The 57,497-nt window shown below is 49.1% G+C and overlaps 1 protein-coding gene across 1 annotated transcript; it reads left to right on the top strand.

The window, feature by feature from the left end:
- The first annotated feature begins 8,200 nt into the window (after positions 1-8,200).
- LOC116822849 (C-type lectin-like) lies at positions 8,201-55,353 on the top strand. The gene is made up of 6 exons (XM_032776997.2): positions 8,201-8,279; positions 47,537-47,581; positions 48,396-48,541; positions 48,968-49,105; positions 53,194-53,308; positions 55,010-55,353. Exons 1-6 carry the CDS (start codon positions 8,201-8,203, stop codon positions 55,075-55,077), a joined length of 591 nt encoding a protein of 196 aa, XP_032632888.2. The 3' UTR covers positions 55,078-55,353.
- The last annotated feature ends 2,144 nt before the right edge of the window (positions 55,354-57,497 follow it).

Raw genomic sequence — 57,497 nt, 5'->3', positions numbered from 1 at the left:
TAAGCGATGGAAACCCACACTGAGATGTTGCGTATAACATGGGTCCCTGAGTGAATAATCGAAAACCTACTCAAGAGATGGCACGCAAGAGTGGACGAACTGGAATGTCTTAAATGTTTAGCATCTGAAATACGGTGTGGGCCGTTCAGTGCCCCCTAGCAGATTTCTACATATATGGGTGCTGGATGAAGGAGGGTGAGAGCTGCAGAGAAGCCAAGTTGACACCCAATCCTGGCACGCTGATCCTAGCAACTGTGCCTGGGCCCCTTCTCTGCAAAGGTGCCAGCGAAGGTGTTGGAGACAAAGAGATCAGTGACCCTCTGGCCGGGAAAGGGCTGAGCAAAGAGGAGGCTGGAGGGTTGTAAAAGCACAGAGAATCCTGTGGCAAACTTATAGACTAGACGTCCTTGGAGCTGAGTTCGTGGTGAAACCCACTCGTCAGAACGAGCGTATGGAAATCCAGGGGCAGTAATACTATATGCAGCAACAAACTAGAGATAACAGGTAAGTCAATCAGGAGGATGAGGCCCTGTTCAGCCAGCAGAGGTTGAGAACAAGGGAAGGAGAAAACGGTCCTGTAAATGGCAAAGCCATCACAGATCTTGTTGAGTCCAGAGAGAGGTGTCCATTTGCAGATGAACTGAAGCTCAGCGTTTCTCTGAAGTCGTTGGTCCCTGAAGCTTTTGCTGCAGGGATGGCCAACACTTAAGGTCTGCTATAGTGGCCCAAGGAGGATTAAGTGCCTCCACAGGTTTTGTATATGCCATTTGCCGATATGCTGATTTTGTGTCCATTTATCCTGTCCCGTTAGTGACTGTCCAGTTTGGTCCGATGTTACATAGCAATGAGGGCATTGCTGGCATATGATGGCGTAAGATACATTGGTGAACGGCAGAGGAAATGAACCAGTGATGGTGTGGTGATCTGGTTAGTTCCTGTGAGGTGTCCACTAGGTGTAGATATGTGGGATAGTTGCATCGGGTTTGTTGCAATGGATATGGTTCCTGAGATAGAGTTACTAGGTACGGTGTGCAGTTTGCTGGTGGAGAATACGTTTCAGTTGGCGGTTGTCTTGCAAGATGTGCCTGCCACCCCAGACCTGTGAAAAGTGTCGGATCATTGCCAGGATGGGTTGTAAGATCCATGATAGGTTGGAGGGGTTAGTTGGGGCTGTAGTGATGCCAGGGAGTCCTGTTGGTTTCTTCTGGGTTTAGTCTTGCATAGAGCTTCTAAGGGTACACATCTGCCTCTGTTGAAGCTTTCTATTCCTCGGCGGTATTGTTAGTTGAGAATGCTTGGTGGAAGATTTGAGGTGTGTCTCTGTCTGAGGGGTTAGGAGCAGATGCGGTTGTAAAACCTCCAGTGCTTGGCTGTAGACAATGGATCGGTGATGCCGGGATATGGAAGCGGAGGGCAGGAAGTAGTGGCATAGCGGTCGTAGTTTTCGATAATAGGGTGTGTAATGTGACCTCACTATTTGCACCGTGGTGTAAAAGTGGACCCTCTCCGTGAATTGGTCTCAGCGCTGAGGTAGGGGGGTGGATGTGTTTGAAATCATGGTGGAATTTTTCTAGTCCCTTCTCTATGGTTCCAGATGATGAAACGATGTCATCAATGTAGCGTAGCTGGGAAGGGAGTTGAGTGGACGAAGCTTGAGGAAGGTTGTTTCCAGTTCAGCCATAAGAAATATTGGCGGTATTGTGCGGGCCTCTGGGGTGCCCATAGCAGTGCCACTGATCTGGAGTATAATTGTCATCAACTATGAAATAGTTGTGTGTGAGTATATAAAGCACAGAGCTCAGCAGCATTGTGCTGTGGCATCATCAAGGGAAGACCTTCCTAACATTTGTATAATCCATCTGTGTGTGGATTTGTGAGAGACTCTACTCTATGGTGGGCTAGTGATGGTGTTTTCTGGAGGGTGACCAATGCATTGTAGTATCGCTCAGAAATCAGTGGTGTCACTGAAGAGCTGGAGTGGGTGGCAATAGGTCTGAGTTAGAGAGTCCACATATCCAGGCAGTTCCTTCATTGAGTAGTGCCAATGCCCGCAGATAAGGGGCGTCCAGGATTCTGGGGTTTGTGGATCTTGGGTAGTAGATAGAATAACCCTGGTCGGGGCTCTAAGGGTATGCTGATTTGTTCCGGTGTTAGCGTAGGGAGTGTCCGGAGTAGGGGGTTGTTAGTCTGGAGCTGCCTGGGGACAAGGAGTGAAGTGCACATGTGGGGGTCTGGCTCACTGCCCCCCAGAATGGATCTGGCTGATGGGTCCGGTTCGCTCTACCTACAAGCTCTATTTTAGACCCTGTTCCTGTCATTGAATAAACTTCTGTTTTACTGGCTGGCTGAGAGTCACGGCTGACTGCAAAGTGGGGGTGCAGGACTCTGTGGCTTCTCCAAGACCCAGCTGGGGCGGGCTCTCTGTGGGAAGCGCACGGAGGGGCGGAGGATGCTGAATGCTCCAAGGAGAGACCCAGGAGGTGAAGATGTGTGAGCTTCTTGCCCTGAACAAGTCTACTCCAAGTGAGAGGAGGTTCCCCAAAGTCCTGACTGGCATTGTTGGCAGCTGTTCCAGAGCATTGCCCGGGGACTCCGTGACACAGAGTAAAGCAATTTGTGGGATGGCTGGAGTGGCTCATGGTGAAGGCTGCAGCAGAACCCCATGGAGAGGCAAGGCAGTTGGCCTTGGACCATCCAAGGTGCCCCTTAACACCCCATGTACCTCTTTCTTTCCCCCCCATTTCCACCCACGTGGGGGGGCGGGGGGTAGGACTCAGCAGATAAACTTTTGAACTCTGGGGCCGCAGTGACCAGGGACAGAGACTTTGGGGTTGTTGGACTTTTGGGTGATTTTTTTGGTTGCTAGACTCAAGAGACTTTTGGGACTTTGGGGTGATCTTTTGGGTGGTTGGACTTAAGACCCTGAGAGGAAAAGGACACTGCCAAACTTACTTGGGGGTGGATCTTTTGCTCACGGTTTGTGTTATGAATCGTGTTTGTGGTGTTTCCCCAACACAATGCCGCATTGTTCCCCTCCTTTATTAAAAGGCTTTTGCTACACTCAGACTCCGTGCTTGTGAGAGGGGAAGTATTGCCTCTTAGAGGCACCCGGGAGGTAGTGTGTAAGTGTCCCAGGTGACTGGGTGGGGGCTCGAGCTGGTTTTGCATTGCGTTATTGAAACAGAACCCCTAGATACTGAACCCAGCCCTTGTTGCTGCCAGTTCAGAGGGGCAGAAGGGTGACACTTACTAAAGAAAAGGTGGAACCTGTATCTATTTACATATTCTGCCCGAACCCTCCCCGATCAAATTCCACATGTACAATTAGTCTTCCCCAGGCATCGTTTGTAAATGTGCCACTAAATCAGCATGATCTTTTGCTGATATCAGGGAAATAGGGGGCACTTAGCTTCCCTATGCCGGGTCTTTGGGATTTGCTGGAGGCGTGGGCATGTGCCTTTCATGATTAACTAATCCCTGAAGCAATTTGGCCTTGGCTAAATCATCAGTTTGATTTTTAGGCTCCTACTGGAGCAATTTTACCCATAGCCAATACCTTCCTGGATCAGGCCTTCTTTGCTCATAAGGGACAAACCTCTGGTTTCTATTTTTCTCTTTTCAGTCCTTCTCTATTTTGCTGAGTTTGCTGGTTTCCCTGTCCTTCTGAACCATTATTGGAGAAAGTGATTGTGACAAAGTGGGGGGTTTTCTTGGTTTTTCTGTGTTTTCCAGGGGGTTACATGCAGAGGGAGGGGGACTCAGTGTTCCCAGGTGTTACTGGTTTAACGAGGGGAGGGGAGAGGGAATTTGTTGTTACAGAGGACCAGAGAGGGAACTTGGAACCCCGGCCGAGGGCCTGGAGGATTGAGACCCCAGCGATCGGTGACCTGGTGACCCGGAGACCCAGCTCAGGAGTCACAGTCGGTTCTGGCCAGTGGGAGGACAATGGGCTGTGAAGAGACGACCCCGGTGACCTGACCAGCCGGTTCCAGCCAGAGGGACCAGAGGGGGGCTGAGAGGAGAGGAGACCCAGGCCTTCCTGTTTAAGACCCTGTTTACCTGGAGAGAAGACAATGGACAGAGGGGCCTTGGGGCCAGGGATATCAGAGGCCCAGCTGGGAAGCGGGCGGGGGGGGGCCTCTTGACTGGAGAGGGGGAGCAGGCAGAGCCCACCTGGATGCAGAGGAGACTGGAATATGTTGGGCTGAAGGAAGCCAGGCCTGAGGTCCTAAGAGTTTCCTGTGCTGTGTTCAACTCTCAATAAGCCCTCCTGTTTTACACTGACTGAGAGTCACTCCGGGCTAGAGAACAGGGTTACATCAACCCCTTTGGGGGTGAGGAGGCCTGGGGGTCCAGAGCGAGGGGACTCCCTGAGGGGGCCCATGGCAAGAGACAGACGTGCTAAGGCTCAGAGAGGTGTGGGTCCAGGAGGTGGAGGGGCCTGACCCCGAGAGAGAGTGGACCCCCGAGAAGGGCTGTCGCACTGAAAGGGGCACCCCCCACAGACCGCATGGGGCCAAGAGTGGGCACGATCTGTGAGTCCGTGACAGTGATTACTGACAGTATCTCAGGTTTTCCTTTTGGAGGTGGGGCTGTTTCCCTTTGTATTTCGTACGATCATTTTACCTTACTGACTATGGATGTCGAGGAGTTTAAACTGGATCATCAGAAATCACTGCCATTCTGATCGTCGGATTAAAACCCATCATTAGTGCTCTTTTGAACTGGGGAGCATCGTACATTATTGGGCATCCCAAGGGAAGGATTCCAGAATGTCTGTACAATAACCTCTTCCTAGCTATGTAGGGCGCTGGCCTTTCTTTGAATTGTTGGTTTTCCTTGTGGAACCATACAGTTGGGTCCTCACTAGGAAAGAAAAACTTCAACATTTCTTTTTCTATTATATCTGCATTGCCTTCTCTTCCTCCCTGGCTGTCACAAGGAAGTCCAGCAAATTCATCTGAGCTCATATATTATTTTATTAAGGCTGAGATCACTCCCTGTTAGTCCGGGTATCCTCTACCCTTTCGTCTAGACCTCCCCAGTGTCTTTGTGCGGTAGTTTTCGTTACTGTGGTAAAATAACTGGAGGTAAAGGAGGTGGCCTTTGTACTTCATTAAGTTCTCCTCCCAGTGAACTGTAAGGTCTTGGGAAGGGCCCTTTGGACCAATCCTTGCAACAAGGAGGCCCCACATCCTCCCCATCAAATTCTACCTCTTCACAACTTCCTGATTTTATGGCAGCTATTCCCCTTTGCTTGTTCTTAATTCCTCCCTTAACGCACAGATTTGTCTTTTACAGGCTGCATGATTTCTTTCTTTCTTTCTTTTCCCTGCCTCCGAGAGAGGACCACCCTCACTGCAGCTTGTTGTCCGTTGCTGTCTGCTTCCATTCCTCAGCTTCTTGTATTCACTTTCCCTGGTTCCTTTTTACTTTATTTAGTACATTTGGTGGCTGAGAAAGCTGCACTGTCTGAGTCAACAGAGTTACCCTCAGTGTTTCAGCTTCTGCCTTTAAATGCGATAACTCTTTATCTTTGTTCTTTCTCTTTTCTTAATTCTTGTACTTCTTTTAATAACCAATCTATTTCTGCAGCTAACGTTCCGGCTTACAGGCTGGAGCCCTTGCAAAGCAGCTTGCTTTTTCTCTTTACTCGGTTCTCTTAAAAAGGAACCTTTTTTTATGGCCATGTCCATTGATCCCATTGCCAAGAGCTGCTGGATGCTGAGGAGAAAGCTCAACGAAGGCAACAGGAGACTCACAAAATGCAACAAGAAACTGCCAGACTTCAGCTCCAAGTCAAAGAAGCAAGGGAAGAACAGCAGAAACTGTATCCTCTTGAAAATCCAGTTTATAACTATGTTGATAGGGTGGGTATGTACTCTGGCAGTTTTGTGTGGGAACCAGTTTGCCTATGGCCAGGAGAGAGGAAGTTCTAATCTGGTGGGTAATAGCTGTTTGTCTGTGCAAGAAAAGGCTAGTGCGTCTGTGAGTGGAGTTTCTAAGGTACGTCTACACTGCACGATTATTTCGAATTGAGCTTAAACCGATATTACGAAAACAGATCTAATAAATATTGGTTTAGCGCGTCCACAGTGGGATCCCCGAAATTGATTGTTTGCGTCCATGGTCCAAGCTACCATCGATTTCAGGAGCGCGTGCACTGTGGGAGCTGTTCTCAGCTATCGCATATGTTTCCCACTTCCGTGTTGACGAGGCACAGTGCTGCGGGGCAGAAAACATGCCCGGGGGTGCTGGTACAGCTCACCCCTCCCTTTTGAAGCAGCAGACAACTTTTGGCGCCTTTTCGCGGATGGCATTGAGCAAACGCATAGCCACCAAGCAATTTCCTTTTTTTCACGTTGTGGGGGGGGGGGAATAACTGAGGAGCTGTTCCCTGACCATGCCAGCACTAGTGTTTGAACCTACAGACATTGGGCGAGCTCAGCCAAGAATGCAAATACTTTTTACGAGACGGCCTGTGGCACTGTGGGATAGCTGGAGTCTCGTACCCCCCTCCCTCCCTTCAGAGGCGTCCATTGAGTCTCTGGCTGCCGTTACGCTTGTCATGCAGCGCTGTGTTAATCTGGAGTTTTTTATTCAACGCCTCTTGGCATTCGTGTTCTGTAACGAGCTGCGATACAACAGATTCTGTCTCCCATACAGACGATCAGGACCTAGCATGTCCGTAGGTCATGCTGGACTCTTTTTTCGAATTTCCAGACGCATCGCCACGCCGTGCTGATCAGAAGCTCCACGCTGCGGCAAGCAGCGAAAGTAATTCAAAAAGTTCGCCGCGGGCTTTTTCCTGTTTACCTGCGCCGCTGCATCCGAGTCAGATTGCTGTCCAGAGCGTCACGTGCTGCACTCTGGATGCCGCCCGGAAGCGCACATTAACGTCGATTTCTGTCCACACGAACCCTAACTCCGAGTTTATCGCATCGAATTTGCAGCTACCTCCTCTCGTTTGGGAGGAGTTTCGCGAAATCGATTTAAGGAATGCCGTTTTAACTCGATATTAATGACGACGTCGTGGAACAGATGACAGCGGTTAAATCGGTATATCGCCAGTTAAACCATTTAAAAGTCGCAGTGTAGACTGGCCTGAATGTCTGTCGAATGTCCTCAAAGTGAATCTGAAGTTAGATCACGAGCAAAGATCTCCTTGCGGAGGAAAATGTTTCCAGGAGCAGATTCAATTAAATTGGTCGGTGGAAGCCCTAACTTGAGGAAGGAAAGGGTAGATTTGTGATGGGTAATGGTTGTTGCCTAGTGCAGCTGTGTAAAGCTGAACGAAATGGGTAACTGTGTTTGCTGGAAGTAGCTCAGTGTAGTTGAAAAAGGCAGCAGTCTTATCTGTTGGGAGTGGCAATGTGCTGGTAGGGAAGTCGTAGACGAGCCTATGCAGCCTTGTGAGCTGATGACTTTGTCTAGTCAGCAGTTTGGGAAGACAAGGATAGTGGAAGATGAGTGTCCCTATCCCTTACCTGTTTCCTGTGTGGAGAAATGTGACAGTAAAGAAAATGTGCCTGTGTCGGTCAGGAGTATTAACTTGCCTATGGAGGAAGTTATCTCGGTCTCCAAGAAGTTGTCTGTGAACAGCCCTGTGTGCTCGGACAAGGGAAATGAAATTGCAAGCTGTGTGTCTGGTGAAGGAGAATGTGTCTCCTGCTCTTCTGTGTCTGTGGAGCAGACAGAAGGTGCCTTTCAATGTGTGATGGTTGAGGGTGATTCACTTGTCTCGGAGTTGGCTGTAAATACAGCTAAATCCCAGGAAGGGAATGGTCCTAAGTTTGTGTCTGCTGGAGAGAATGGCACTGTAACTGGGTTGCATCCAGTTAGTGTCTTAGCAAAATCCCAGAGACCAGACAATTCTGGTGCTTGTAGTTTGTCAGTTGCTAATGTGTGGCTGGAAAAGGGTGTAGCACCTCTGTCTGATCAGGGTGATACCCTAGCCAGGGCACAAGGAGAGCGGAAAGGTGATTTAATTGTGTTACCTACTGACAGATTAACAAGTTGTAAAAAGGAGGAAAAGATTCCTAAACTTGTGGGTGTTGAACCTGACAACGTGAAGGTTGCCAGTGATTATGAGGAAAGTTGCAGAGGGAAGGAGAGAACCTCTAACCTTTTATCTAGTAAGTCTATAAGTTTGCCTGAAAGGGAAGTGGGTAGAAATCTGCCTGATGGGCCAAAGGTAATCATGGATGTAAGTGAGACCCAGAAGGAGTCTGTTGTGGATCAGGACAGTGTTTCTTTAAAGCAAGTCCTAGGTGAAGAAGGTAAGAGCAGAATGTCTGTAAGGGGTGACTTGTTGCTTAGAAAAGCTGCTAAGGAAAGAAATCCTCATGGTAATCTGTGCAGGCAGTTTGGTACAACTGAAGGGTGTAAAAGTGATTTAATCAAGAAAGTTTCAGTTCCTAACAGCCAGAAATTTTCTGTTGTGAATGGATCCACTGACTTTCCTTTTGAAGGATCCAGTGGGGGTAGCTTTAAAAAGGTCTCAGATAGAGTAGCAGTCGTTAAGGAAGTTGAGCAGCCCTATAACCCTGTGGCTGTGTGTGGCCAGCTTGTTGGGAAGACAGTGATGTTGGGACAGGACTGTCTCCATGCTAATTCTGTAAGTGAGCAGTCTGTGCTTCAGGGTCTGAGGAGAAATGGGGTTACTGGTGTTTCAGAGCTAAACGGTTTTATGTCTAAGTGCTTGAGGATGCAGGGAAGAGCAAACAAACTCCCACCCTCAAACCCTTTGGATTTGTGTAGTGTCTCTGTAAAGCAGAGTCCAGCCTTGGAATGGGTAGCAGCTGAAAATCTAAAAGATAGTGTCTGTGTTGATGCAAATTACCTGACTGGCAGGGAGAAGAAGGACTTGCTAATAGCTGTTAGCAAAGAGAGCCCACCCCATCAGCCAGGGAATTTGGTTAAGCAAGAGGAATCAGGGTTTGATCCTGCAGAAGGAGAAGGAAAGAGAGACCTTAATTTTGCAAAGGGAAGCTGCAGGTTAACCCTAAAATGTCAAAACCCCAATGGTATTAAGCCAAAGGTCTGGCACGACAAACATGATTATACATGGACACTTGCGATGAATTTGTTGTCATTGCTAATGGTAATTTTTGTAACTAGTGTATTGCTGTTACCAAAAACTGTAAAAATGTACAATGTGCCTAGTCTTTTGGGAAATCCCTTGAACATGTTAAGAGAAATAGATGAGAACACACTTTATGTTAAAAGGCCTTGTTATGCTGATGTTTCACTGCTAGTGCCTGTAAACAGTCTTGGAACTTTTCACAGAAGAAAAGACATTCCAGACCTGATGTGCTGTATGAAAAGGGAAAGTGAGGCACACTACCGTATTGATGGTATGGCTAAATGCCAAGATTCCTACACTGTGAACAACATTAATATCTCTGTTGATTTAATGTTAATTGGGTTCCAAGCATTTCCCAGAGCTTGTGCAGATAAAATAGCTAGTTTCTTTAGCTCTTGGCAAGAGCATATGAGATATACACTGTGATACAGCAGGGCCAGAGGGCAGCATGAGAGTTTTAGCAGGGGGCCTTATTCCCTGCCAAGGGAGGAAGGTTTGCTTTAGATTAACTAGAACACCTGACTCCAATTAGAGCACCTGACTCCAGTCATGTGATAAAAACCCCTGCTTCAGTCAGTGTGGGAGTTGAAGGAGGAAGGTTGGATTGGAGCAGAGTGTAGGTTGCAGAAGAGAAGAGTTTGATCAGAGAGAAATAGAAGGTTTGGAGGAGTGCTGTGGTGGATTGTGAAGTCCAGAAGAAACCCTAGGTAAGGGGCACCAGACTTGTGTAGGAGAGAGGCAAGGAGCCCTTCACAAGCTGAAGGGTAGGAGAGGGAAGTAACCCAGGGGAAGGAACCGCTAGTTCAAGTGGTTCACCACAACCCCCAGGGCCCCTGGGTTGGGACCTGGAGTAGAGGGCGGGCCCAGGTCCCTCCATCTCCACTCCCCTCCTCCAAGGACACTAGTGGAGTGATTAAGAACTGGTTCAGAGGCAAGCAATAGCGCCCTGAACCTACCCCAGAGAAGAAAAAGCGTGAGACCCAGCAGAACAGTACCGGCAATTTGCCACAACAGGAATCCTGCTGCAAGAGCAGATCCGATCCAATCCACTATTGTTCTAACCAAGTTTAACCTTAAGTTTGTAAGGAAATTCAATCATGTTATTGAACATGAGTTTGGTAAAACATTTGTTATACACTAATATGGCTTCTAACCCAGTACAAGCTATAATAAGACAGAACCCAGAATGGGGAACTTTTGGGATGCAGTCAGTGATGTTGGCGTCATCCCTTCCTGCATCAATTTTGCATTGGGGGTGTAATGTTGTGAGTATAATATAATATCTCTCTGAAAGGTGACAGGGCCAGAGAGTTAATTAACTCACCTCACCGACTGACCTGACCCATGGGTGAACCTTAAGGACTGGTTAGCAAGATATCTAAATGAATAGAGCTTTGAAATACAAGTCTGTATGTATATTGATCTTTTAACCAACACTCTCTCTCTTTTCTGTTCTAATAAATTTTAGCTTGGTCAATAAGAATTGTCTATAAGCGTGTATTGTGGGTAAAATCTAAGTTATAATTGGACCTGGGTATGTGGCTGATCCTTTGGGATTGGAAAAACCTTTTCTTTTATATGATGAAGTAAGATTCTCAGGAATCATCATCATATGTTTGACAGGTGTCTCTGAACAGAGGCCTGAGGCTGGGCACTTTAAGGGAACTGCGTGGTTTAAACTTCTAAGTAACCAGTGAGGTACTACAGAAGCTGTTTTGTGCTGGTTGGTAAATCTAAGTAGTGGAATAACCACCAGCGTCTGGTATTTGTCTGCCCCGTTTTGTTAGCAGTTCACCCTGACTGAGTGACCTTAGCTGGCTCCCACGGGCAGCACCATCACAGCGTCACTGGTGAACGGCCGTGCCCAGAGCCCGCAGTCGTAGTTCAGAATCCACGAATGAGCTGAACAGGGAGAGGGGTTTGCCTGGGCGCCTGGCAAAGCTGAACGAATCACGGGGCTTGTGGCATGGGAGCCCTGGCGGGTCAAGGGGGCACAATGTTCTGGGTGTATCCAGCCAATGATGGGACAGAGCTCAGTGCCCCCAGGCCCCCTCCCCAGACCAGGGCCAGAGAGGCCTTGCTACAAAGCTTGTGCACAACTAGCAGTTCCAGGAGTCCTGCTCTCTGTCAGACCTGGTGCTGGCAGATGGGTGCAGCTAGGCCTACAGTCTCTGGACAGGGATAGGGAATGGGCAATAGGGGATAGAGCACTCGATGAGTCCCTGCTCTGTTCATTCCCCTGGAGCACCTGGCACTGGCCACTGTTGGCAGCCAGGACACTGGACTAGATGAACCTTCGGTCTGACCGGGTCTGCCCGCTCTTATAGAATCAAACAGCAGCAGAAACCCATACCCAACAGAATGCCCTATACCCCCCGCGGAGCTCCCTTCTGGGTCTGGGGTGCTGCTGAGGGGCTGAGCCCGCCCAGCCCAGCCCCAGGACTGTCCTTCCCTGGGCTCTCTCTGGCCTGACTATGCAGGAATACCACAGCCGGGCAGCCCCCGGGCATGGGCCCAGACACCCCCAGAGCAGAGGGGTAACGAGGTCTGAGGGAGGAACATGCTGCTCCGTGCACAGCAGGCTGGTGACACTGACTCCTGGGGCAGGGACACATCCCCTCTGCATGGCGGCTGAGCCCAGCCTGGGACAGAGGTCCCCATGGGTGTAGCCAGACCCAGGTGGGCAGGGCATGGAGGGGGCCTGGTTGGGGGCAGCTCACTCAGCAGGGAGGAGGCAGCAGCCCAGTTCCTGAGCTGGTGGCCCCAGTCCCGGGGCAGGGCTCTCGCTCTCTCCTTTGCCCTCTGGCTGGGGTGGGGGGCACGTGGGGTGGGGGAGGTAGGAGCAGTAGCACATGGACCAGGCGTCTCCCCTTTCGCACTGAACCTAGGCCTCTCTTTGCAGGACGGGGCTGCCCCAATCTGGGGTGCTCAGGGCTCCATATCACCCTCCTCTTCCTCAGGGCTGTGCACAGGACCTGGGATCTTCTCCGATGGGCACAGAACGAGGCAGAGGAGGGGTCACTGTAAGAGCAGGAATGGCCCAGGCTGCCCCACCCCAGAGGTCATTTCTGTTTTTCTTTCTAGGTTTTCAGAAATGGCACGATTATCCCTGTGAAGACAGATTCCCTTTCATTTGTAAGCGCAAAGCCTAGGGGAGGCAGCTCTCCTGCACCTTGGGAGCTCCCAACACCTGGGCTGTGAGTGAATTGGGACCCTCTGGCTCCCCCAGATCCTGTGTCCCCAGCTGCAAAATCCCTTCTGCAAAGCATCGCTGAGTTATGCTGTGTCGCTCCCGCTCTGCTCTGCTCCCTTCTCTCCCTGTCGCACCCATGCTCTGCTCTTCTCAGCACAGTGAAGTGATAATAAACTTTCCCTCCAGCATTCAGCTCAGTGTGTCTCTCCTTTCTTGTGTTCCTGACTCTGGCATGGACAGTTCCCTGCGTCACCTGGCCCCAGCCTCAGCACCCCAGAGCCAGTCCCTGAGGGGCAGGAAAGGGAATGAACAAGGAATGAGGGCATGGGGCATCGCTACCCCTGAGACATGGCCCATTCATCTAGCTCCCCGCCTTGGGTGCTCTTCCCTCCTGTCCTGTTTTGAGGGTTCAAAGAGAAGAAGTTAGTTTAGATGCGCATTATGGTAAAAACATGGGTAGGGGACCCCCACAGTACAGCTCCTTTCAAGGAATCCGTTGGTTTAGCACAAGCTGGACAAAATCAGCCCTGTGTGTGTGAGCGGGATCTGAACGGGCTCCCCCCTGCCCTGTGGGGTGAGCTGGGGAACAGACCTCAGGAGCAGACTGTATCTGACACACCTGGGCTGTCTAGGCCCTTGGCAGACAGACCTGCTTTGTCGCAGTGCTCAGTTTGGGCTGGTCGGGGTTAATCTGGGACGCAGGGGTGTGAAATGTTGTTATCCTCAGTGTACGAGTCGAGGGCAGCAGAAACATCCCCAACCTGCCTGATGGACCCTCACGCGCTGAGCGGGGCGAGTGACCCCACATCCAGTAAGAGCCCGAGGAGGGGGGCAGGTGTTCTCTCCTCCTTGGGCTGGGGGCTCTGTTTAAAGACAATGTGACCCAAGTCGATACAGAATGCAGCAGCAGGGGGGTCCCCCCCATACCTAGGGAAATCACTAAGTGCTGGGCAAATTGCCAGAGCCTCAGAACTCAGCGTCGCAGCTCGAGGCAGAAGCAGCAAATGGCAAATGTGGTAGAGCCAGCGATGAGCCCACAGCAAAGGGGCAGGGACAGAGATAGCAGCAACAGTGTGAGCAGCGACAGCAGCAGGGCCTTTGCTCAGCATCCCCAGGGCGGGAGGTGAAGTCATGCAAGACACCCCTGAATTCTAGGACTTCTCTGATGCGGGAAACCAGTGGGGAGTGGGAGGCAGTGGAGGGGAAGGGGGAGTGGTGCATTAAGGGACATTTGTCCATCCAATGGTCAGACTGGAAGGTGGGAACTGAGGCAAATGTAACCAGGGAATGGTCCCACTGTCATGGGGAAGTTTCCTGGTGTCTATTCTACCCTGATGGAATCGGATAGTGAAAGGATCTGACTCCACGCCCTGGATGCCTGCCTGCCTGCCCTGGAGGACTCTACTTCCCTTTCCCATGTGGCAGAGTTCTTGTAACCCTGATAAGGTCGGACCGAGAATCCCTGGAGCGCTTGATCCTCGATATCACCATGGGAGACTCAAAATGCAGCTTCCGTGTCCCCATTATGGGGTAATCTCTGCTCAGCAGCCACTTCCCTGACCCAGCCATTGCTGCATTGTGTTTAAACCACACACAACTGATTAAACAGCAACTGCAAAAAAATGAGTGAAAAATGGAAAAGGTGGAAAGATCCAGGAACCTGCCCGATGGGATGCGGCAGACAGTCTCTGGGACTCAAAAAAAATTCACAGCCTATTCCTTGTCCCTCCGCCCCATCAGGTTTATGCCACTCCCAAGTCTGGCCTGCCAGGGCCTGTGATCTGGTGACATCTCCCTGTGCTGGGTCCTCTGCCCTGGTCCCCTCGCTCTGCCCATCCGCTCACCGTGCCTGGCTCCAGTGTTACGTGGGTAAGCAGAGTCCGAATGAGCTCTCCCCTGACATCTAGCGGTGAGCTGTGGAAAGGACACCAGGAGCTCATCTCCTTTGCATGGGCACATGCACCCTGCTTGGTGCTCAGCATCATGGGATTGTTTGCCCAAGCGGTCACTTTTGGCTGGTGTAGGATCCCCAGTCTCCTTGCTATTGAAGCAAGAGTAATAAGGGGTTGTTATCCTTGTTATGTGAATCGAGGGCAGCAGAATTGTGCTTGGCATTTCCTAATTGAGGGACACACCCACAGCTTAATATCACTCACTAGACATGGGATATGGTTCCAGTGGCCCATAGGTTATAAGAGGCTAGGGGGTGGGCAGTGTGTAGAAGTTCCTGGAATCACTGGGTTCTTTCTATTCTATGAAATGTAAGCTGGTTTAGATTCAATTGAGAGTCTTGTTACATACTGTAGAGCTGAAATTGTTCATGTTTAAGTTTAGGTCTGTTTTTGGGATAGTGTCTCTGCTGCAAGATACTGCACAGTGTGTGCTAGCAGTGAGGTTCCCCACTAACAACAGAGCTCACTGTCAGCTGTGTTAAGTAGGAGGCTCTTAAACTGTTGTGGGGGGAGTTGTGGTGAGTGGCCAGTGTGGCTGGTGGAACAGTACTACTGGCGGGGTGGCTGGTGGAGAGCGGGTGATGAGTGAGTGACTGTATAAAGTGCCTCCTCGCTCCCACTTCTACCCAGGGTGGGAGGTGAACTCAGCAGATGCACCTCTGATCTCTAGGTTTGCACAGTCCAAGGACAGCAATTGTGAGTGGGGTGCAGAGATGGGATAGGCACATTAAAGGGACTTTTGGGTTGCTGGACTTTAGAACCTGAGGGGAAAAGGACACTGCTCAACTTAATTGGGGGAAGGATCTTTTGATCATGATTTATATTACAATGGAAATTGAAACTGTGGCAGCAACTGTCACCTTTTGATGGGACAATAAAATGGCGACACTGTCATAAATATGAAGAGAAGGGTAACAACAGTAACATAAAATCCCTTCTGGCCAGAGCTACAGAGTCACTTTACCTCTAAGGGGCTCAGAAGTTCAGATTACTTGGCTGGCACCTGACCAAAAGGACCAATGAGGAAAGAAGATACTTTCAAATCTGGAGGGAGGGAGAGAGGTTTTCTTTGTGCTCTCTTTGTTTGTGCCCTTTCTGGAGAAAGGGAGAGACCAAGCAGCTAAACCATCGCTTGAAAAGATACCTGAAACGTTACATGTAAAATTACAGAAATTGTAAGTAAAAGCAAGCAAATGCATTAGATTATCTTTTGTTTTAGCTTGTGAATTTTCCCTTTGCTAAGAGGGAGTTTTATTTCTGTTTTTTGTAACTTTGAAGCTGAGCCTAAAGGGGGATCTTCTGTGTTTTAAATCTTTTTATTTACCCTGTAAAGTTACCTTCCATCCTGATTTTTCAGGTGTGATTCTTTTTTTTTTAAAATAAAATTCTTCTTTTAAGAACCTGTTTGATTTTCAGTGTCCTAAAAACCCAATGGTTTGGTCTGTGCTCACTTTGTTACCAATTGGTTGGTATATTGTTCTCAAGCCTCCCCATGAAAGGGGGTGAAAGGGCTTGGAGGAATATTTTGGGGAAACGGGGACTCCAAGTGGCCCTTTTTCCTGGAGTTTTGTCAAAATCACTTGGTGGTGGCAGCAGTACCATCCAAGGCAAGGAAAGGATTTGTGCCTGGGGGAAGTTTTAACCTAACCTGGTAGAAATAAACTTGGGGGGTCTTTCCTGTAAGTCCTCACATCTGTACCCCCGAGTTCAGAGTGGAGAGGGAACCCTGACACACACTAAAATGGTCTGTGCCTCGCCCTTCAGTCCATATTCCTAGCTATGTCTTGTGAATATTGAGCAGGATAGGGAGATGCTGGATCCCTGGGGGATGCTATGGACAGGTGAGGGGTCTTGGAGTGGAGGAGCTGGCTGATCACAAGTTATAGAGTCATAGTGTTTTAGGCCAGAAGAGACCTCTGGAACATCTAGTCCCTCCAGTGTATCACAAGGCACTAACCACCCATCCTGCACACACCATATCTAACACCCACAACTAGGCCAAAGTAGAGCTGCCTTCTGGAAACTAACCTATTGTGGGCCTTAGGGGGAGAATCAGAGGGATCCAGGTGCCCCAATACCCAAGGGTCTGCAATCCAGGGAACTGGTTAAGTAACACAGGCCCAGGTGATGCGAGCAAGTGAGCTGCACCTGACCCTGCAGAGGAAGGCAAAAAAGCCCGAAGGTCCAAGCCAATCTGATCTGGGGAAAAATTGGTCCCTGACCCTGAGCATGTGAGCAAGGCCCATCAATCAATCACTGAGGCCTGGTCTACTGTACAGAGTTTTGGGGCAATAGGCAGCTTTCGACAGGGCCTCCCAGAGGGGGGAGCAAGTGGGGCAATTTGCCCCGGGCCCCGCAGCCTGAAGGGGCCCCGGCCAGCGCCGGCTGTCTCTGGGAAGCAGCAGCTGTTGCTGCTGCTAGGCAACCAGAGACTGGCTCTGCCTCTGGTCAAGCGGCTGAGTGCAGGTCAGGAGCGGGGGAGAGGCTGCAAGCTGTAGCCTTTCTTCTCCCGTCCCCTCCCCCCAGCACTGAGCACTCACTCACCTGGAAGAGACAATACTGAGCTTCTGGTCCGGTGTGAAACAGGAATAATCTCTGCAGTGACCTCACTCACTCACCTGAAGAGCTGCTGGGGACTTCCAACCGTGAGTGTTTGACCCTGTGATTCCCCCTAGGTTTGTAATATTGGGGTGGTGTTGTGGTTTTCAGGGTGTTGCTGTTTGAGGGTGAGTTTGTGCCTGCCTGAGTCTGTTTCAGAACTAAAGTTGGATCATGTAATGTAACCCAGGAAAAAAGCCCCTGGTCTGCAAAATGGCACGGCAGGCTGAGACTTTTATCTCCCCCCTATCTCCCTGCAGAAGGGGAAACTGAGGCACAGCATGATCTAATTCCCTTTCCAAATTATTTTGGAAAGGAAGGGGACTGGGGCTCCTATCCAAACCAGTTCCCTTCCCATCAACTCTGTTTTCCCTGCACCCTGCTGCAAGACCGCTGTAGGGGCTGAAAATTTCCATTAAACTATGGCTCCTCATTTCCCTGCAGACAATATAATTTAGACCAGCTTTGCGGGGGGGAGTGGTCGCAAAACAGGGGGGAATTTAGCAGAGGGTTGAGGGTGTGATGAGAACTGGACTGTTCTTAATGTTGCTCTGATACTGTTTGGTGCCTCAGCGTCCCCTAGGCAGTTCTATATCTGGGTGGGTGGGATAGGGTGTGTGATTGCTAACGAGCAAAGGGCCAGTGCACATAAATGCTGGCAACTCTTTTCACTAAGCACTGATGGGCGTGGGGCCCCTCCTCTGCAAAGGTGCCAGCTGAAGGTGTTGGAGACAAAGAGATCAGGTGACCTCCTGGCCGGGAAAGGGGCGAGGAGAGGAGGAGGACTGGAGGGGGTTGTTAGTCGGGTGGCTGGGGACGAGGAGTGGAAGTGCAGAATGGCAGGGTCTGGCTCACTGCCCCCAAAATGGACCCGCTGAGGGATGCCAGTTCTCAGTACTACAGCTCTGGTTTTAGACTGTCCTGTCATCGAATAAACTCTGTTTTACTGGCAGGCTCAAAGTACGTCTCAAAGTGGGGTGGCAGAACCCTGTGGCTTGCCCCAGGCCCCTGCCTGGGTGGGCTCGCTTGGGGCCCCACGGAGGGGCAGAGGATCGAAGCCGAAGGAGAGAACGCCAGGAGTGAAGACGTGGTAAGTTCTTCCTGAACAACCTGCTCCAGGGAAGGGGGCCCCACAAGTCCTGAACGCGTAGGGTCTCGGGCGAGCAGATTCCAAGAGGCAAAAGCCGTGGGACGCCGTGACAGGGCTCACTTGAATCCACCTGAGCAGCACACAGAATCATAGCAAGTGCTGGGAGAGGCCAGGAGGGAAAGCAGGATGCCTGGGGGGTAGCAACATGGCCCATCCTGGCCGGGAGGACCTACTGCGGTGGTAGGTTAAGTCAAAGTCTTCTCCAGCTCTGTCGTTCTCACTGGGGGTCCCACCCGGCCGCCAGCCCAGAGACTGCAACTGACACCCAGCAGCACCAGACTCTGTTCCCACTAGCCCTAGGCAAAGCTCCTTGGTCTGGGGGGTGTCTGGCCTCCCGGTCCCTCTCGAGGGTGCAGGCTGTCTGGGGGCCTGCCTCGCACACACTATCTCATTCCACTCATTATTCAATAGGGCAATTGATTACAAAGTGGAGGAAAGATCTCATTCTATTCTAGCAATGAGACATTTTCTTGTTCAACCTTAATTATTCTAATCTTGGGCCCACTATAACATATACAAGGTTCCATACAGAAGTTCATGATAAAAGTTATACAAAAGTGCAAAATGCATGAGATTTAACCTACAACTGCATGATTGATATGGTGTGTGCAGAAATAAGTGACCCCGTTGAGTTGCTGTTGTGGCAGTATATAGTGATCAGGCCTGGGTCTTTTGAGCTGAGGTTTATATACTGCGGGGGGGGGGGGAGGGTTGCAGCGGCAAGTCGGGGGTGAGCGGTGGGCCAGTGGCAGGTGGCAAAGAGGCAAGCAGTGGACAGCAGGCGGTTTATCGGGGCAGGCATGAGACGGGTTTCTGGCAGGGAGTGGAGACAGTGAAAGGAGGTGAGTTGTGGTGGGGGGGACTGACTAGGAGGAGACGCCGCAAGTCAGTGATAGGACCGAGGCGTGAAGAGGGTGTGGATGGTGGGCGCCCGACTGGGGAGGGGGTGGGTCCTACTTTTACTGCTATGGGCTGATCTGGTCACGCCTATTTGTGCAGGTTTCAGAGTGAGCCCGGTTATTGTCTGTACTGCAAAAGAACAGGAGTACTTGTTGCCCTATCTTTGAGCTTTATTATGCTTACATTTCATTTATTCTTTACATGTATTATTTATTTATTATGCAATGATATTTTTCCAATAGGAGTTCTTAATTTTTAACAAAGGTGTAGAAGTTAGGTTGCCAGGGGCTGTTTAGGTAAAGATGATGCCTTGACGTGGCGAGGGACTGGCAGTGAGAATGGTTGCTCTCCTGCTTCCTCCTGGGAAGAGAGAAGAATGGGTCCTGCTTTCAGGATTAAAGAGTCATGTTAAATTATACTTTTTCATTCCTTTTTGACACAGACATTGAGATTTGTGCTCAGTACTGCAGCTTACCTCTCGCTTTGTAAATGCGTAGAGTATTAACAGTGGCCAGAGATCAGTAGTATGATTACATGGCATGCAAAATTATTCGGGGATATCAAGATGAGTTCAAGATACTTGTTTTTTTCTTTCATTTATATTTTCCCATGTTAATTTTTTATATGATTTTTTTTTAACAACAAAAAGATGTTGAGGGGAGTCGGTAGCTGTTATGAAGTCCACCTTTGATGGATCTGGTTATTGGTTAATTAATATTTTTTTGTAATTGTCTGTTTACCAATGTTTAACATATTTCGACTTAGATCCTTCTGGGGCAGTAGATCATCGCAAAGTTGTACTTAGGCACATTAACTAGAACTGTCCAAGCACAATAGACATCACTGGTCCATATCCAAATCTGAAGTCTGCATGATCTAAAACTAATCTGGCTGCTGAGACCATGGCTGACCGACATGGCTTGTTCCAGTCATCGAATTGCCAAAACAAAGTTGTCTCACTCCCGATTCACTACTTTACTTTCCTGTACTCTCAGTATTTACTGAAAGGAAATACAAAAGAATCCAGGGCTGTCCCAGTGAAGAGGGGTGGGGAAATCCTTTGCCTCTGTTTCTGAAAATGGCCAAGATGAAATGTGTCCACACAACCTGAGCCTTCTATGTTTAGAGTGGTTCAGGGATTTCCTACCACACACCCCCTACACCCCACCAGCATTTTCCCCAAACACCCCTCCACCAGTTTTGTGAATTAATTATGTGCAATGTTGCCAATTTATGATTGTTTGGAAATTTGAATTGAAATTGAGACATTAATACATACTTTAAAGCATATAAAGTGTATGGTAAAATACATGTATCTGAAAAAGTATAAAGAGATTTGAAAGTATGAAAAAAACATAGACTAGCTTCCTTATACACTTTTGTTTTTATGACGATGCCAGTGCATTCATTTCGGTGACTTGGCAAGTTTGATTTGTAGCAAAGTAAATGAGCTCTCCTTGACAGCAAGTAGTGAGCTGGGGACTGGGGGAAAGGTTTCAGGACCAGATTTTATTTACATCTACACCCTAATCTACCTAGGTATCCAGCAAAACAGATCTTGTTGCCCAAGTAAAAGTAGATTTTGGCTGTGGGTTGGGTTATCAAATCACTGAATGCCGGGGGTGTAGGGAGGTGGGAATGAAATGTGTTCTTATATGTAGTCAAGTAAAGGCATAGAACTGTAAATTAGCCTGTTGCTGATTGGACACACTTCGAGAGAGGGTGGGAACAGGTGTTTTTGATTGCTGGTCTGCCTGAGTCACAGGTACTATGTCGCCTGCCCCTTTCCACTGTTTAAGGACAGAGCTGATTACGCTCCATAGATAGTCCTTTTGTTTGTTAACTATGCACACGAAATCAATGATAATCAGGTCTAGTGGCAGGGCCGCCAAGAGGGGGGGCAAGTGGGGCAATTTGCCCCAGGCCCCACAGGGGCCTCCTATAGTATTGCAACTTTTTTTATGGAAGGGGGCCCCGAAACTGCTTTGCCCCAGGCCCCCTGAATCCTCTGGGCGGCCCTGGCTTTCGATGGCAAAGCAGTGGGGATGCACACACTGCGATGCCACTTCTGGTGACAAAACTCTTCAGTTTTTTTTGACAAAGTGCCAGTGTAGACACTGCACTTGATCTCATCATTTTAATTGGTTCCCAGAAGGTGTCCCACAATGTCCACCCTGACCCCTCTGGTCACCAGTTCCAACTCCACTGCCCTGAAACCAGGTAAACAATCATCTGCCCCTCCCCCTTTAATGTCCCTAGAATTTTTGAAATTCCACTTCCTGTTTGCTTGGCATGGAGAGCTCACATCACATCTTCCCAGTTTACCATGGTGGCTCCAAGCAGCAAATGATCTCCCACTTCTACCACTGCCGAGCAGCTGGATCTGCTCAGTGTTTGGGGAGAGGAGGCTATGCAGTTCCAGTTGTGCTCCAGCCATAGGAATTTCAGTGCTGAGATGGAGAAAGGAGGACATGTTCTGTGAGCTGCTGCAATACTGAGATGCAGAAAAGTCAGAACACATGGCACAGAGGGCAATCAAAAGGCAGGACAGAAAAGAAAATAAGGCCTTCATTAAGGACACTACTGAGTATGATTAAAGCTATGGGGGTGCGAACTGAGATCTTGAAGTCCCTCAGAACGCTCTGACTGAGCAGGTGTGTGTCCGTATTCCCCTTTATCACATTCACCACTCTTTCCCATGCCCTCATCAAACTCAGCCCATGCATTCCTTTCCTGGAGTTCTCACTGTCCCGCTCACTTCACTCCCACAGATACTTTTCCAAATGATACGAACATAAGACCATAAGAATGGCCAGACTGGGACAGACCAAATGTCTATCTAGCCCAGTATCCTGTCTTCTGATGGTGGCCAATGTCAGGTGCTCAGAGGGAATGAACAGAACAGGAAATCATCAAGTGATCCATCCCCTGTTGCTCATTGCCAGATAATGGCAAACAGAGGCTAGGGACACCATCCCTGTCCATCCTGGATAACAGCCATTGATGGACCTGTCCTCCATGCATTTATCTAGTGTTTTTCTGAACTCTGTTATGGTCTTGACCTTCACAACATCCTCTAGCAAGGAGTTCCACAGGTTGACTATAATATGTGAAAAAATACTTCTTTTTTTGTTTTAAACCTGCTGCCTATTAATTTCATTTGGTGACCCCCTAGTGCTTGTGTTATTAGAATGAATAAATAACACGTCTTTATTTGCTTTCTCCACAACAGTCATGATTTTATAGCTCTCAACCATATGCCTCCTTAGTTGTCTCTTTTCCAAACTGAAAAGTCCCAGTCTTATTAATCGCGCCTCATACAAAAGCTGTTCCATACTCCTAATCATTTTTGTTGCTCTTTTCTGAACCTTTTCCAATTCCAAGCCAGGTGCTCCAGAGGGCGTTCCCAGCTTGTATGGATGCCCATTACCAGCTAAGTGTGGGTGCGCTCTGCCAACAAAGGGTGTGTATTGTGCACATACAATACTGATTTTCTTATACCGCTTTTTGATTGTTAACAAAACTTTTGCTGGCAGAACTCCGCAGTGTAGACAAGGCCTGAGAAAGAATTTTCAGAACCACCCCAGATCACTGGCCACCCACAGTCACAGCCCCATCTCCAGCTATTGTGATCTCTAGGGATGAGGAACAAAGAATGTCAGCCATAGTTACAGGATGGGGAACTCTCTCTTGGGAAGCAGTGACTCTAATAGGGATTTGGGGGTCATGGGTGATAATCAGCTTAACATGAGCTCCCGGTGCGATGCAGTGGCCAAAATGCCTATTCTAATAATTCTGAAGCAGGAGTAGAGAGGTTATTTTACCTCTGTATTTGGCCCTGGTGTGATGCTGCTGGAATCCTGGGTCCAATTCTGATGTTCGCAATAAAGGAGGATGTTGATGAATTGGAGAAGGTTCAGAGAAGAGACACTAGAAAGATTAAAGGATTAGAAAAAGTGCCATAGATTGATAGACCTCTGGGAGTTTTAGCTATTTCATTTAACAAAGAGAAAGTTAATGGGTGACTTGATTACAGTTTCTAAATATCTATATATGGAACAAATGTTTAACAATGGGATTATCAGTTTAGCAGAGAGCAGATGAACATGATCCAATGGTTGTCAGGCCATTGGCAGAGGAGGATATGGCTTTGTCACAGGGAGGACACTAGCTGCTGGTTTCTTCTGGAAACCGGCAATGCTCCACCCCTACTCCCAACCAACCCAGCATAGTGGTGAAGAATCCACCGTGATGGGATCCCTAGGGTACAACCTGGAACTGGGGTACTGCTGTGCCCCCTTAACTCTCCAGCCAGAGCTGCTTCTCACAATGCTTTGATAGTGACACGCAATATACTCCTCCAGGTGATGTTATCACTTAACACAACAGCAGGTGGAGTCCCACCCCCAGCTAGATTGCGTGAATGCTCCCTGAGCCACTCACAAATCACACAGAGAAGGGCACCAGCAAACATCATGAGCCACCAGCTTTGCACCTCTGGAATATTCCGTATTTCCCTGGTCAGAAGCCTGCTGGTGGACCCTGCAGCTGTCCAGCCATAGCGGGGGGCTGGTGGACCCTGTAGTTATTCAGTCGCCACAAAGAGCAAGGGACCCCCGCAGCTTCCAAGATGAAATGGGCATTGGGGGCTCCCCACAGATACCAGCTGCACAGGGGATGAGGGGACTCTGCAGGAGCCCAGCCCCATGAGCACAGGGATCCTGGAGCTCCCAGGCACTGCAGCAGTGGGGGACCCAGGAGCCTCAGTGGCAGTGGGTGCTGAACCCACCTACCCATCTTGTCAGCGATATTTTTAGTGAAAGTCAGGGACAGGTCATGGGGCCATGAATTTTTGCTTATTGCCCGTGACCTGGCCATGACTTTTACTAAAAAAATCTGTGATAAAATTTAGCCTTAATTATAAGTGGTAGGCAACAAAGGTCAGAGATAGTTGCCAAAGAAAATAAAATGTAAGCACACAGTTTATATCTTACACCTTTACTAGGCAGTATTTGTATCAAGCAATGTTTCTCTCCTCACTGGACGTTGCAGGTAAGTTATAGATTTTAATACTCTGCCTTCTCCTTTAAGCCTGGGATCAGTCTCCTCAGTTCAAGTCTTTGTCTTCCCAGTGATCTTGTTGCTTCCAGTGTAGATGGGGGAGGAGAAAGGCAAACGCATGATGCCGCTGTCTCTATTTTATCCTGAGTCCATGTGCCTGGAAAACATGAGCCCAGACATGTCCTGGTGGGATTTGCTGTGTCATGGAGCTGAGCAATCCCCTATTGTGTGATGCTTGCACAGCCCTCTTAGAGCATTGTAAGAGCCCTTGTATACAACACCCTCACTGATTACTGGTTGCTTAACACCCTCCTGGGAAGGGATCGCCAACCTTGTTGTCATTGGGAAACCAGTAATAGTGACTCAAACTTACAACATATTTCAGTGACAGCCATACAGCAAAATCTCATACCTTCACTCACACTAATGATATACATCTTTGGACAGAACGATGGGATTCAGCAGATCATGTCCTTTCATGTGATATGTCCATGGCATGATCTGTATGAAATATGAGCATTGTGCAGCGGGAATCATAGCTGTAAAGGGGAAAGTAATTGAGGAGTGTGACATATATGTTTATCTGGGTCAGCAGCTGAACAGAGACAACTCATTCGAAGGGGAATGCAGGAGGAGGAGAAAGGTAGGGTAGAGATGTTTCAACAAAATAAAGATGTCTCTAATAGATGATGAACTGCCCATGAAGAAAAGAAAGAACTGTTTAACTCCACTGTTCTGCCAGCAATTATATATGGAGTGGAAAGCTGGTGAATCACAAAAGCAGAGGAAAAAAAAAATTGCTGTCACCCAGAGAGTAATGGAAAGGCAAATGTGTAAGGTCTCTCTCCATGATCATATACTGAATGATGAGGGCAGAAGGCCTACAGAGGTGAATGATATAGTGCAGGCGATGTAAAATGTAAAACGAAGATGGGTGGGTCATGTAGTTCACAAGCAAGACAATAGGTGGACAACCTGCTTCAGTGACTGGATCCCCGGAGACCACAAGTGACCACTTGGCAGACCAAAAACAAGCTGGGCCAGAAACAGAAAGAACGTGAGTTTGTTCCAGGAGGAAGGACTGCTAAGCAGAGATGGGGTCTAGCGATCAAGGAAGCAAAAGAGCATATTTGGATACAGACTGGCTCATCTAGTGAGAAGGGTTTAAACTGCTTTGATGGGTACAGATGAAAAAAGCCCACAGGTAAGCCCAAGTCATGGAGACTTCAGATAAAGGTTGGAATCGGGGGGGAGGGGGGGAGAATGGGCCATTATAGCAGGGATAAGGAGAGAACAGAGAAAACATGGGGGGAAATCCAATCAGTATCTTAGCTCTCTGTATACAAATGCGAGAAGTATGGGTAATAAGAAGGAAGAACTTAACATGCTAGTTAATAAACACAACTCTGAGATAGTTGGCATCACAGAGACTTGGTGGGATAATACGCATGACTGGAATATTGGTATAGAAGGATTCAGCTTGCTCAGGAAGGACTGGCAGGGAAAAAGGGAGGAGGTGTTGCCTTATATATTAAAAAATATATACACTTGGACTCAGATTTATATGGAAATAGGAGATAGACTGGTTGCAAGTCTCTGGGTAAGGATAAAAGTGGTAAAAAACAAGGGTGATGCCATGGTAGGGATCTACTCCAGACCACCTAACCAGGAAGAAGAGGTGGATGAGGCTCATCCAAAGCACGGGACTTAGTGATGATGGGGGACTTCAACTACCCAGACATCTGTTGGGAAAACAATACAGCAGGGCACAGATTACCCAAGCTCTTGGAATATATTGGAGACAACTTTTTAATTCGGAAGGTGGAGAAAGCTACTAGAGGAAAGGCTGTTCTAGTTTTTGACAAATAGGAAGGAACTGGTTGAGAATTTTAAAGTGGAAGGAAGCTTATGTGAAAGTGATCATGAAATGGTAGAGTTCATGATTTAAGGAATTGTAGGAGGGAAAACAGCACAATAAAGACAATGGATTTCATGAAGGCAGACTTTAGCGAAATCAGAGAGTTCTTAGGTTAGATCCCATGGGAAGCAAGTGTAAGAGGAAAAACAGATCAAAAAAGTTGGCAGTTTTTCAAAGAGACATTATTAAGAGAACAAGAGCAAATTATCCCACTGCGTAGGAAAGACAGGAAGTGTGGCAAGAGACCACTCTGGCTTCACCAGGAGCTCTTCAGTGACCTGAAATTCAAAAAAGAGGCCTACAAAAAGTGGAAACCAGGTCAAATTACAAACAACACAAGTATGTAAGGGAAAAATTAGAAAAGCCAAGGTGCAAAACAAAATTAAACCACTTAGAGACATAAAGGGTAGCAAGAAAACGTTCTATAAATACTTTAGAAGGAAGAGGAAGACAAAGGCTCATTACTCAATGATGAGGGGGGGAGGAATAATAACAGAAAATGTGGAAATGGTAGAAGTGTTAAATGACTTTTTTGTTCAGTTTTCTCTAAAAAGGTTAGTAGCGATTGGATGTCTAACATAGTGAGAATGAGGGCAGATCAGAGGCTAACATCAGGAAACAAGAAGGTTAACATTACTTAGACAAGTTGTGTCTTCATGTCACCTGATGAAATACATCCTAGAACACTCAAGGAGCTGACTGAGGAGACATCTGAGCCATTAGCGATTATCTCTGAAAAGTCATGGAAGACATGAGAGATTCCAGAGGGCTGGAAAAGGGCAAATAGAGGCCCATCTGTTGTGATGGGTTGGACCCCTTGGGAAGCCGCCTGATGTCCTGGGATACCACCGAGTCTACCTGTTCTGCCGCCATGGGCCCCCTTTAACCTGTCTTGCTGAGCCAGGCTCTTAAACCTCCACTAACACACACACACAAGAAGGGCCCCGCCCAGCTGCAGATCAGCTCTGGGCAGACTCAGCTTAAGGGAATTGCTCCAGCACTCAGATGTCCACCTCCCTTGGAGTGCAGACCCAAAGATATATCATCAAATTCACATCCTCCCTCAATGTGGAGTGAGGGGTGCAAACTTCTGTCCTCTCTATTAGAAAAATTACAGAAACTGGGTTTAATAATAAACAAAACAAATTTTAATAACTATAAAAGGCAGATTTTAAGTGGTAAAAGGGGTAACAAACAGAACAAAGGAGATAACTAATCAAATGAAATCAAACATGCAAACTAAGCTCGTTTCACTAAAGAAATTGGTTACAAATAGTATTTCTCACCCTAGATATTGTTGCACTCAGTTTGCAAAGTTTCTGTGGTTCAGAGTTCCAGTTATATTCCATTTCAGACTAGACCCCTTTCTCAGTCTGGACTCCCCCCCTTGCCTTCAGAGTTTCTTCTTGGGCAGACGGGCTATGGTGAGGAGGAGTCAAGTTTGCCTTCCTCCCCACTCTTCAATAGGATTTATATAAGGCGAGAATCCTTTGTTTCCCGAACTTGACCTCCCCGTCCCTTCCAGTGGAAAGTTACACGAAGTCCCAGGTAATTTTTAGTATCAGGTGACAAGACTACATGATTCCATAGGGTCACATAAGATCCATGAGTCAGGGGCAGTATGGAGTGTCCACAGGAAGGCCAAGCTTTTCACAGTCCATTGTTCTCGCTATTGGGCCATCCGCCCTGTCTGGCTTTTCCATTGTTGTACCTGAAGTGTTAGCTTCACCCAAAGTAGCATAGTTGAAATACAGACACATAGTCAATATTCCTAACTTCAGATATAGAAATGATGCAGGCACATGAACTGGATAATCACAATCAGTAAATCATACCCTTTCCAATGATATCTCCCATAGTCCATCTTGCATGAAGTATATCTCAGTTATGTCCTATTCATATCATAAGCATATTTTCATAAAGAATATGGAATGGCACATATCTATAAAAAGGGAAATAAGGACAACGCAGGGAATTACAGACCAATCAGCTTAACTTCAGTATTTGGAAATGTAATGGAGCAAATAATTAAGCAATCAATTTGCCTCATCTAAAAGATAATAAGCTGATAAGTAACGGTCAACATGTAAAACCAACTTAATAGCTTTCTTTGAGAGGGTAAAAAGCTTTTTGGATGGGGGAAGCGGTAGATGTGGTATAAGTTGACTTTAGTAAGACTTTTGATACTGTCTCACATGACCTTCTTATAAACAAACTAGGGAAATACAACCTAGATGGAGCTACTATAAGGTGGGTGCATAACTGGTTGGAAAATCATTCCCAGAGCGTAGTTATCCGTGATTCACAGTCAAGCTGGAAGGGCATAACGTGTGCAGTCCCGCAGGGATCAGTTCTGGATTGAGTTTTGCTCAATATCTTCATCAATAATTTAGATAATGGTATAGAGAGTACGCTGAAGTCTGCAGATTATACCAAGGTGGGACGGGTTGCAAATGCTTTGGAGGCTAGAATTAAAATTCAAAATGATCTGCACAAACTGCAGAAATGATCTAAAGTAAACAGGATGAAATTCAGTATGGACAAATACAAAGTGCTGCACTTAGGAAGGAACAATCAGTTGCACACATACAAAACGGGAAATGATTGCCTAGGAAGGAGCACTGCGGAAAAGGATCTGGGTGTCATGGTGGACCACAGGCTAAATATGAGTCAACAGTTTAACACTGTTGCAAGAAAAGTAAACATCATTCTGGGCTGTATTAGCAGGAGTGTTCAAAGCAAGACACAAGAAGTGATTCTTCTGTTCTAGTTCGCGCTGATTAGGCCTCAACTGGAGAAGAGGAACAAAAATGATTAAAGATATAGAAAACATGACCTATGAGGGAAGATTGAAAAAATTGGGTTTATTTAGTCTGGAGAAGGACTAGTCTGAGAGGGAACATGAGAACAGTTTTCAAGAACGTAAATGATTGTTACAAGGAGGAGAGAGAAAATGATTGTCCTTAATCTCTGAGGATTGGACAAGAAGCTATGGGCATAAATTGCAGCAAGGGAGCTTTAGGTTGGATATTAGGAAAAACTTCCTAACTGTCAGGGTGGTTAAACACTGGAATAAATTGCCTAGGGAGGTTGTGGAATCTCCGTCATTGAATATATTTAGCAGCAGATTGGACAAACCCCTGTCAGGGATGGCCTAGATAATTAGTCCTGCCTTGAGTGCAAGGGACTGGGCTAGAAGACCTATCAAGGTCTCTTCCATTCCTGTGAGTCTAAAATTCTATAGTTCCCCCTGAGACTCTTCTTCTCTGTGCCAGGAAGCAAGCGGGAGCCCATATAGGGGTCTATGGGATGAATTTCCCTAGGGTGGGTGAGGGAGAAGATGTGTGGGGAATCTGGGGAGAAAACAGGAATGTGGGCAGTTAAGTGACCCTCTGAGGCCCCTATCACATTGCAGGGGGCATCCACACCAGGGACAGGTTGTGTCACCTCCTGCCCCGCAGCCTTGGGGGGCTCACAGCTCTCTGCTGGTGTAGGTCCAAGCCTGGGCTACTGCCTGCCACCGAGTCCCCTGGCCTGTGCTCTGTGCTCTCAGCACCAAGGGAAGGTGGCAGCCCCTTGTGTGACACATGCCGCACTCCGGCAGCAGCTCTCTGCACCCCATGAGCATGCCCGAACCCCCAACCCTTCCAGCCCTTGCTACTGCATTAGGTCCTGCTCCTCAGCCTGGGTCAGATTAGAGGTGCAGGCCATGGTGTCCTGGATCCATGCTGTCACGGATCTCAAACAGCTCGGGAACAGTCCCTGGGAGGAACCCCTTCACTGTGTCAGCCCCCTTAGGGCCACACTCTCTCACAGGGGTAAGCGCCTTGCAGGGTCGGCTCTAGGCATTTTGCTTCCCCAAGCACGTGCTTGGCGTGCTGGTGCCTGGAGCTGCCCCGGTCCCTTGGCTTCCCCATCCCCTGGGACCAACTCTCAGAGCCTTCAGCACCTCTGCTTCACAGCATAAGCTCCCTGCAGCAAGTCCACCTGGACTGGACACCTGATGTGAGCTGAACATGCAAAGGGAGCCAGGCACTCCTAGTTTTCTTACTCCTGAGTGACTCTCAGCCAGCGGGGTAACAGCAGGAGGGTTTATTAGATGTCTGGAACACAGCGTAGAAAGTCCTTAGTTACCGTGGAGAGTGACAACCAAGTCCATCTGAGTGAATCCAGAGCCCTGTGACCCCCTCCTCGAGTCCCAGTCCAGAAGCATCTCGCTGCTTCCAGCACCCACACTTAAGAACCCCACCTGGCCCCTCCTTAGTCCTTTGTTCTCCAGCTAGTCACACCCGGCTGGCTTCCTGCAGAGGGGCGGCTGTCCATGAATGTTAGTTGCTAGGTACCAAAGGTCCAGGCAATTGGAGTGACCATTCTCTTCTCAGACTCTCCATGGGAATGGGGCCCAGGTCCCAGACAGTCAGGTGTTGGTCACACCTGGATCTCTGCAAAGAGTGACCCCCCCCCCGCACTTAAACATGCTGCACATAGGGGAAACTGAGGCACACACGGTATTCATAAAAAATGTTATGAAAAATTCCGACTGTGTCACACTTGGGCTTCTCAGAACAGGGACTGGTTCTGGAAATGAAAGGCCTGGGGGAAAATCTCACTCAACCTCCCACACCTGATCGGCGCCCACAGTCCTGAGTGCAGGAAAGCTCTTGCGCAGGCATCAGTCTCATGCCTTGAGCTGTAAATTGGAGTCTCCCCCGTACCCCAGTTCACTTGTACTTGCTGACAACAATGGGAGCTGGGGAATGGGGGTCGGGGGGGGTGACAACCCAAACCGTACCATGATGGCACCAGTCAGCCCCTGTGGTAAGAACGGAGCAATGAGCCTGGGCTGCCTGTTACAGACCATACTGGGGAACAGATCCTAGAGATGAGTATATCTAGGCTCTGATTGGCTGAGACAATTGCATCTGGCAGGGTGGTTCTTGACATCAGTGTGGTGCAAACCAGTAACAAACGGGACATAGGAAAGTTCTCGTCACAGGGGTGAGGTGCTGTAGCATCCTGCTGCCCCAGGGTTTCTGCCGAAAACCTTTTCCTCCCCAAACACTTGCTCAGGCTCAGGCCCTGCATGGAGCTGTGGTTCATTTGCCAGCTGTTTGACACTCAGATTTCTCTGACTCCCAGTTTGTGTAACAGGACAAATGTCACCCACTCTCGTCACTCGTAACCCCAAGGAATCAATTCGCGACATAGCACCTGTAGGAGCCGCTGAGGAGACAGAGATGCCCTGGTTAGTGATGGGAACAGCCCAAGGCCCTCAGAGGTCAGAAGCTGATTGAACTATCCAGACAGGCCAGGCCCCTGCCACATGGCACTGGGAGCTCTGAGGGCCGATCTCTCCCTGGCCAGGCTCCAGGGCCAGGAATGCTGCTCCCCAGCCCCAGGTACGACTGACCAGAGGGTCCTGCTGTCCCACCTCCCAAATGTAGTAGGGGGAGTAGAGGGATTGTGCTGAGATGGCTTCAGCCGCTCGTCTCAGGCAGCACCCACAGACCTGTGATGGGCACCAACTAGCTCTTGCCCCCCAAGCATCCCACATGTCCTCTAGTACATCCAGCAGGGAGCCAGCCTTTCCCTGTCCTGCTCAGCATCCACATCACACTGCTAAGAATACGCCATTTGGGCCCATTAAGACGTGACAGTTGCTGCCACAACTGCAGTTTCCTTTGTAATCTAACAGTTCTGGTGCATCAGGACCCAGCCCTGAGTGAGCAACTTACGCATCCTACAATGAGCTGAGATAACAAAGTGCTGGCTCATTGCCGCTTGGCAGGGGACAGAGGAGCTTGCTGCTCTCTGGGGTAACCAGGTTCCTTTGACTCTTCCTGTGGCCTGAGACAGCTCTGTATGGCTTGGCCTTTGCGTTAGGCTTGGCCAGCTGCTGCTGTGCAGAGTGAGGCAACTACTGGCTTCTGTCTTTATGTTTAGTTGTGGCTTTAAATAATCATTGACGCACAAGAGTTTAGGAAAGGCACCTTTTCTACTAGGGATATAACTACAGAGACAGAAAGAAACCTGTAACAGGAGCAGACAGCGCAGGGCTACACAGTGATCTGAGCTGCTTGGTATCTGGGGCACAATCAAACAATGTGCATCTTAACACAGTAAAACACAAAGTGTGTGTGTAGGGACAGAAGGGTGAGGATGGCAAAGTGAGTTAAATCTTTGTTGTGTCAGCCCATCGCCCCCTGTGGCGCAAACAAGTGATGAATTTGGGCTGCCTGTTACAGACCGTGCTGAGGAAAAGGCTGTAGACTCAGGGTCTGTTATCCAAGGACTTGGGCACAGGCTCAACATTGCTGAACCAAAGGCCTGTGAGGGGCCTGGGGCTCGCTGAGAGCCTTGATTTTCACAGATGTTAAAGCCAGAAGGGACCATTGTGATCATCTAGTCTGATCTCCTGCGTCACATGGGCCAGAGACCCCACCAGTGAGTTCTGAGTCCAGCCCAGAGCATCTGGTTTCACTAGGGTAGATCTGTAGAACTGACCCATCCCCACCAGATCATTGATAAAGACTGTATGGCACTGAGCTGAGAACTGATCCATACAAGACTCCCTGCTGGATCAGGAGTCCCCATTGACCATTACTTTGTGAGATCTATCAGTTAGCCAATTCTGAATGTATTTAATAGGGGCTACACTGATTTTGTGTAGTTCATTTTTAAATCAGATTTTCAAGTGAGACTAAGCCAAATCCCTTAGAGTGCTGACATGTATCATGTCATGGAGTCATAAATTCCAAAGTCAGAAGGGACCATTGTTTGACCTTCTGTATAGTACAGGCCAGAGAACCCAAGGTGCAGTGGGTGATGGTCTGAGACCTGAATCAGTGACTGTACAGGAACTCTGGGCTCAGATTAGTTGAGATAATTCCACCCAGCAGGCAGCTCAGGACACCCATGCTGTCCCTACAACTAACGAACGTTTCCATCCCAGTGCTCAGGTGCTGTAACATCCTGCTGCCCCAAGATTTCTGCCAAAAAACTTCTCCTCTGCAAGCATTTCCTCAGGTCTCTGGCTCTGAAAGCAGCTGCTCTATGTTCTTTGACCAAGATTTACAACAGGGCCCCAGTATGAGGGTCCTCAGCTGGGGACCCCATAAAGGGGCAGGAGTGCTGAGTGGTCAGCCCCTGAGAATCAGGCCCCGTGGACTTGTCTCAGGTCAGACAACCAGATCACTCTGTAGCCCTGCCCTGCCATGTCCTCTCCTGTTACATGTTTGTTTCTGTCTCTGGATTTATACGACTGGTAGAAAAGGTGCCTTTCCTAAGCCCTTGTCCTTAAAAGGTTATTTAAAGTCACAACTAAACATACAGACAGAAGCCAGTAATGGCCTCACCTGACTCAGCAGCAGCCAGTGAAGCCTAATGCAAAGACCACCATACTGAGCTGTGTCCTGCCTCAGAGAGAGTCAGAGGAACCTGGTTACCGCAGAGAGCAGCGAGCTCCTCCGCCCCCTGCCCAGAGGCAATGAGCCGGCACTTTGTTATCTCAGCTCATTGTAGGCTGGGTAAGTTGCTCACTCAGGGCTGGGTCCTAACACACCAGAACTATTAGATTATAAAGGAAATTGCAATTGTGGCAGCAACTGTCACCTCGTAATGGGCCAAAATGGTCTGTGCAGGAGAGCTCAGAGTCTAGCCCTTCGGTCCGTATTCCTAGCAGTGTAGGGTGAGTGCTGAGTAGGATGGAGAGAGGCTGGATCCCTGCGGGATGTTCTAGAGGAGATTTGGGGCACTGAGAGGGCAGGAGCTGGTGCCTGTCACAGGTCTGTGGGTGCTGCCTGAGAGGGGTGGCTGAAGCCATCTCTGTGAAATGCCCCTGCCCACTGCTGCATCTGGGAGGTGGGACAGCAGGACCCTCTGGTCAGTCGTACCTGGTGCTGTGGAGCAGCATGAGTATGGATGGATGGTCCTTGAACCTGGCCAGGAAAAGATTGGCCTTCAGAGCCATCAATGCCTGTTGCAGGGCCTCTCATGTCTGAATAATTCAATCAGCTCCCGACCTCTGGAGGCCTTGCGCTGTTCCCATCACTAACCAGGACACTCCAGTCTCCTCAGGGGCTCCCAGAGGTGCTATATTGTGAATCGATCCCTTATTGTTATGAGCGATGAGGGCGGGTGACATTTGCCCTGTAACACAATGCGGGGGACAGGGAATTTCTATTGCACTGCAGGGAAATCTGAGTGCTGCAGAGCCGGCAATGAACCACAGCTCCACGCAGAACCAGAGCCTGAGCTTGAGCAAATGTTTGGAGAGGAAAAGGTTTTTGGCAGAAACCCTGGGCAGCAGAATGTTATAGCACCTGACCTGTGGGATGGGAACTTTCCCATGTTCCCTTTGTTAGCCAAAGGCACCGCACTGACATCACATACCAGCCTGCTGGGTGGAATTATCTCAGCCAATCAGAACCCAGATATACTCTTCTCTTATGGAGCTATAGAAATAGTTGCTACTTTGCGATATAGTGTTAAATAGCAGCTATCAAAGAGAATCATTTTTAATTGAGCAGGACTGGATAATTGGCACCTAATAGTATTAAAAGATGTGACTGAGCAGTGGTTGGAAGCACTAATGTTGATTTTTATAAAATGTTGAAACACTGGGAACTTTTGGAGAACTGGAGGAAAGAGAATGTTGTACCAATGATTAAGAATGGAAATGGGATAACCTGGGGAACTAGAGACCAGTTAGCTTCAGACTGATTGTCACTTTATTGATATAATCTGGGATCATATAGAACATGGTTGCAACCAAGGTCCTGTAGTGGCACCAAATCTTATGTAAAGGGGGTCATATAAGGTGTCTAAGACCAGGTTACAGGTTTCTGGTTATGATTATGCTGTCTGTATGTCTGTATCATTTTGTAGTTGAAGTTATGAGTATTGGCTGTATGCTGCCTATTTCAAACTTGTGCTGGGTTACTGGGAAAGATTCCAGACAAGTTGGTGTCAGCTCTGCTTAGCCTGCTTGATGGCCCATTAAGGACCATCACCTACACAAGTGACCCATTGAGAGGAAGGCGGATACGCCCTGTGACTCACTGGAGTGAGCAGAAACTGGCCCATGTGACTGCAAACTCCATTTTGCTGTAACTTTCCACAGTAGGAACAAAGGAGTGTTCTTACACCTGGAAAAGTCTATATAAGGCGAAGGCCTCATCTCCATTTTGTCTTCAATCCTGCTTCTTCTACCTCTGGAGGGACTTTGCTGCTACAATCTGAAGCTCTGCACAAAGGACTGATGACCCATCCCAGCGGGGGATGTTCTCCAGAGACTGGATTTAAACCTGCAGTTTACTTCATCACTGCTACAAGCCTGAACTAAGGACTTTGCCATTACTGTATGTAATTGATTCCAGTTTAACCAATTCTAGCTCTCATCTCTATCTTTTTCCTTTTATGAATAAACCTTTAGATTTTAGATTCTAAAGGATTGGCAACAGCGTGATTTGTGGGTAAGATCTGATGTGTATTTATGCGGCAAACTACACCGTGATTTACACCGACGCCCTGATCGTCGGGGGCGCTAGGCGCCTGGACCCCTGTAACGAACGTGTACTTAGGGCCTGTGGGGTGGGCCGTCGCTATGCGCGACTCCACGTTTGATGGTCTCGGACACTATCCGGTTCCAGGGACATCTAACCGAACACATCACCGGCCACCGCCAGTACTAGGAGTGAGCCGATGTGGCTCCACGCACCCACGGGGGGGAGGGGAAAACCCTTACAAACCCCCTAAACTACATCCCCTGAGTCCTGAACCCACCGATCTGGATTCCACCTCGTGAGGGTCACCCTGTCCCATTACCCGGCCTGCTTGCTCTAATCATGACTATGTGTAACCCATTAGATGAGCGATGTACCTCACTGCTCCCTACTACTATACTTTGACCCCACCCACCGTACACCCGCATTGGGGACATTACAGACTGTATGTACTATATGCTAACCCATAACCAAATACCAGCGTCCCCCCATACTCTGTATGTTGCCCCCGATGACTAATGACTGACATGCCAAACTCTGTGTATCATCCTTATTTAAATATTCTCTAATAAACATATTGACCTGGGTCTGGGCTTGGTCCTTTGGGATCGAGAGAACCTTTTTCTTTTACTGGGGTGTTGGTTTTCATAACCATTCATCCCCAGGACGTGTGGGACTGGTGGTGATACTGGGAGACTGGAGTGTCTAAGGAAATTGCTTGTGTGACTTGCGGTTAGCCAGTGGGGTGACCCCGAAGTCTTTTGTCTGGCTGGTTTGGTTTGCCCTAGAGGTGGAAAAACCCCAGCCTTGGGCTGTAACTCCCCTGTTTAAGCAATTGGTCCTGAATTGGTACTCTCAGTTGGGTCCCGCCAGAACCAGCATTATTACACTGATCATGGAGAAAATCATGGAAAATCTGATATAGGCTGCAATGAGGAAAAATCAAGGCATGGCACCATAGTTACTGGCAAACAGCCTGGGGTTTTGCTGAGGTTACAGAAATGGTTGATAAATGTAACTGTGTTGACATGATAGACTTAGACTGTGTAAGGCATTTGGCTTAGTCCTGCTGGATATTCTGATTAAAAACCTACCGCAAAATAGTTTTCAATGCCGCTCATACTAAATAAAATAAGAACTGGCTAACTGATGGATCTCACAAGGTAGTTGTCATTGGAAAATTATCATCCACCAGTGGTGTATGTAGCAGGGTATTGCAGCCCATTCAATACCTTCATGAATGACTTATAAGATAACATATAATCACAGCTGGTGATATTAGCAGGTGACAGAAGAATTGATGGGGATGGGTCAGTTCTACTCTAGTGAAACCAGACACTTTGGGCTGGACATATACGTCACTAGCTCTTTACCAGCATGGTCTGTAACAGGCCCATCACTTCACTGGCATCAAAGGGGCTGACTGCCGACATCACTGTACGGTTTGGGTTGTCACACACCTCCCATCACCGCAAAGGTGATACGTGGGGGGTCATGTGGGGTCAAATGCCGGCCAGTGCAGGGAGTGGAAGGGGCGGGACCAGATCCCCTTTTCATGCCAGCTGCTAGGATGCTGTTCTTTGGAACTGCTACAGCACAGCAGCTGCCTGCAAGGCAGCCTGGCTTGGGGGGAGGCGTTGCAGTGATGGGCCACCCCCCATCCAATCTAAACTCCTGGAGACAGGGGCCAAGAACTGCCTCCCCAACTCCAGCATGCCCAGCCCTTGTTCCCAGAAACCAAGCCTGGGCATGGAGGGGGCCACTGCTGCTGCCCCTCCCCAGCCAGGCTCTCTTGCAGGCCCTGCTGTGCTGTCCAGAGCAGAGACTGGGAGTGGCCAGCTTCAGCTGCAGGAGAAGCAGTTTCCTCCCACTCGTCGCCCAGGCCCAGCTGCCAGAGAGCGCAGACAAACGTGCCAGAGAGGAGCCAGCACAGCAGAAGGACAGAAGCTCTTCCACCTCCAATAAGATGAGGCAGGAAGACAGCGGGAAGATCGTGGCAGCCCTGGGATGGGGGCAGGCAGGGGAGGAACCATGTGCGGCAGCCACGTGCCCTCCCTTTTAGATTGTGCTCCCCCAGTATGGGAGACACCAGTCATCTGCAAATACAAGTGAACCAGAGGGAGACAGACCCCAATTTACAGCACGTGACTTGAGACCAATTCCTGCCACAAGAGTCACTCAGGGCTTGGGGCTCAGGGCAGGTGGAGGGTGCTGAGCTTGGAGGGTGCTCAGTGCTGGATGCTCAGGGAAGGGGTGGTGGTGACAGGGGTCATTCAGGCAGGGAATCAAACCGCTGCTGTGTCCCCCTCATCACACCCTCTGCACAGGAAATCTGCTCCATGTGTTGGAATTTGACAGCCCTGCATATACCCCAGAACTGACAGCACTGCAGTCAGCCATTTTGTATGTTCAGCCACTGCCAGTTGAAAACCAAGCGTCACGTTGCTAGGAATAACCTGAGGCCTCTGTGAGACAAGGTCAGACAGGTGCATACTTGCCGTGTGTTCATCAGAATGGGAGGATAGGACAGAACTTTATGGAAGAGAGTGAGTGGATAGAGACCTTGGTTTTTGGTGCCCCTGACATGTTGTTCTCGCTAGAAATACTAGAAATGTTTGGAGATCATGAGCAGTTTGTTGAAATTAGGAGAATTGGTGACCCAGTGGAGGTGATTGTGCTTAGCCCTGGGAGTCACTAGAGGTTATGTGCTTGGTCAGAGTTAGCGAGAAAAGATTAGGTAAAAGTAAATACCTGGGAGCAGCCAGAGGAAGCTTTTATTCAGGTAAGAAGCTGACATCTAAACTCCCCATTAGGTAGACATGAAACAAAGCCGCTGGATGCCCAGCTGGTGATGACTGGAAACCATCTCAGACTGGGATGTCTTAAACCTAGTGTGTGTGTGTGTGTTTGCTTCTTAATATCTAATAAACTGTAGTTTTAGAGTAGCGCACACTTGCCAGTGCCAGGCTGTGACTCAGCAGCAACAACGCTCGCCCTGCCAGCCACACCAGCGCATCTCAGGGGACAGCAGAAAGCTGAGCAGAAGCAGCAGCAGATTGTCATCTCTTATCTGTGTTGTCACTGGGTTCAAACTGTCACATCTGGTCCCATTTCGAAATTCATCCTCCTCCTGCCCCCTCCCCCCTACGTGGGCCCTCCCTCCTGCTGGGCTATAAACTCCCCGGGTACCAAGAGCCCAGCACAGGTTGAACTCCAATACCCAGTGCTCTGGAACAGCCACCTAGACAGACAGACAGACATGCAGACAAACGGACAGGTGAGTCCCTTCCGGACTGGGTGCTGGGCTCTTGGTAGCAGCCAAGCCCTGGGATGGGGCCTGGTGGCCGGACTTGCCCTGTGTGAGCTGCCTGGGCCCTGGGACAGTGTCTAACTGGCTCTCCATCCCTACAGCCCTGCCTCCCTCCCTTCCGCCCACATGGACCAGAGCTGAGTGTCCTGTCCCAGGGATCAGTGCCCAGGGCCCCACCCTCCCTGGCTGGCACTGAACCGGGTGTCTCCCCCTTTGTGTGGCCTGGCACATCACCCCCTGCAGATTGGCCCCTGGCCCTCATCCCACTTTGGCCCTCCCCCACCCCAGGGATATTTCATAAGCCCTTCCAGCTCCCACCCCGACGGAGCAGGGAGGCAGGAGGGGTGGGGGAACCCCCTATAGCAGATCAGGGAGGGCAAGAAGGGTGTGAGAAGCCCCCACAGCTGTGGAGGCCTGCGTGGCAGGGAGCTGACAAACAGTCTAATCTCCAGCAAAGCTCACCCTTGCTGCGGCTGTGGAGTAACACGGGGACCCACAGCTCTGGGTGTCCCCAGTGAAACATTCCAACTATGGGGCGGGTTTGTTTCCAGTGGGGTCCTGCAGGGATCAGTTCTCAGCCCTACACTAGTTAACATTGTTATCAGCGACCTGGAAGGAAACATAAATCCAGCACTGCTAAGTTTGCAGGGGGCACAGAGTTGGGGGGATGGTAAATAGTGACGAGGGCAGGTCAGTGGTGGGGAGCGATCTGGATCTCCTGGTAAACTGGGTGCAGCAAACAATATGGATCATCATGGCTAAACGTAAGTGCAGACACCTAGGAACGCAGAACACAGGCCAGACTTACAGGATAGGGGCCTCTGTCCTGGGAAGCAGGGTCTGTGTAAAAGATTTGGGAGCGGGGCTGGGTAACCAGCTGAACATGAGCTCCCAGCTCAACGCTGCGGCCAAAAGGGCTAATGCAAACCTGGGATTCAAAACCAGGGGAGTCTCAAGTCGGAGCAGCGAGGTTATTTTACCTCTGTGTTTGGCAGTGGTGTGACCGCAGGTGGAATCCTGTGCCAGTTCTGGTGTTCCCGGTTCAAGAAGGATGTTGATAATTTGGAGAGGGGTCAGGGAAGAGCCACAAGAAGGATTAAAGGATTAGAAAACCTGCCTTACAGTGCTAGACTCAGGGAGCTCAATCTGTTCAGCTGAGCAAAGAACAGGTTAAGGGGTGATTTGATTCCAGTCTATAAATACCTACATGGGGACAGATATTGAGCAATGGGCTCCCCAGTCTAGCAGACGAAGGTGTAACACAGTCCAGTCCTGGGAGCTGAAGCTAGACAAATTCAGACTGGAAATGAGGCAGAAATTTTTTCCAGTGAGAGTAACTGGAACAACTTCCCCAGGGTCGTGGTGGATTCTCCATCACGAGCAATTTTAAAACCGACACTGGATGTTTTTCTAACAGCTCCGCTCTAGGCACTATTGTGGGGCAGGTCTCTGGCCTGTGTTTTACGGGGGTCAGACCAGGTGATCCCAACGGTCCCTCCCGGCCTTGCAATCTATGCATAAAATTCACAGCAGGAGTCAGCTGGTGCTTGGAAATGAGATGAGGGAAGTTACCAGGTGTCACGAATTCACAGGGTCTGTGCTGTGCCCGGCCTTTAAACAGTCTCACTAGCCCCAGATACAAGCAACCAAACCACAGACATGTGAGATCAGAGTCAGTGTGTGCTGTTCCTACTGGAGCATCTCTCTGCAGGGCGGCTCTCCCATTCGACCCCTTCTCCCCGTCATGGTGCAACTGGGATCCCAACCCCCACCATGGGCTGAGTAACTATCACCCCTCCCCGCCCCAATCACATGGTGTTGGGTTTTCAGACACACAATCTCCCTGGAGCTGGAGATCTGAGTGTGATTCAAACACCTGTTAGTGGGGAAAGGCCCCGGGGATGGGGTCAGTGGATGTTTCATGTACCAGGTGCTGGGTGATAACACGAGAGGCTCCATGTTTCTAATACTAACCCAGCTCTCTAGTCAGAGAATGATTGCAGAGGTGCTGCACCTGCAGCTGGCATTCTAGCCACGTGCGCACAGACTGGCCTCCACCCTGGTGGCACTGGGGCCTCTTCCAAAATCTCCCCTCCTGCCACCTGTGCCCTCCCCCCAAGTTCTATGTAGGTGGCTACCGAGGGGACCTGCCAGCACCAGCACTGGGGGGAAAGGGAGAGTGGGAGATGCCATATGCCCTTCTGAGAACCACTTTGCCCTGCAAATGGGACCCTGTTGCCTGAGACCTGGCCATCCTGCTGACCCCAGCTCCTTCCCATCTGCAGCCCTGGTCTGGGGAGTCCCTGGAGATGCTGCTTGCAGATCCCAGCCACTGAGGAGCTGGGACCTGGCTCTCTGATGGGTGCCCAGTTCTGTCCCTGGGGCATGGCTCAGTGAGGACTAGAGGCAGAAGGGCCTTTTGGAACCAGGGACATGGGCTTCAAGATGGGTCCCTCAGGGCAGAGATGGGATCCCTCTCGGGGCCCTTCCAGCCCAGCCAGGCCCCTTAGCAAACAGCCTCAGTAACAAAGTGCCTTTCCCTGTGAAATGTCTCGCAAGGGATGGGGGGGGGGGGTGTTCTTGGGGGGCTGGTTTCTGGCTCTCATGGCTCCCATCTCCCTTATCTGTTTCTCACAGGATCGGGAAGTGAGAAGATGTGTGGCTGCCAGTCGCCTCCTTCAGCCTCTGCCCTCCTCGGCTGCCTGATCTTTAACCCCCTCCAAGTGGCAGGTTGAGACCCTGCTTGCCCCCTCCAAACTGGAGCCCCTCCAGGTGGTATTTGCTCTCCGTGGGATATGAATTCATTTCACTCAGGGCCAACCCATCCACATCATAGACTCATAGGCTTTAATTGATCAGAGAAGGATCATTAAGAGCATCTAGTCTGACCTTCTGCACAATTGTAGGCCACAGAATCTCACCGCACCCACAGCCCCTGAACAAACCTAACTAAGCTGGAGTTATTGAAGTTCTCAATATTGTGGTTCTTGAAAGACCTCAGCGCGACGAGAGGACCCATGCCTCATGCCTGCCAGAGGAAGGTGAAAAACCTGCCAGGAGCCTGGCAATCTGCCCCGAAGGAAAATTCCTTTTCCCACCTCAAATATGGTCGATCAGCTAAACCTGAGCATGTTGGGCAAGCCTCACCAGCCAGCCACTCAGGAAAGAAAATTCCTGTAGTAATCAGATCCCATTCCAGATCTACATCCACGCATATGCAAAAGACCACTGGACATGTTACCTGCAGAGTTAATCAAAGATCATTGGCCAGAGGTTAATTGGCCAAAAATTAAGGCTACCCGCAATCAGACATTCCCCATCTAAACTTATCAAGTTTAGTCTTAAAACTGAAATACGACTTTTATGCCCCACTTCTTCCCTTGGAAGGCTGTTCCAGACCCTTCAACTCTCTAATGCCAAAATCTTCGCTAATTCAAGTCTAAACTTCCTAGTGTCCAGTTTATATCCATTTGTTCTTTGTGTCCACATGGTACTAAGCTTTAATAATTCCTCTCCTCCTAATATTTATCCCCTCTGAATAATATTATAAAGAGCAATCAGTATCCCCCTCAAACCTTTCTTTGGTTAGGCCCTAAACACAGCCAAGCTCTTTGAGTCTCCTTTCATAAGACAGGTTTTTCCATTTCTCAGGATCATCCTAGTAGCCCATCTCTGAAAACCTGTTCCAGTTTGAATTCATCCTTCTTAAACACGGGGAGACCAGAACTGCACACAGTATCCAGAGCGAGATCTCACCAGTGCCTTGTATAATGGTACTAACACCTCCTTATCTTTGCTGAAATACTGCGCTGATGCATCCTAAAACTGCATTAGCTTTTTTAACGGCCATATCACATTGGTGGCTCATAGTCATCCTGTGATCAACCAATACTCCGAGGTCTTCCTCCTCCGTACTTCCAGCTGATGTCCCCAATTTATAACTAAAATTCTTGTTGTTAATCCCTAATGCATGACCTGCACTTTCAACTCATTAAATTTCATCCTATTACTATTACTCCAGTTTACAAGGTCATCCAGATCTTCCTGTATGATAGCCCGGTCCTCTCTGTATTGGCAAATACCTCCCGCTTTGTGTGCCATCTGCAACTTATTAGCACATTCCCACTTTTTGTGCCAAGGTCAGTAATAAAAAGGTTAAATAAGATTGGTCCCAAAACCGATCCCTGAGAACTCCACTATAACCTCCTTCCAGCACTGAACAGTTCACCCTTCAGTACGACCGTTGTGAGTCTCCCCTTTAACCAGTCCTATCCACTTTTCAATTTCATAGGTTGATCCCCATCTTTTCCAATTAACTAATAAATTCCCCATGTGGAAGGCATGATCAAATGCCTTACTGAAAAGGTAAATTAGATCCACTGCATTTCCTTTGTCTAAAAAATCTGTTACATTCTCAAAGAAGGAGATCAGGTTGGTTTGGCACGATCTACCTTTTGTAAAACCGTGTTGTATTTTGTCCCAGTTACCATTGACCTCAATGTCATTAACTACTTTCTCCTTCAAAATTTTTCCCAAGACCTTACATACTACAGATGTCAAACTAACAGGCCTATAGTTACTCAGATCATGCTTTTTCCCTTTCTTAAAAATAGGAACTATGTTAGCAATTCTCCAGTCGTACGGTACAACCACTGAGTTTACTGATTCATTAAAAATCTTGCTAATGGGCTTGCAATTTCATGTGCCAGTTCCTTTAATATTCTTGGATGAAGATTATCTGGGCCCTCCGATTTTGTCCCATTAAGCTGTTCAAGTTTGGCTTCTACCTTGGATGTGGTAATATCTACCTCCATATCCTCATTCCCATTTGACATCCTACCATTATCCCTAAGCTTCTCATTAGCCTCATTAAAGACATATTGGAGAAGCCACCACAGCTGGGTCCCCAGAGCCCCTTCTCCACCAAACCCATTAATCCAGACCCCAGCCAGCAGCTCAGCACCTGCCCGAGGAGAGAGGCTGCTTCCTGCTCCCCCTGGCTCTGAGTGCAGAGAGAATCACTGAGACCTATCGCTGCTAAGTGTGAGAGATAGGCTGGGAGTTAAACCCTCCCCCATCTCCCGCTGCTGCCTAGGGAGTGACTTTCCCCTCTGTGTGCAGGGTTCCATCCTACCCAGGGAACAGAATGTGCCAATAATGTCGCAAATGAGTCACGTCCATCTTTTTTCATTAGGCTCAAAATGGTGCCTCTTCGTCAACCTCATCCCTCTGATTTTGATACTTCAAAACCTTCCCTCTTTCTCCCCTCCAAAGAAAAATCCTGAGATCAAAGACTATTTCTCTCCTGTTGCACCTCTTCCTTCCTTAGCCCCACAAGTCTCTGCAGTTACTCCACATACTGCTAATCCCTCCCCCACCCATCGTCAGTAGCTCTCTGCATTCCCTTCCCTCTGTGGGTCTCAGCTCTCAAGGAATCATAGAAATGTAGGGCTGGAAGGGGCCTCCACAGGGCACCTAGTCCAGCCCCCCCATACTAAGGCAGGACCAAGTAAACCTAGATTATCCCTGACAAGTGTTTGTCCAACCTGGCCTTAAAACCCTCCAGTGATGCGGAATCCACAACCTCCCCTGGGAGCCTGTTCCAGAGCTTCCCTGCCCTGAGAATTAGAAAGTTTCTCCTAATATCTGACCTAACTCTCCCTTGTTGCAGATTAAACCCAGTGCTGCTTGTCCTGCCTTCAGTGGACATGGAGAACAATTGATCACAATCCTCTCTATAACAGCCCTTAACATACGTGAAGATTGTTCTCGGGTCCCCCTCAGTCTCTTTTCTCAGGACTAAACATTCCCTGTTTTTAACCTTTCCCCATAGCTCAGATTCTTTAAACCTTTGATCATTTCTGTTGCTCTCCTCTGGACTCTCTCCATCTTATCCACGTCTTTCTGAAAGTGCAGCACCAGCCTGGACACAGAACTCGAGCTGAGGCCTTGCCAGCGCAGAGCAGAGCAGGACAATGTCCTCCTCTGTCTTACACACAGCGCTCCCATTAACACACCTGTGACAGTCCTCGCTCGGGGGTTGGTGTGTAGGGAGTGTCCCCTAGTGGTCAGGGCTTAGGCCCATGACTTACTGGGCATTTGTTGGCAGGGGAGCCCAGGCCCTCCCACTCCACTGGGCTCCGACCCAGGACCCTTTGAGGGCTCTCAGTGGTCTCACAGCCACAGCTGCTTACAGCTGTCCTCCCTGGGCCATTTCCTCCCATCCCCACCCCCGTGATTGTCCCCAGGTAGGGACCTTCTGGCAGCTGCATGCATGAGGTAGCGCTCTTCCTCTCTTGGGTTGGCAACTGCCTCCTCCTTCGGTATGGCCCCCTTCCTGGGCCAGATCAGCCCTAGGGCCTTCCCCTTCTAGGGCCGTCCAAGCCAAGTGCAGGAGAATTAGCAAAACTCAGAGCCCATGGGAGGGGGGATACTCCCCTCTCAGGCTGTCTCTGTAACAGGTCCTCCCTTCCCTCAGCCGGGGACCTTTGGGCAGCTGTTGTGGGGAGAGATTCTGCCTTTTCCTCATCTCCTCTTTCCTCTGCTGGAGCTGCAGGTCACAGGTCTGCTCTCTTCCCTGCTCTTTCACCAGATGAGCTGCTCCCCTGCCCTTGAACTCCTCCTCCAGTTGGAGCATTTCCTACAGGTGTGGTGGAGTAGCAGTTCCCTAACATCTGCTTGCTCAGTGTGGGGTTTGTATACCCCATCACAGAACCCCAGAGTGATATCAGCCTCTTCTCAACTCAAGGGTGGCTCCAGACACTAGCTTATCAAGCAGGTGCTTGGGGCGGCCACTCCAGAGCGGGGTGGCACTTTCAGGTATTCGGCGGCAATTCGGCAGAGGGTCCCTTACTCCCGCTCGGAGCGAAGGACCTCCCGCTGAATTGCCGCAGATCGCAATCGTGGCTTTTTTTTTTTTTTTTGGCTGCTTGGGGCTGCAAAACTCCTGGAGCCGGCCCTGTCTCAACTGCATCACATTGTTGACTCATAGTCAATTTGTGACCCACTAGAACCTTGAGATCCTTTTCAGCAGTGCTACTGCCTAGCTAGTTAGTCCTCATTCTGTACTGGTGCATTTGACTCTTCTTTCCTAAGGGTAGTACTTTGCAGCTGTCTTTATTGAATTGCATCTTGGTGATTTCAGACCAATTCCTCAATTTGTCAAGGTCATTTTGAATTCTAATCCTGTCCTCCAAAGTGCTTGCAATCCCTCCCAGCTTGGTGTCATCCACAAAACTTATAAGCATACTCTCCATTCCATTATCCAAGTCATTAATCAAATGTTGAATAGTACCAGACCCAGGACAGACCCCTGAGGGACCCCACTAAATATGTTCCCCTAGTTTGACAAGAAAGCATTGATAACTACTCTTTGAGTACGGTTCTTCAACCCAGTTGTGCACCTGCCTTATAGTAATTTCACCTGGATCACATCTCCATAGTTTGCTTATGAAAACGTCATGTGATACTGTGTCAAAACAATTACTAAAATGAAGATATATGAAGTTAACCACTTCCTCCCACTCATGGAGCCAGTAACCCTGTTAAAGAAGGAAATTAGGTTGACTTGGCATGACAAGGCATGTCAATCTGATCTTGACAATTCCATATTGGTGATTACTTATAACCCAAGGATCCTCTATATACTTACAAATTGATTTTTTAAATAATTTGTTCCCGTATCATTCCAGGTATCAAAGTTAGGTTACTGGTCTATGATTTCCCCAAGCTTCATTGTTCCCTTTTTAAAGATAGTTACATTGCTTTCCCTTCTCCAGTCCTCTGGGACCTCACTCATCCTCCAGGACTTCTCAAAGATAATTGCTAATGGTTCCAAGATTTCTTTAGCTAGTTCCTTAAGTATCCTAGGATGAATTTCATTAAGCTCTGCCTATGTGAAACAAATTATCTAAACATTCTTTATCCGGTTCTTTCCCTATTTTGGCTTGCATTCCTTCCTCATTGTTGATAATATTGCTTGTGTTAAGTATCTTGTCACAATTTACCTTTTTAGTGAAGACAGAAACAAAATAGGCATTAAACACCTTCACCTTCTTGATGTCAGCTCTCCTTCCCAGCTAAATAATGGACCTACACTTCTTTGCATGTTTCTCTTGCTCCTAGTGTGTTTATAGAACCTCTCCTTATTGCCTTTTATGCCCCTTGCTTGGTGTAATCACTTTGTGCCTTAGCCTTTCCGATTTTGTTCCTACATGTTTGTGCTAATCTTTTGTACTCTTCCTTCACTTTTATCCATGTTTGCACTTTTTGTAGGGTTCCTTGTTGATTTTTAGGTAATTGAAGAGCTCCTGATGGAGTCATACTGGCCTCTTATTGTTCTTCCTATCTTTTCTTTGCTTCAGGATAATGTGCTGTTCTGTCTTTAATATGGTCAGTTTGAGAAACTGACAGCTTTTCTGAACTTATTTTTCCTTTAGATTTTCGCCTGAAGGGACTTTACCGATCAGATCTCTGAGTTTGTTAAAATCAGCTTTGTGAAGTTCACTTTGTTTATTTTGTTGCTCTCACCTCTTCCCTTCCTTAGAATCGTGAAATCTGTCATTTCATGATCCCTTTCACCCAATTGACTTCAGACTGCAGATTTGTAACCAATTCCTCCATGTTAGTCAGAACTAAGTCTAATGTGGCTGTTCTCCTTGTTACTTTTTCCAGCTTTGGAAATAAGAAGTTTGTCCCAATACATTCTAAGAACATTATGAAAATTTTATGTTTTGCCATATTACTTTTCCAACAGATATCTGGGACGTTGAAGTCCTCCCATTACTGTCTTGTCTTTTGGATATTTCTGTCAATAGTAGACTCCTAGCATATCACCCCTCTTTTTTCCCCTTTTATCTTTACTCAGAGACTTTCAGCTGGCCTGCTTCTCACCTTCTGGACCTCAGAACAAGTGAATATATTATTGGAGTATAACGCAGCACCTCCTCCCTTTGTTCTCTGCCTGTCCTTCCTGAACAAGCCAGACCTCTCACTACCAATAGTCCAGCCAGGAGATTTATCCCACCAAGTCCCTGTGGTGCCAATTAAGTCATAATTTAGCATAGATAGTAATACTTCCTGTTCTTCTGTTTATGTCCCATACTCCTTGCATTTGTGTATAGACATCTGAGATGTAGAGCAGGTTCCCACACAGTTACCCCTCTTGTTGCTTCTGTGACCCCATTGTAATTTTCCATTTCCCCTCCCCCAACATTTAACCTTCTTTTAAGGTCACCTGTGGGATTCTGTCACCTGCCCCTTTTAGACCTAGTTTCAAGCCCTCCTCACTAGGTTGGCAAACCGGTGTGTGGTGTCCCTTCATCCTCTGCTATACTCCAGTGTCCCCATGACACCCAGTGCTGCCCCACCTCACCCTACAGTCCCTTGTGTACTCTGACTTAACCCCCTTGCTACCCCTCCCCGTCAGGTTCCCCAGTGCCCCTGCACAGAAGATAGGAGGTGACCATCATCCCTGAGGGCAGCCCAGCTCCTGTCCTCTTGGGAAGGGAGATGGGGGTAATTTTTACTAGGACAGTCGCACTGCCACAGACAAAGGGGGCGAGGGAGTGGGCGCTGTTTTAACTGAGTGGCTTCAGCCCCACTGAATGTGATAGGAGATAGTGGCTGTTCTGAGAGAAGTCAAAAGTTCACAGGATTTTTGAGATCCGGAGAAGCTGGAATGATGACAACTGACATCTCTGCATCCATTCTCTTCTCCTAAACAGCCTCTCCCCGCAATGTCCTCTCTCCCCATCCCAACTCCTCTCTCGGATCAGGAGTAGAGGCCCCGTCTTGTCTCAATGACTGGCTGTACTACCGTGACCACTGCTATGGGTTCTTCCCTGAAAAGATGACCTGGTCAAAGGCTGAGGTACAAGACTCCTTTCAGGGATCCATGGTGTGTTGTGGGTTAGTTGGGAGGGGCGGACGCTGAAGGGGTTTGGTGACACCACTGGTCCCTGGCCATAGATGCTGGAACTAGAGGTACTGGTGGTGCAGGTGCACTCCGAGCTTGAAGTGGTTTCCACTATATTCAGAGTTTATAGCTTGGTTCAATGACTCGCAGCACCCTCACTATACAGTTGTTCCAGCATCCCTGTGGTGGGGTAGGGAGGCTGCAGAGGTGATGTGGCTGGTGCCAGGCCCTGGGGCTTGGGAAGAGGCACAGAGAGGGGGCTCTCTCCCCTCAAAGCCATCCCAGCTCCTGCTGCAGCCTGGCTGGGCAGGACCCCATGCCAGTGCCAAACAGCGTCCTCGTGCAGGGGGGTAACAGGCCTCACTGATGTCCCTGCCACAGGTGAAGTGTCATTATCAACACAAGGGAGGCCATCTCGCCTCCATTCTCTCTGAGGCAGAAGGGGACGTGGTGGCCACATACATCAGCCAGTCAGGCTCCAAGGATGACGTGTGGATCGGACTCCACAGCCCCCAGCATGTGAGTGACCAGAGCCTGCTTTGCTTCTGGCAGTTGCTCCCCCCTATGACTCTGTGTCCCAGGAGCTGTGCAGAGACCATTTCCCATGAGTCCTTCATAGGGGCTGCCAGGATCTTCCTCCCCCTCTCCTACCCGCCTTCCCCCTGTCATGGGCACCAGGGTCTCCCATCTGTACTTCACCTTTAACTCCTGCCCTCCTGCACCCTTTCCACCTCCATCGTATTTTAAGGTCTAACTCCCCTTTGGCTTTGGTCTTCTAAATACAACCAGACCCTGGTCTCCCGGATCATCAAACGAACCTTTGACCTGAACCTGTTTCTCCAACTACTGCCCCATTTCCCTTCCCTCTCCCACTTCATGCAATGCACTGTGCCCTCCCCCCACATCCTGTCTCCACTCCACCCTCACCAAGTTTTCTAGCAACTTTTTCCTGCCCAAAACTTCAGTCTCTGTCCTCCTTGATCTCTGCACTGCTCCTGACACTGTTGGTCACTCTGTCAGCTTGGGGATCCTGTCCTCACTTGCTTCTTCTTAGGAGAGCCCCCAGCTCCTTAGGGCAGGGAGACGAAGGGGGAGCAGTCACAGGCTGGGAAGGAGGCCCCAGATAGGGACTTAGTAGTTGCAAAGGTAACCCTTCTGCCAGGTGGAGAGCGCAGCAACCAGGACTGGGTTCGATATGTAGGGCTTCCTGTTAACAATACAACACAGAACTGTCTCGAGCCCCAACCTGGTAACCTGGGACAAGTACACACCACCCCTGGTCACGTCTAAGAGGCAATACTTCCCCTCTGATAACCACTAAGTGTGAATGTAGAAAATGAATTTTTAATAGACCAAGGGAAGGAACCCAGTATCAATTTGGGGAAATGCCACAATCAGGATTCATAAATATAAAACCATGAGCAAACACCCCTCCTCAGAGTATGTTGGGTAGCATCCTTCTGTTTCAGATTTTGAGTCCAAAACCCTTTAATTTACCTATGATGGGTTCCCCTCTGGGGTGTCACCTGGAACTGGGGTACCACTGAGCACCCTGACTCACCAGCCTTGGCTTCCTCTCACACTGTACTGCTGTGACAAGCTGCAAAGCCCTCCAGCCTGCACTTTCATCAGGGACACACCCTGCTGCAGTTACATGCAGGCTCTCTGACTACCAGCTTCCCAATTTGGGACCCCAGAGCAGCACTGTCGTATCCTGGTCAAATCTGGCCGGTGTAAGGGTTTGTTACCCGGTTTGACTCAATGTGAAGAGAAGAATGCACACTGTGGTAACCAAGAAGAGGTTTCCCCCAAACATTCCAGTCAAAACTCACCGGTTTAGATTGAAACAAAACAAGTTTATTAACTACAAACGATAGATTTTAAGTGATTATAAGTGAAAGCAAACAGATCAAAGCAGATTACCTAGCAAATAAACAAAAAATGCAAACCAAGATTAATAAACTAAATAGACTGGATATTAATTAGCAGATTCTTATCCTAACTGATGATACAGGCAGACTTGTAGAGTCTCAAGGCACAAGCTATGCTTACTTTGTAGCTTGGATTCCCAGGTGTTTCATACACAGGCTAGAAATCCCTTTAGCCTAGGTCCAGCACTTCCCCCAGTTCAGTCTTTTTTCCTCAGGTGTTTCCAGGCATCTTCTTGTGTGGGGAGTGAAGGACCACAGATTATGTCACTCTCTGCTTTATGTAGCTTTAACATATGTCAGGAATCCTTTGTTTCAAAACTTGGTTCCCAGACCAGTTTGTGGAAAAATACTGACATCCCAAGATGGATTCCAGCATCATGTGGCCTGGCCACATGTCCTTGTAGAGTCATAGCATATCTCACTCACAGGCTGTCTGTAGTGTTCTCAGGAAGGCTCACCAGGTGGGAGATAAGCTTCTCTGAAGGCCTATTGTTCTTTCTAATGACCCATTACCCTGAATAAGCCCTTTACAACCAGCTATTTAGACTGAAAGCATGTTGTCAAGTGGGTGTTACCCAGGTGTAACTACGTTTGAAGTACAGATAAATAGTCAGTATTTATACCTTCAGATAGAAAAATGATACGTGCATACAAAGAGGATAATCATATTCAGCAAAAAGAACAGGGGTACTTGTGGCACCTTAGAGACTAACACATTTATTTCAGCATGAGATTTCATGAAATAAATGTGTTAGTCTCTAAGGTGCCACAAGTGCTCCTGTTCTTTTTGCAGATACAGACTAACACAGCTGCTACTCTGAAACCGGTCATATTCAGCAATCATAACTTTTCCAGTGACACCTCACGTGACTTATCATGCATACAATACATTATAGTTATGCTATAATCCTATCATAATAATATCACCATGAAGAATATGGGGTGCAGTGTCACAGTACCCCTCCCTTCTCTGTCTACCACACCCCAGTCAAACTTCTTGTCCTTAGTCAGTGAACACCCTGAGTTCAGAGGTGCACCTGCATGTTCACCTCCCAGCCTCACTCCACCATCCAGGTACTTGCTCTGGCATCATCTGCCCTGCCAGATGGCCACCTCTCTGCTCTGCTATTTGCTGAGGCCCACCAGGCTTTTCCTGTGCCACTTGTCACCAATGCACATGGTCACTTTCTCTTGCCACCTGCTTCTTTTCTGTGATCACTGCAGGTTGGTCTGCTGAGGTTCCACCCAGCTTTCAGTGACTTTTGGCTGTCTATGGGGAGCCTCACTGCTGAAGTAGGCTTGGCAGAAACACTATCCCACAACAGATTATTTCATCTTCAGTATGCACTTAACAAAACAACCCCTAATGGAACCTTAAGTAGCTCTATCTTTGACCAGTAGGGAGGGGCAGGTTAAACCATTCCTAGGACTCTTAACTCACACCCATGCCCAACTCTCAAAGAAAACATCTATCTCCACCCTTTACAGGGTCTGGCATCTGGAACCCTGCTTAGCGAGTTCATTTCAGCTAAGGGTGACCCCCTCCGTCAGGACGGGCTAAGCACGGTTCTGCTGCCCTTTACTGATACAGTAGGATCACAACATTTCATTGGCCTGTGTTCAGTACTAAAGTGATTTGTAACCCAACACCAGACAAAGTGGAATACTTTGCCATCCCAGCTCTGTCTGCTCATACCTAGCCAGAGTGGGTTTGTTCGTTTAAATACAGTCTGGTCCTGAAGCCAGGCTCATCACTAAGTCTCAGGGAAGAGCTCATTCAAGCTTTGCTCACATGAACGTAGGACTGGAAAGAACCTGCATGGTCACCGAGGCCAGCCCCTGCTATGGCAGGCAACACCATCATGTCATCCCCTTTGTAAACTTGTCAAACTCCAGCTGAAGCTTTGTCTCCACCATTTTCCTTTCCCTTCAAACTTTTCAGTGTGGTGCTGGGGTCAGGAGGCACCCTGAACAGCACACACAGACTCAGGCTATGGATCCTGTTCCTCAGGACCTGAGTCTGGATTGAACCCAGAGCTGGAGAAGTGCAAGGCTCTGTATCCCATTTGTTAGTCTCCTCGGCCATCTAGCTCCCCTTGGCCTGAAAACAGATTGAATCTAGTACTCTGACCCCCAAAGCCATCGCCAGCACTGCTAGAGGTGAAAGACACCATGTTCCCATCTCTGATTCTACTGAGCTAGCCAGTCCTGATAACTTGGGGCCAGATTGGTGCTCAGCCCACTACAGGGAAAAAAGCCCCATATCCCGTTCCCTGACCCATCCAGCATCTCCGTCACAGATGCAGTTTCCTTTTGCTTAAACAGGATGAGATCACCCATTTTAAAACCACCAGTGCCCACGGCGGGCTGTGCCCATGGGGTTTAGGGACTAGGATATACTCTAGAGAGACTCTGTTCCATTACAAGATGTTTTGTTAATTCAGGCAAAGAGCTTTGAAGGTAGAAGATGACGTTTACGTGCTAAGTGTTACTATTGGATCAGGCCTGTTCCCCTGAGCTGGCCTCTTCCCACCCACTATCCCACAGCCCTTCCCCAACTTTCTCCCTCTGCCTGTGGAGGGCACTTCTATATTGGATTTAGGTGTTTCTATGGTGCCTTATCACTACCGTCTCTTCTCCCCGGGACCCCACGACCTTTCTCTCCTGTCTCTGCAGGACAAACGCTGGATGTGGACAGATGAGTCGCTGTATGATTACAGTGCTTGGAACCCTGGGGAACCAAACAATGCGGGTAACATTGAGTACTGTACCGAGCTGCTGAACTTCAGGGGTAAGCAGAAGGTTCAAACACACATTCACCTACAAAGGAGCCAAGACAGGACCCTGGCAGAGATGGCCTCTTGTCCAGGCACCTTGCCTCTCTCCCTCAGCTCACACTGCCGCTCTGCAGAGATAATCCCCTGATCTCACCGGGTATCTCCTCCCCCAAGCATCCCAGTTTGAGGCTCAGCTCCAGTCAGAGACAGGCCATACAGTACATTTGGCCCCAGATGCTCAGTTAAAGGGAAAGACCAGAACAGAACTATTGCCCACTAGTTGATATCTAGGCAGGGTATGTGTGATATCTTGGTGAGGTATCAGTTGGTGCATTGGTGGCTTTTGCCACTCTGATTCTGGAGGCAACCAGGGGGTGTTTGGGCTCCAGGGCAGTTTAGATCAACCTCAGGGCTGCTCTGACAGCGGCAGTAACAACCTGAATGGCCAGAGCTCCCTGGCTTCAGCCACACCCTGCCTCTCCCTTATGCAAGGGGGACAGACTGGGCAGGGCAGCTGTCTCTGATGGGTTCCCCTACACACGAGGAATCCCCAGCTGGGTTGTTTAAGCCAGCTTCCAGCTATCCATGTTGCTGGAGTGGCATGGAGGGGCAAAGCAGGGCTGGAGATCTCGTCCCATTTGCTGGCAATAGGAGGGATGGCCAGCTGAAAAGAAAATCTCACTTGCTAATTAATGAGTGACTCATTGTTCATGGGGCCTGCTAGTCACATGACTCACCCAGCCTCAGATGGAGTTTGAGTGTTCAGCAGCGTTGGCACAAATGATCCTTCCCTCAGACTCACACTGGGCAGGATTTGCTTTTCCATTATCTCCTACTGAAAGTGTCACTCATCCAGTCATGGAGTGGGAGCAATGCCATGTGATCTGCATGACCAATCACATGCTCAGCTAATAGTTAAAGTGTGCAAAACCAGTGTGGGAATCGTTTCTGAATAATGGTCCTGAGGCTGTGGGGCTCTGCAAACAGGAAAGAGGGTGAATGTCAAAGCAATTCATCAACCAGAATCCTTTGGGGAGAGATGCTGCCCCTGGGCCATGTCCATATCCAGATGTGCAGGAGATGGAGGTGGGGCCGGCTCATTCAGCACAGAGTGAGCTGGTGTCCCTCTTCCTGAGCTTGTGTCTCCTCTGGCACATAGCCAGGGCTCTTGTACTCTCCTCTGTGGCCTTTTGAGGGGTATTGGGGGGGATGGAAGGTAAAAGAAGTTGCAGATCAAGAGGCAGCGTGACCTAGTGGACAGCTACAAGACTGTGACTCCAGAGACCTGGCTTCTGTTCCCAGCCCTGCCACTGAGCTTCTGGGTGACCTTGGGCAAGTCACTTCCCCACTCTGGGCCTCAGTTTCCCCTCCCACCTCTTGTCTATTTACACTGTGGTCTCTCTGGGGCAGGGACTGTCTGTCAGTGTGTGCATGGACACAGCGCCTAGCACCAAGAGGCCCCGTCGTGCTCTCATTAGACACATTCCAGCACAATAGAAGAGGGTCTTCCACTCTCACGCTGACACAGCATCCCTCATGGAACGATGGAGCCTGTCCCTGTCTGAGGCACATGGGCCTTCATCTCCAGCCTCCTCATGCACAGGAGCTGGGGTCTTGTCTCAGCAGTGTGCAATGGGGGGCCGGGGGCACTGTAAGGGCAGGAATGGCCCCACTCGCCCTTCTCCCACACCAGTGATTTCTGTTTTGCCTTCTAGGTTTTAAGAAATGGAACGATATTACCTGTGACAAGCAAAATGCCTACATTTGCAAGTATCAACGCTAGCAAGGGGAGTCACTCGCCTGTGCCTGAAGTGGGAGCTCAGAACCCAAAATTCAAAAGAACTGAGCTCCTTGGCCATGATCAGACAACGTCCCAGACATTCGGATGCTTTTGCTGCTTCAAGGGCCAGTCCCCTCCCTCCCTGAGAGACCAGATCTCACTTCCTCAGCTGCAAACTCTCTTCCCCTAAGTGTCTCTGATCTAGTTACATGCCTGCCCCTTCCCTCCCTTCCTCTCAATGGCTGCGGCACATGACAAGAATAAACTCTCCTGAGCATGCACGTCTGTGTGTGTCTCCTCTGTCCCATTCCTGGCCCTGGTGCAGATGAGTCCATCCAGCCCCGCCCCAACTTTGTCCTGAACCACCCAGTTCCCACTGGAGGAGAGGAAGGGACCCCCAGAGGGAGGCAGGATGGGCCAGGCCTTTTGAATAAGAGGCAGGACTTTGTCTCAGTTCTGCAATACCCAGAGTTTCCTCTTTGCTGGCCCACCCTCCCTGTATCATCTCATCCTGGTCTCATCTCCACTCAGGCACTAAGTGCCTCAAAGGGACCTCTGGGACTTTTGCAGCAGCTGATGCTCCTGGCTCACGTTCAGCTCGGGCAGCCCCTGTGCCAGAAGCACTTTTACTCTGTGCGAGGAGGTGTCAGGAAATAAATCAGGGGAGACACGGCCATTCAACCGATCGATGGCTGCACAAACAGGGTGACACAAGAGTGCTTTCACTTAGAGCTGAACTTTACTTAATCTCAAGCACTTACACACATCCGCAACAAGATTAGTAACACACCCCCAACCCTCGATAATTACCAAAGCTGAGTGTGGTGTTCGAGTGACACAGCAGCAGGCTTCCGGGGGCCAAATCTTCTGTCTGCCAGTGGGGACTGCAAGATGTATCCAGAGGGAGAGGCCAGTCCCAAAGAGACCCCCAAATGAGTCCCCTTATTTATACATTAGTAATAGAATGACATGTCCCTTACAGAAACTTTCTTAAGTAAGCAGTTTCAATGATCAAGCAAGAGGCTCCTTCTGATTATTGATTAACCAGGTGTGAGTTTTTCCAGAGTTTGCAGCCTTGAGACCCCAATAGACATTCCTGAGGGTACATCCTGCTCTTTTCAAATGCATGTATCAGCAACTTCAACACAATTCTTCTTAGGAAGGACGCGGGGTCAAGCTGCCCTTTCAATGGCACCCCAAAACTCCCTACCTTCCTGCCTTGGTCAAGTTGAGGCTGCTGAATAGCCAATCTACAGCTTGCTGACTAGGCCACCTTTAACAATAAGCCATAGTGGTTTTAGGCACTTTACTGGCTTGCCAAAGTCTCCCTGTACAGTCTTGGGTCACAACGTCTCCCCCAGGGTGAGGTGGGCTCTTGGCAGTGCTTACCTGGGGGGATCCCCAGAAACAGCAACATCCCCCTCGCTCAGCTGCTATTCGGAGATGAGACCAGGCAGTTCTGCGTGCTGCCTCCACCCAGGGCACCGTCCCCACAGCTCCCAAAGTCTGGGAGACGGCCAATGGGATCTGCGGGGGTGGAGCTGCAGGCAGAGGCAGTATGCAGAGCTGCCTGGCCACGCCTCCACCTAGCAGCTGAGCGAGGGGGATGTCACCTGGTAACCCCCCAGGTAAGCACTGCCAAGAGCCCACTTCACCCTGTCCCGTGCACCAGTCCCCTGCCCCTCCCCCAAACTCTGCTGCTCAGGTAGAAGGCGTGGAGCCAGGTAGGGAGCCTGCTGGCCCCACCAACCCCCCCCCCAGCACCAGCAGGGCCTCAGGTCACATGCCACTGCCCATCCTCTCTCCATCACCAGCAGGGGTCCTGGGCCATGCACTGCCACCTGTCCGCCCACTCCAGCACCTGGGCCGCCCTCCCCCAGCACCTGCAGGGCTGCCGGGTAGCCCCTCCAACCCCCCAGTTTTAGTCACCCATATTTTAAGTAAAAGTCATGGACAGGTCACAGGCTGTGAATATTTGTTTACAGCCCATTACCTGTCTGTGTCTTTTAATAAACATACCCATGACTAAAACGTAGCCTTAATTATGACACTGAGCTGAGAGCTGTAGCAGATTCCTAGGATCAGGCACTGAGAGGGACATGTAGCACTGTGACGATGTGGTCCTGGCGGGACCCAGCTGAAAGTGCCAAATCAGGACCAATTGCTCAAACAGGGCAGTTACAGCCCAAGGCTGGGGTTTTTCCACCTCTAAGGCAAACCAAACCAGCCAGACAACAGACTTCAGTTTCACCCCACTGGCTAACTGCAAGTTACACAAGCAATTTCCTTAGACACTCCAGTCTCCCAGTATCACCACCAGTCCCACACGTCCTGGGGATGAATGGTTATGAAAACCAACACCCCAGTAAAAGAAAAAGGTTCTCTCGATCCCAAAGGACCAAGCCCCAGACCCAGGTCAATAT

Source organism: Chelonoidis abingdonii, chromosome 1 (assembly GCF_003597395.2).
Source record: "Chelonoidis abingdonii isolate Lonesome George chromosome 1, CheloAbing_2.0, whole genome shotgun sequence".
Classification (NCBI taxonomy): domain Eukaryota; kingdom Metazoa; phylum Chordata; order Testudines; family Testudinidae; genus Chelonoidis; species Chelonoidis abingdonii.
The sequence above is the reverse complement of the archived record's forward strand: the minus strand, read 5'-3'. Positions and strand labels throughout refer to the sequence as shown.

Excerpts from the sequence above, each read along its gene's own strand:
- LOC116822849 (XM_032776997.2), top strand. The coding sequence starts at position 8,201 with ATGGATGTAAGTGAGACCCAGAAGGAGTCTGTTGTGGATCAGGACAGT. Across the intron at positions 49,106-53,193 it reads GACTCCACAGCCCCCAGCAT|GACAAACGCTGGATGTGGAC; the intron begins GTGAGTGACCAG and ends CTGTCTCTGCAG. Across the intron at positions 53,309-55,009 it reads CGAGCTGCTGAACTTCAGGG|GTTTTAAGAAATGGAACGAT; the intron begins GTAAGCAGAAGG and ends TTTGCCTTCTAG.